General features: G+C 46.2%; 1 protein-coding gene, 1 long non-coding RNA gene and 4 pseudogenes across 2 annotated transcripts; 1 reads left to right on the forward strand and 5 right to left on the reverse strand.

Moving 5' to 3' along the window:
* Positions 1–1,040: 1,040 nt before the first annotated feature.
* Positions 1,041–4,105, reverse strand: LOC127755057 (disease resistance protein PIK6-NP-like). The gene has a single exon (XM_052280692.1). The coding sequence runs from the start codon at positions 3,988–3,990 to the stop codon at positions 1,432–1,434; it is 2,559 nt and encodes an 852-aa protein (XP_052136652.1). The 5' UTR covers positions 3,991–4,105; the 3' UTR covers positions 1,041–1,431.
* Positions 4,106–23,510: 19,405 nt separating this feature from the next.
* Positions 23,511–26,158, reverse strand: LOC127755118 (uncharacterized). The gene is made up of 2 exons (XR_008012959.1): positions 25,572–26,158; positions 23,511–25,321 (listed from the first exon to the last, which is right to left on the reverse strand). It is a non-coding gene; the product is annotated as an uncharacterized LOC127755118 (long non-coding RNA).
* Positions 26,159–27,741: 1,583 nt separating this feature from the next.
* Positions 27,742–30,553, forward strand: LOC127755845 (disease resistance protein PIK6-NP-like; annotated as a pseudogene).
* Positions 30,554–35,148: 4,595 nt separating this feature from the next.
* On the reverse strand, positions 35,149–42,596 carry LOC127755846 (uncharacterized; annotated as a pseudogene).
* Positions 42,597–47,197: 4,601 nt separating this feature from the next.
* Positions 47,198–49,673, reverse strand: LOC127755848 (disease resistance protein PIK6-NP-like; annotated as a pseudogene).
* A 3,683-nt stretch (positions 49,674–53,356) lies between these two features.
* LOC127753953 (disease resistance protein Pik-2-like) lies at positions 53,357–56,253 on the reverse strand (annotated as a pseudogene).
* Between the last annotated feature and the right edge of the window lie 14,476 nt (positions 56,254–70,729).

A 70,729-nucleotide genomic window follows, 5' to 3' on the forward strand; every position in this document is an offset into this window, starting at 1 on the left:
GAAGATGGCTTGACGACAACAGGGTTCAAAATTTCCAAAAATTTCGGTCATTTCGGACTCCTCTGATACATATTATTTCGGCCGAATGTTTTATTTTTTAAAACTTTTCATGAACTTTGGTAATATCTATTTAAATTTGACTAAATTTTGTTCAAAATTTCGTAAGTTTCACACCATATCGGCACCCCCAATACAAATAACGAAAACAAAAGATTAAACCCTAGACGACAACCACCACCGGAGCAGCACAAACCATGGCGGCCGAAGTCAACCATCTGCGGCATTCCAAGAAGGAAGGCAACAACCACCGCCAGCGATGGTGCAATTGAAATAAATTGACAAGATAGATTAATATGAAATATGTCACTCCATAAACATGAAAGTTAAAATTCAACTTCAACAAGTTGTAACAAAAGTAACAAATATAACTGCAAATGTGCGATAACTATTTTCAATTCATTTTTTTTTTTGCAACTTGTAGAAAGTCGAATTTGGTTCACAATCTTCTTAATTTGCTTGTTAGTCTGACTGCCAAGAAGACATTTTCTTACGGTAAGCCGCCAAGAAATCGTAATATCCTTAGCTTTCTAGACTTGGCGGTCGACCGACAGAATAATTAATCTTGGCGGTTTTCATGCTATACTTGGCGGTTTTTTACCGCAAAAAAATTACGGATTCTTGTAGTGTATATGTATGTGTTTGAGTTTGAGCTAAATATTTTCTCTTCAGAATATAGTCATGTATAGTCTTGTTGTAAAGATTTAATTACAACGAATATAACGGTGCTGTAAAGATTTAATTACAACGAATACAACGGTATAATCGGATAATAGATCGGATAAATAATTTGTGACAAAAAATAATTGAAGATTTTTAAAAATACTTGTTACACGCAACACCCTAACTCTTTGGAGGCATGTGTGGTAGTGGTTTTGTCACTGTGGAGCGGTGTAAGTATTCTCCTGAAGGGGTTTCTATACAATTTATGAGGCTCAGCTCAATATAATCATCTGCACACGCAGCACTACATGTCTCTATAATGTGCTTTCACTTTTTCCCTTCTCAATTTCATTGGCTACGGATCAGATTACTCCTTTTTCTTTGCCGATAGTAGATCATATATGATTAGGTATATTTCAGATAGGTGCGATATGTACATGATATATATACATTGTCCTGTTGAACAGCACCACACACACAGACATGGCAATTAATCACGTTTACAGAATTCACATAAAAAACATAGGCATGATATATATTAAGTGATAAGGTAAGGAGGCAGCATGTGAGGGAGCAACGGGTGGCAATGGAAATGGTGGCACAAGCAGACAAAGATGGAGAAGGGAAGGCAAATGTGGCATGGAGGAGGCTCGTGGATGAGAGAGAAAGAACATATAGCTCACCTTGCAGGATGGAGGTAGAAGAAACGTCTCAGCCTTCTGATGCTAAGCCTTCAATTACCGGTCCAAGAATGTTCCCCCATAAGTTTCGCGTGACCGTGGTTATACCCTTCCATTCACGGGATCTTGAAGGAGACGGTATGGAAATGTTGACGCCGTTGATCCATAGCTCCTTCAAGTTTTTAAGATTTTCAATCCCTTTGATGTTGTTTACCGTGATCCCCATCGGCGTTGTCATCGTGTCGAAGTTCCAGACAATCTTCTCCAGCTTGGGAGCTGCATCTTCTTCGAAGACAAGTTTGGTCATCTTGTTGGAGATCTTATCAACCTGAAGAAGCCTGAGGTCCTCGAACTCCCCCTTCTTCACGGTGACCTCGGCTTCGATATATGATTCATGACAGAGCTTGAGGCAGCGCAAGCTCTTCATCTTGCCAAGCTCTCTCAGACCTTCCCTGTTCAGTAAGCTGTGACGTAGAGTGATCTTGGAAAGCTTTTGGAGCCTTATGATCCATGGAGGAATATTGTAGCCAGTGTTGTTGTTTTTTCCCTTGTAGCACTTGAGGTTTAAGCTCTCAAGTTTACTGGGAAGCGAGAACAATGATGCACCATCACCGGGCTTCTCATTGCTGTCGAGAGTCACAAGCACGCCGCCGCCTTCACCAATGACAATGTGCTCCGGCGGCGGCGCGGTGATCCAGACTGATAGTGATCGAAGGGTATCGCTCCTCCTGGCAATTGTTTTGAGCAAAAGCTTGATGTTATCTTCCCTGCCGTCGAGGACCACGCCTAGCTTCCTTAGCCGCTCGAGATATGCAACACGTAGAAGCTGGTGGTAGGCTTCTTGGCCATCCGTGATTTGGACATGGCGCAGTATCTCCATCTTGTTGCCAATCTTGGGAGGCATCAGAACGGTGGAGAGTAGTGCTTCTGCCTCATCAGCACGGTGGGAGGCATCAGGAATAATATTGCGTCCAACAAGGAGATGCTTCAGCTCATTGAGGAAGATACCCCTCATAGCGGCACCCCGTATGTTGGTGTCCCTGATGTCGAGCGTCTCCAGATGCAGGAGTTGGTTCATCTTCTTGGGAAGCTGAGAAACATTGGTCTTCCGGAGGCTCAGATACTTGAGCGAGGGCACCATCTTGCAGATGTTCTCTAGGTGGCTCATCTTCAACCCAACGCAACCTCCTAGATCCAGCACATTGAGACGGTACTCCGTAGGTAGGCCTCTGAGGAGAGTTACTATCTCATCCATGGGATGGTGCAGCTGCAACAGCGGATCATTAATGTTGCTGCCTCTACCGTGATCAGCTGTTGTTGCCTTTATTATTCTTGGAACGGGGCAGTAGCAACAGCAGATGGTCGACTGCGTCCACCGTGGTTTGTGCTGCTCCTGTGGCAGCTCCGGCCGCCGAGCCCACCTTCGGATATCAAGCTGATGCCGAAGGTGGGTAGGCACGTCAGCCACAAAATTCTCACTTCTGGCCATGTCGTTGATGAATTTCTTGACTGAAGCATCCAGAATGCAGCACTTGAGTTTTAAGCCACCAGACCTAGGGAAATGATGCCCAGGAGCAGGAGAAAGGAAGCCTCGAAACAGGAGCTCATCGAAGCAACGCTCACCGGCCTCTTCCATGCTAGTATCATCTTCATCTAGCCCATGATGTTGGTCCTTGGACACGAGGCCTTCGGCTAGCCATCGCCTGACCAAGCATGTCCGGCTGACGCTTTCTTCATCTTCGAACGTGGTCAGGTACTGCAGGCAGCTCTTGTAGTGCACGGACAGCTTGCTGTAGCAGAAAAGCATCACTTTCTTGGCCACATCCGCTCCTTCTCTAAGATTGCTGGACAATTTCTCCAGTTCTTTGGTCCCATAGGGATGGGCGTACAGAGAACGAAGCAGCATCTTGATGATCTGGGCATGTGCACCGTCATCCAGCATCTTGATGATGCCATGTACGAGTGCAGGAGCAGCACGGTGTCTGATCAGGGCACCATCACGGGAGAGCCTGCGGACCGCATCTCGGAAAGGAGGCTGGCCATCTTCGAGGGCGCACACGAACTCGTCCCTCTTCTCCTTCATCTTGCTGTCCTGCTGGGACACCGACGGTGACGACGATTGGACCGCCGCGTCGCCGCCTTCGGGAAGCTTGACGTCGTAGCGCTGCCGCCTCTCGCCGATCTCGCGCACCCGGTCCTTGAGCTCGTGGATCCTCCTCGCGAGCTGGTCGCGGGTCGTGAGATTGCGGTGGAGGCACGGGCAGTAGGGCTTGCAGACGGTGGGCACGCGGCGGAGGAGGCAGCCGCGGAGGCCGGCCTTCTCCTCCGGGACGACGTCCCGCATGTAGAGCTTGATGCAGTCGTCGGCGACGTAGGTGATGTCGCGGACCTGCTTCATCCAGGCGCGGAGCTGGTCGTCGTGGTTGGTCGTCTTGGTGACGTGCACCAGGAAGCCGTTCATGCTGTCCATCTCGTCCTTGATGAACTGGATGTCGCCCTCCACTCCGCTCAGCAGCGCGGTCTCCTCCTTGATCGCCTTCCCCAGCTCACCCAGCAGCGACCCCACGGCGCCCAGCGTTTGATCCGCCATTATATTATCAGAATGCAATAATATAATGATCTTTGATCTCTTTCTCACTCACTCTCAATAGCTACTTAATTACTGCAGTGCTACCTGTGAATAATATATTGTATGTGTATTTGGAAATGAGCTGAATTCAGCGAAATTTTGGATGACAACTAGAGTTGATCGATGCAATATTTATATAGGTGTAGATCTCCCGAGGTATAGAGTCCATTGATCGGCAAGGCTAGCAGCTAGTATATGGGTAGCGTGCAAGCTAGCTATATGCTGAACAAGATGCTAAATAAAGTTCCTACGTAAATGAACAAACTCTGGCAATATAAACCAGGACAAATGTTAGCTAGCTAGCAAGGAAAACATACGTACCAAAGCGTAGGCGGGAGGTCATCGCGTCGAATATTTTCCTTTTCTTTTTCCAAAGGAACAGTGAATCGAATAATCTCACCACTTGAACAAGCAACATTGATCTCATCTACGGCCACGAATCCCACGATCAACGTAGTTTCCGGTGCGATTGGCACAAGCGGCAGATGCCCAAAGCTTTTGATCACCAGCAAATTAAGCCAATTCCTGAAAGGCTTATCATATACACATATGTATCTATCTATATCTCAATACTAATTATTTAGTAGCTCACATGTTAATTAGAAAAAAATAACTATTAATTAAATAGATCGTATTATAAGAACAGTAGCGTAAAACAATTAATACTTAATTAATCATACACTAATGGCTTATCTTATTTTATGTATCTTCTCGGTCTTTGCCTTTTTCAGTAGGTCACCGTCGAAGCCAACGACCTAGATCCAGGGTGACGCTAGCCGTAGTTGCGATGGGCAGGAGGATGAGACGATGAGGCGAGTGGTGACGATGGTCAACGGCGTGGCTTTGGCGAGGCTACTGTCGTCCGAGCTCGCGCGCCGAGGTGCTACATCTAGGAGCGGCGACGACTGGGGCGATGGCTTGGCACGTCAACAGTGACCTCCACACCACCGGAGGAGAGGATGCGGCAGGGTTTGGCATCTCTTTGCTAGATCTGGTCAGCTGGCCGCAGCAACAAGGGGTTGGCGACTAGGTAGGGTTGCAGTGGCGACAACGTGGCGGTCTGTTAAATATGTGATCTGAATTTTGGGTCCACAATATATTCGGATTAGTTTCCTAGTAGGAGTTCCTATTAGGTGTCTTTCTTTTATCCCCTATATATACTCTTGTAAGCCATACGGGAAGGGGTGACGTTCCCATTGTGATTCCCCTACGTTTGTAATCAACTCCTCTACAGTGATCATTGCCGGTCGGTGCCCGTGGTTTTTTCCCGCAAAGGTTTTCCACGTAAAAATTCGTGTCTCCGTTGTGCATCTATTTTCATAACAAGTGGTATCAGAGCATTGGAGATCGATCTACTGCAGTCCCGGCCACCGGCGATTTTTCCCGATCGAAGAAATCGATCTAATCGGCGGCACGCGTCGTCGTGTTCGTCGTTCCGTCGAATCAATCTGTTCGGCCCCCTACCCGTCGACTCCAAGTCGGCCTCGTCCCACGCTTACGCGAGAAGAAAAGGCAGCACCGCAGCAGCAGCCGCTCAGGCGTCGTGAGGATTAAAAGAATCAGCCGAGAGCTTTGCTGTTCTGTTCAGGCTTTTTTCCAGGAGGAAACTGCTACGCGCACCAAAGCTTGTGTACCAGGAAATCTACATACTTCACTTTGTGCACACAGAAAGTGCACCAGAGGTTCGCATTTTTGCTAGATTTACCCTAATTTCTTACTAGCAAATTCAGGATTAATTCCCATGGCAAGTTTGAAGTATGATCTACCGCTCCTGGACCGAGACACAAGATTTTCACTGTGGCAAGTAAATATGCGAGCCGTTCTTGCACAGCAAGACCTCGATGATGTGCTTTCTAGATTTGATAAGAAGACACAGGATTGGTCCGTTGATGAGAAGAAAAGGGATTGTAAGGCTATGTCATATATTCATCTTCATCTATCTAACAATATTTTGCAGAAGGTGCTTAAGGAGGAGACAGCCGCTGGGCTGTGGTTGAAGCTGGAACAGATATGCATGACCAAGGATCTGACCAGTAAGATGCACCTGAAGCAAAAGTTATTTTTGCACAAGTTGCAAGATGATGAGTCCGTGATGGACCATCTCTCTACTTTCAAGGAAATTATTGCTGACATTGAGTCTATGGAGGTAAAGTATGATGAAGAGGATTTAGGCCTTATTCTATTGTGACTTCAGGGATACTATTCTTTATAGTCGTGATATTCTAACTTTGAAAGAAGTTTATGATGCTTTGCATGCCAAAGAAAAGATGAAGAAGATGGTACCCTCTGAAGGTTCAAATTCACAAGCAGAAGGCTTGGTTGTTCGGGGCAGGTAACAGGAGAAGAACACAAAGAACTAATCAAGAGATAAAAGTTCAAGTAGCTACCGTGGGAGATCAAAGTCCAGAGGCAGGTATAAGTCATGCAAATACTGCAAGAGAGATGGACATGATATCTCTGAGTGTTGGAAACTACAGGACAAAGACAAGAGAACCGGAAAATATATACCAAAAGGTAAGAAAGAAGAGGAAGGTAAAGCCGCCGTTGTTACTGATGAGAAGTCTGATGCAGAATTGCTTGTTGCTTATGCTGGTTGTGCACAAACTAGTGACCAGTGGATTATTGATACTGCATGCACCTATCAGATGTGCCCGAATAGGGATTGGTTTGCCACCTATGAAGCTGTTCAAGGTGGTACTGTTTTGATGGGTGATGATACACCATGCGAGGTTGCAGGTATTGGAACAGTTCAGATCAAGATGTTTGATGGTTGTATCAGAACATTGTCAGATGTGTGGCATATTCCAAATTTGAAGAGAAGTCTCATCTCTTTATGCACTCTTGATCGCAAAGAGTACAAATATTCCGGTGGAGACGGAATTTTGAAGGTAACTAAAGGCTCTCTTGTTGTGATGAAAGCTGATATTAAATCTGCCAACCTGTACCATCTGCAAGGTACAACTATATTAGGTAATGTTGCTACAGTTTTAGATTCATTATCTAATTCCGATGCTACTAATCTTTGGCATATGCGTCTTGGGCATATGAGTGAAATTGGTTTGGTAGAATTGAGCAAGCGAGAATTGCTAGATGGACAAAGCATCGGGAAGCTCAAATTTTGTGAGTATTGCATCTTTGGCAAGCATAAGAGGGTGAAGTTCAACACATCTACACATACTACTGAAGGTATTCTTGATTATGTGCATTCTGATTTATGGGGGCCTGCTCGTAAGACATCCTTTGAAGGTGCTCGTTACATGATGACTATCGTTGATGATTATTCACGAAAAGTTTGGCCTTATTTCTTGAAGCACAAATATCAAGCTTTTGATGTGTTTAAAGAGTGAAAACTATGGTTGAAAAGACAAACTGAAAGGAAGGTGAAAATCCTTCGTACTGACAATGGGATGGAGTTCTGTTTTAAGATATTTAAATCATATTGCAAGTCTGAAGGCATTGTGCGTCACTACACCGTTCCTCACACACCTCAACAAAACAGCGTAGCAGAGCGTATGAACAGGACAATTATATCAAAGGTCCGTTGTATGTTGTCTAATGCAGGTTTGCCTAAACAGTTTTGGGCGGAAGCCGTTTCCACTGCTTGTTATCTTATCAATCGATCACCCAGTTATGCCATTGATAAGAAGACTCCAATTGAAGTATGGTCTGGTTCCCCAGCAAATTATTCAGACTTAAGAGTATTTGGATGTACTGTTTATGCTCATGTTGATAATGGTAAATTGGAGCCTAGAGCTATTAAGTGCATTTTTCTTGGTTATCCGTCTGGTGTGAAAGGCTATAAGTTATGGTGTCCTGAAACTAAAAAGGTTGTGATTAGTAGAAATGTTGTCTTTCATGAATCAGTTATGTTACATGACAAACCTTCTACTAATGTTCCTGTTGAGAGTCAGGAAAAAGCAAGTGTGCAGGTGGAGCACTTGATCAGTTCAGGGCATGCACCAGAAAAAGAAAATGTTGCTATTAACCAAGATGCACCTGTTATTGAAGATTCAGATTCTTCTATCGTTCAGCAGTCTCCAAAACGTTCTATTGCAAAAGATAAGCCCAAAAGAAATACTAAACCTCCTCAAAGGTATATTGAAGAAGCGAACATAGTTGCTTATGCTTTGAGTGTGGCAGAAGAAATTGAAGATAATGCAGAACCTTCTACATATTCTGAGGCTATTGTTTCTGATGATTGCAATAGATGGATAACTGCTATGCATGACGAGATGGAGTCACTTGAAAAGAATCATACTTAGGAATTGGTGAAGTTGCCAAAGGAGAAGAAACCTATCCGTTGCAAGTGGATCTTCAAAAGAAAGGAAGGTATATCTCCAAGTGACGAGGCAAGATACAAAGCAAGGTTAGTTGCTAAAGGTTATAGCCAGATTCCAGGTATTGATTTCAATGATGTCTTTTTCCCAGTTGTGAAGCATAGTTCAATTCGCACTTTACTCAGTATTGTTGCAATGCATGATTATGAACTAGAGCAAATGGATGTTAAGACTGCATTTTTACATGGGGAGTTAGAAGAGGACATTTATATGGAGCAACCTGAAGGTTTTGTTATTCATGGAAAAGAGAACCTAGTTTGTAGGTTGAAGAAATCTCTTTATGGGTTGAAGCAGTCACCTAGACAGTGGTATAAGAGATTTGACTCTTTCATGCTTTCTCAGAAGTTTAGAAGATCCAATTATGATAGCTGTGTTTATCTCAAAGTTGTTGATGGTTCAGCTATATATTTGCTTCTTTATGTCGATGATATGTTGATTGCTGCAAAAGACAAATCAGAGATAGCAAAGTTGAAGGCACAATTGAGTAGTGAATTTGAGATGAAGGATTTGGGTGCAGCGAAGAAAATTCTCGGTATAGAAATTACTAGAGAAAGACATTTTGGCAAGTTATATCTTAGTCAGAAAGGTTATATTGAAAAAGTTCTTCGTCGTTTCAATATGCATGATGCAAAACCAGTGAGTACTCCTTTAGCTGCATATTTCAGATTATCTTTAGATTTATGTCCACAGCCAGATTATGATATTGAGTACATGTCTAGAGTTCCTTATTCAAGTGCAGTTGGTTTACTTATGTATGCCATGGTATGTTCTCGTCCTAACTTATCACATGCATTGAGTGTTGTTAGTAGATACATGGCTAATCCTGGCAAAGAGCATTGGAAAGTTGTTCAATGGATTTTCAGATACCTACGTGGTACATCTAGTGCTTCTTTGCAGTTTGGGAGATCTAGAGATGGACTTGTTGGTTATGTGGATTCAGATTTTGCTGGAGATTTGGATAGGAGAAGATCGCTTACGGGTTATGTTTTCACTATTGGAGGATGTGCTGTTAGTTGTAAGGCAAGTTTGCAAGCAACTGTTGCCTTATCTACTATTGAAGCAGAGTATATGGCTATTTCTGAAGCTTGTAAAGAAGCTATTTGGCTTAGAGGTTTGTACACTGAGCTTTGTGGAGTTACGTTTTGCATAAATATATTTTGTGATAGTCAAAGTGCAATATGCCTTACAAAGGATCAGATGTTTCATGAGAGAACAAAGCACATTGATGTGAGATATCACTTTATTCGAGGTGTGATTGCTGAAGGTGATGTCAAGGTATGCAAGATAAGTACTCGTGATAACCCAGCTGATATGATGACAAAGCCAGTTCCTGCTACTAAGTTTGAGCTTTACTCAAGCTTGGTTGGTGTTACAGTATAGTTCTAGAGACTATTTGGCGCGCAGTCATTTTACCTACATGAGGTATTTTTGGTGATTGATGTTTTTATGCTACAAGAGAAAATTCGTCTCAAGGTGGAGATTGTTAAATATGTGATCTGAATTTTGGGCCAACAATATACTCGGATGAGTTTCCTAGTAGGAGTTCCTATTAGGTGTCTTTCTTTTATCCCCTATATATACTCTTGTAAGCCGTACGGGAAGAGGTGACGTTCCCATTGTGATTCTCCTACGTTTGTAATCAACTCCTCTATAGTGATCATTGCCGGTCGATGCCCGTGGTTTTTTCCCGCAAGGGTTTTTCACATAAAAATTCGTGTCTCCATTGTGCATCTATTTTCATAACACGGTCGGAGGCAGCCATCGGCCTCGCCGGTGCTCGGGGTGCTCGGTGAGCGGCTTCGACGCTAAGCAGGGCCGATGGAGGCAACCAGCGGCATCGACGAGCAGTGGGTTGGTTGATGTGGGGTGCCCGGTGCGGCGGCTCCGTGAGTAGTGAGTGGGCTCACTGCCACTGGACGCAAGTCGCTCCACCGTGCAATGGACAGAGGCTGATCGGCATGGGCATCGATTCAGCGGAGGTGCTGGCAAAGGAGCACTGGTGCAGTTGAGGTGTTGGCAGGGGCTGGTCGGCGGAGAGGCATCGGTACAGCGGAATCACGTGTTGGCAAATACTACCTCCTATTGACTTTTTTAAACATATTTAACCGTTCGTCTTATTCAAAACTTTTGTGAAATATGTAAAACTATATGTATACATAAAAATATATTTAACAATAAATCAAATGATAGGAAAAGAATTAATAATTACTTATATTTTTTTGAATAAGACGAACGGTCAAACATATTTAAAAAAGTCAACGGTGTCAAATATTTTGGGATAGCAAGAGTATTTGTTTGGTGGGAAGCAACGGAGTTGCGACTTTGGGAGAAAGGGAGGCTGCAGGCAAAAGCTTAGCTTAGAGCTCTAGGCCGGCGATAATTATATATCTATTTATGTTTCTCACAACAGTATAGGTGTGAGAAGATACAGAATACCCACATTTTTCTCTTTGACTGTAGAACACTTACACCTTTCTCTTTGCCCCCACAATGTCTCTTTATTATCAATGATTCCCGTGTACAATAAAATGTACCCATATCCCTCTATTTATACTACGAAGAGGTTTAGAGATAAGGCAGATTATCTCTAAGCATATTCGGATTGGTCCAATCTATCTCAAAGATAATATTCCATAACATATTCTAAACTTTGATATCACCGGAGGAAGATTAAGGCTGTGTCCGGTACTCTAGTTTTCCATCTTGTACTTATTTTCCATCGACACGTTTTTCAAATTGATAAATGGTGTGTTTTCTAAAATTATTTTCTAAATAAAATTGCTTTAGAAAGTCGTATTAATTCATCGTCCAAGGTTTTTATAGTTAATAATTAAATCACCATATTTCCTATAACAGAGAAAAGGATCCAAAACTGTACTGCGGAAAGCTGCCTCACATGTGTTATGAAATATTTGGGTGATCTCATCCATCTATATGGAGAGACCAGCAACCAATTCAGGTACACGACGGTTGGTCGTGCCCCACACCTCTTCTCGCCTCACGGCGATTCTAGCAAGGGACCCGATGGTTCCCAAACCATCGTGTCTCCGGTTGTCGCCTCTCTCCCCCCTATATATTGTAACCACTGTTATCAATAAAGGATCCGCTCATTCATTCCCTCAATTCTCGCTCTCGCTCCAATCAATCTTATTTACAACACGTTATCAGCATTTTCGCTCTCGCGAAGGAGATCGCGAAGTGAAAGAAGGAATCCTATCGCTTTTGATCTAACAGAAAAGCGAACAGAAGAATCACCAGAGAAGATACGATGCCTACCTTTCATTGGATCATGAATGCCGTTCTCAGCCTCCCTCGCCATCAGCGCGCACGTCGGCTCCGCCATCTTCTTCGCCGACCGATGAGGAGGACACACCGGGGATCCCGCGGAGGCAGGGCTAGGGTTGGTGGCTGCCGCCACTACCCTCGCCGCCGTGTGACTGCAACTCCGGTTGTGGTTCCCCCGCCCATCCCTGTCGCACCTCCTCCTCCGCCTCTGGTTGCCGAAGCACCTCGCCGGATCCTTGTGCAGGGGGTGCAGAACTGCGCCCACCACGGATGGACGGCAGTGGTGACACTGCCTGGCGAGCCATGCGATCTTTCCCCGGAGATGGAGTCGCTGCCGCCACCATCAACCGCTCCGTCACCACCTCCACCGACACCAAGCCGACGCCGACGCCGTTCACCCACTCCTGCGCCACCGGGGTCCGGCCGGACCGGTACCCTGGCTGCGCGCACGGGGGAGCCACCTTTCTTCAATCCATCCTCGTCTCGTCGTCACGCCGGTGAAGCCGCCGCTCGCCGTCCCGGCCTCCGCCACACCTTCATCGCCGTTCCCCATGGCTCTCCTAGCCGTACACTCCCTAACGGGGTGCCGGGGAATGGCGTCCGGGCTCGGCCGGCTTCCGACTCCGACGAGGATCGGGAGCCGTCGGCCTAATCGGCCTAATCCGGCCGGCCAACCGCCGGCGGACGGAGAGGCGGCCGAGGCGGCAGTGGTGGTGGATGGCGATGGCGGTGGGCAGCGGATGGTGGATGGCAACGGCGGTGGGCGGCGGATGGTGGATGCTGGCGGTGGCGACGGTGGATATGGAGGAAGCGGCGGCGAACTCGGCGACGACGCACCTCGGCGCTCCCTCGGCGGCGTCGGCGGCGCACCTCGTCGGCGTCGGTGGCGCCACACGGCGACGTTGGCGGCGGTGGGCGGCGAACAGGGCGGCGGCGTGGGCGGCGGAAAGGGCGGCGGCGGCGGCGGCGAAATCGTGGGGACGGTTAGGGTTAACCCTAACCCCCCCGACGCCCCACCCCGTGCCTCTTTACTGCCGGGCCGGATGGGCCGGCCCACCGCCCCCCTCTAGCTTGCCGGCCTGTGCCACACGGCGGTGGGCCGAATTCTTTAGATTTTGGCCCACCACCCAATTTATCATTTAAATTTAGTTTTAATTTTTAATTTAGCAGCAATTTTCATCTAAGTCCCTTTGTTTTATTTAATTTGGTACAAGCAGTTCATCAGTTGTACAAATTACTATGTAATGGTCCTGTAGACCATTGATGTTATATGCTACTTAACATAGGTGTTTATTTAAATACCCTGCTTCACTAAATTTCGTTTTGTCTTAATAACATGCCTTTTGCATATTATTTCAAGACGCGCTCTACTTTCTCGCTTTATTAATTTACAAAATTCTATAAATTTTGTACTTTGATTTAGCAAATTCTCTTAATTATATACTACATGATTAATAGAGAATTTAATGCATGTTCGACTGCACATTTTGACTTGGAAATTAAACACATGTAGATGGAGTCCTATACTTTGGTCACCACGACCATAACTTAGGCAACGAGTATCTCGCCCATCATCAAGTGATCTACATTTTGAGATGATTACCCGATGGTATCCTACATATTGGCCGCACTGGTCATAACCTAGGCAGTGAGAATATCGCCCATCTAACAGAGGTCTACATCTCACGATGATTACCCACATGTGTTATTTTCCGAGAATATGTTTTGAAAAATGAGATTATTTGAAATTTGGATTAGCACAAGGTAGTGGAGTCCTAAACTTTGGCTGCGGTATATTCACAAGAATATATTTGCCTGGAGACCATGTTTTAGGCAGTAAGTATAACTTGCCCACTATTAAGAGATCTACTCCACTGTTTAATTACTTGGAGATTATCCACATTGTGCCACCTAATTTCGAATTCTAACTCAAATTGTTAGGTCTATAACCTACATCCTTTCGAAACATTACAAAATATGAAGTCTTACATTTCGCATTGAGATTACAACCTCAATATCATGTTTTTATTAATTTACCTCTGTAAATTAATAATGTTAATCATGATTATAGGGACATGGCAACTATAGAGTTCGATGAACTCGCCCTCGATGGGAGTAACTACCCAATTTGGGCTTCCGATATCAAAATAAATTTTTCTTCTAGTGGGATTTCAAATACAATTGAGGAACCCAATGATTGGGATCCACCAGTTGAGAACAGAAAGCTATATATTGCCCTTTTCCTTCGGAGGTTCTAAATCTATAAAGATCTCAAACATGTGTACATGTTGGAGACGAGCTCTCTCAACCTATGGAAAGCTCTACAAGAGCGTTATGATTAGCAAAAGAAACTCATTTGGCATGAGGCTAACTATGAGTGGATTCATTTACGCCTACAGGATTTTAAACTTTGGCAGAAGACAATCATGCTGTTCATAACATTTGCTCCAAGTTGAAGTTTTGCAATAAGAGCCAACGGGAGCAGAGAAAATAAAGAAAACTCTATCAACTATGTTTCCGGAGTATAGGATACTGAACCAACAGTATCACAATAAACGGATTCAAGGGAAATTCCTTGAATATCCCTAAGAACCTGACTGGAAAACTCAAACGCAACAACAGGCGCAAGTCCAATGGTCGACAGAAAGGAAAAGGGAAGGGTAAGGCACCACAACCTCGTGGCAATAGCAACAGGCATTGCAACAGGTGTGGATCTGACTATCATGTCGCTAAAGATTGCCGCATCCCAAAAACATCTTGTTCTCCTGTATCAGAAATCCCTGAAGGAGAAAAAGTCTTCTGAGGAACTAAGATTTGAAGTTCACTTCAATCTTACAAAAGAAAGACCTGAGGTTGAAAGTTCTCACCAGGCTCCTATTGAACCAGAGAACAACCTTGCTCTTCTCCCAAAGGATACCGTTGCACTTTCTGCAATGGATGACATGCTCATCGAGTACTGCTCAACGGACCCACTTGGAGATTTACTATGATCTCAGTGTGTCCCACTTAGAGATAAAGCTGCTCTAATCTCAGTGTGTTTGAGATAGTATATTGATATCCTATAATTTTGCCAAACAATATTGGTTGTAATAAGTAGATAAGTACAAACTCCCTTATATTATAAGGTTGTACGACTTGCTCGTCATTAGAGTATGTACTAATAACCTATGTAAACGTCATACTATGTATTTGATGTTTTCATTATTGTATGTATGTATATATTGTGGATAAAGAATTCTTCACTAAGCAATTCTTCTTTCACTATAGATGTCTAAGGATATCGCTCCGATTGGAGAGGAATTATGTCTTGTGGACAGTGGTACCACAAACTCTATACTTAGGGAGATCAAATACTTTCAAACTCTCAAAAAGAGAGAAGGCAAAGTTTTGACTATCGTTGGGCGTGATACTGTGATAGTTGGCTCCGGACGAGCAATTATTACACTCCCAATGGGTACACAAGTTACAATCGAGGATGCTTTATTGTATCTTGATTCAACCCGTACCCTACTAAGTTATAGAGATATCCGTCAAAATGGTTTCACATAGGAAGCCATATGCATAATCGAGAAGAATTTCTTCTCTTAACCAAACAAACCGGATATGGAAAACGCATTTGCGAGAAAATTCCATCTCTGACATCGAGATTGTACTATACATACATTAAGCCCATTGCACATGTTGCATACAAAGTAATTTTTCAAAATGTTGATGCATTCCACACTTGGCATGATCGACTTGGGCACCCCGGTATCGGGATGATGAGAAAAATTATTGGCAACTCTATTGGTCATCATTTGATCACTGACAAATTTCCGAAATCCTCTGATTTCGTATGCACTGCATGTGCTACTGGGAAACTGATTTTGAGACCATCTTATCTCAAAATCAGAGCCGAACCACTTAAATTCCTTGAACGCATTCAAGGAGATATCTGTGGCCCTATTGTGCCAAGATCTGGACCGTTCAAGTGCTTTATGGTTTTGATTGACGCATCTACTAGATGGTCTCATGTGTGTCTTCTATCGACACGAAACCATGCTTTTGCCAAACTAATGTCTCAAATTATAAGGCTAAAGGCAAATTACCCTGAACATAGGATTCAATCAATCCGTATGGACAACGCTGCCGAATTTACATCTCATGCTTTCGATGATTATTGTATGGCATTGGGAATTCAGGTTCATCACTCTGTTCCATATGTCCACACACAAAATGGTTTGGCTGAATCATTGATCAAAAGAATTAAGCTTATTGCTCGACCATTATTGATGAATTGCAAATTACCTTCGTCGTGTTGGGGTCATGCAGTTCTGCACGCTGCTGACCTTGTCCAACTACGACCAACTGCATATCATGAAACTTCCCCAATGCAATTAATACGTGGAAATCCTCCAAGTATTTCCCATTTGCGTAAGTTCGGATGTGCTGTATACATATCAATCTCACCACCACAGCGTACCGCTATGGGCCCACACAGGAAAGTGGGGATCTATGTGGAATTCAAATCTCCGTCGATCATAAAGTATTTAGAACCCTTAACAGGTGATCTATTTACTGCCCAGTTCACTGACTCTATCTTTGATGAGGAACATTTCCCGGCATTAGGGGGAGACTTCAAGTACCAGAAAGAATGCCAAGAAATTGATTGGGATGCCCAGGATATTCCAGCCTCAGATCCACGTACTACTGAAACTGAACTTCAAGTTCAGAAAATTATACATTTGCAAAGACTTGCAAATAACCTGCCAGATGCATTTACTAATTATAAAGGTGTGACTAAATCTTTCATTCCCACTCAGAATGTGCTAGAAAGAGTGGAGGCACCAAATAAAACCACTCAACTTCCACTCACTAAAAAGAGGTAACAAATTGCTGATTGCCTCCAAGTTGATCCAGAACCTAGGTCTATAAAAGAGTGCCAAAAGCGCTCTGACTGAAACAAATGGAAGGACACAATTGATGCAGAATTAGCCTCGCTTTACAAAAGAGATGTATTCTTGGCTGTAATGCCTACTCCTCGTGGTATCTTTCCTGTGGGATACAAATGGGTTTTCGTCCGGAAACGGAATGAAAACAACGAGGTGGTGAGATATAAAGCAAGGCTTGTAGCACAAGGTTTTACGCAAAAACCTGGCGTTGATTTCAACGAAACTTACTCTCCAGTTATGAGTGGTATAACTTTCCGATATTTAATATCATTGGCAGTACAAAATCGTCTATTTATGCAGTTGATGGACGTAGTGACAGCATATCTTTATGGGTCACTTGATTCTGATATTTACATGAAGGTTCCTGACGGAATCGACATCCCGAATCAGAAGGTAAATCGTAACATGTATTGTGTTAAGTTGCAGAAGTCACTTTATGGCTTAAAACAATCGGGCAGGATGTGGTACAACCGATTAAGTGAATTCCTTTCACTAAAGGGATACACTAAAAATAATGATTACCCGTGCGTCTTTATCAAAAAGTCCCCCACAGGATTTTGTATTATTTCGGTATATGTCGATGATCTTAACATCATTGGCGATACACAAGATATTAATGAAGCACGTCATCATTTAAAGACGGAATTTGAGATGAAGGATTTGGGTCAAACCAAATTTTGCTTAGGTCTACAACTTGAGCATTTACCTTCTGGAATCCTTGTGCACCAAAGTGCATATACCTAGAAAATTTTGGAGAAATTTAATATGGACAAGTCATATCCTTCCAAAACCCCTATGGTGGTTCGATCTCTAGACGTGGAGAAAGATCCATTTAGACCAAAGGAATATGGTGAGGATGTGCTTGGACCTGATTTTCCATATCTTAGTGCTATTGGCGCACTCATGTATCTTGCAAATAGTACGCGGCCGGATATTGCTTTCTCGGTAAATCTATTAGCAAGATACAGCGCTGCTCCTACCAAACGCCATTGGACTGGAGTTAAGAATGTCTTTCGATATCTTAATGGCACAAGAGATCTTGGACTTTTCTTTAAAAAGAACCAGGATTCGACTTTAATTGGGTATACTGATGCTGGCTATCTGTCTGATCCCCACAACGCCAAATCACAAACAGGATTCATATTTTTACAAGGTGGAACTGCTATTTCATGGAAGTCTTCTAAACAGACTCTGGTAGCCACTTCCACAAATCATTCTGAAATAATTGCATTATATGAGGCATCACGTGAATGTGTATGGCTTCGCAGAATGATTAACCACATATTAACATCTTGTGGTATTGGTTCATTGGAATCACCTACCATTATCAATGAAGATAATGCCGCTTGGGTTGTTCAGATGTAAACTGGTTATATTAAGAGCAACATCACTAAGCATATTGCTCCTAAATTATTTTATCCTCATGAGCTTCAGCAACATGGAGAGATAAACATCTTGTAAACTAAGTCATGTGATAGTCTTGCTGATTTATTTACAAAATCTCTGCCATACTCCACATTCTTTAAATGTGTCGAAGGAATTGGTATGAGATGACTTAAAAATTTGCAGGGTTCAGGGGGAGTACCTTCCTCTGGAAAATAACCTATTTTCGTCATATTATACTCTTTTTCCTTTGTATGATTTTTACCCTTTAGGTTTTCTCATCCAAAGTTTTTAACGAGGTAATATCAACATAAGATTATATGTCTTATCATTTGGTTTTTCCCCACTGGGGTTTTTACTAAATGATAACTGTAGACATTATACTATTTTGGATCATACTATGAGCTTTACTCATAGAGATCTAAAAATAGTCAATAATATATCACGGTTCTCTCCTTATTTTTTCCACTGGGTTTTCGAGGAGTTTTACGTGATGTATTTAATATACTAACTATAATTATTTCTAAGATTATCTTTACATATATCTGGAACACTAAATGAGCAATGATCAAAGCTGGATTCAATCAAGGGGGAGTGTTATGAAATATTTAGATGATCTCATCCATCTATATGGATAGAGCAACAACCAATTCAGGGACACGACGGTTGATCGTGCCCCACACCTCTTCTCGCCTCACGGCGATTCTAGCAAGGAACGCGATGGTTCCCAAACCATCGCGTCTCCGGTTGCCACCTCTCTCCCCCCTATATATTGCAACCACTATTATCAATAAAGGATCCGCTCATTCATTCCCACAATTCTCGCTCTCGCTCAATCTCTCTCGCTACAATCAATCTTATTTACAACAGCATGTTCCCCTTCTATTCCTCCCCGAGGCCTCGGCCCTCCGGTCTACCGGAGTCCGGAAACGTCGATACGTGGACGTGGCCGTGTTGGGCTTCCAGCGTGGCCAGTAATTAAGCACCACGTGGCCCAAACAAGTCACTGACACTTGGAGACGATGGACCGACTAAATCAATCTGGCCCAAAGCCATATGGAACGGCCTTAGAGCAAGTATAATAGTAGACTATAAGCTGACTAAATACTGAGGTGGAGCAGAGAAGAGAGGAGAGAGAGGAGAAGCGGGCTGTAAACTTACAGCCGGCTTGAAATTAAGAAACTCTGTGAGAGAGATAAGTTGATCCTATATTAATGGTAAAAAGCTAACTATTATATGAGTAGACTGAGAGAAGGCTACAAAGAACATTATAGTTAACAGGTCGGCCGTATTATTAGCCTTACTTAAGAGGCCCATTGGGTGGAGTTGGGGTTTAAAATTCCGAACTCCTCTGTTGGTAGCAAAGCGCGCCACCACGATCCTCTCCCTGCGGCTAGCGCCGGCCGCCGGAGCGGCGGCGATGAATAGATCAGTGGCACGGCGGTGCGTGCACGGCTGGGCCAGGGCGAGGCGAGCGTGCCGGTGTCGGTGGTGAGCAGTAAATAATGGCTGGAAGGACTGGAGAATGGCGGCCATGGGACTGTCAGTTCCATGTTGTACAACTGATGGAATTCAGCAGAGGAGAACAGTGGCAGTACATATTCTAGAGACGAACCGAACAAGACGAGAAGTAATAAACTAAATAAACTGTTTAAGACTCTTCGATCTATTGTTGGCTGTTAATCTTTTTGGTGGCAGTATATATATGCAGGATGTGCTTTCAAGGCAGCACAAGAATTGATGATTTGCAGGTTGTGATAATATTCGGAACTAGCATGGTGGCCCGCGTATATTGCGCGGCTAGCATCTTTATATTTTCTCTCATATAATAGCATATAGATTTTTATTTTATTATTAAAATATATTAAAATAACAACATAATTTTAAATTATGTTCTAACTTTACCAAATTACCAATGTGTAATACTCATATTGCATTGTATATACGTGATAGTTATTAATTACTTTTAGTATCCGATTTTAGTTATTTCTAAATAACATTCTATATGGCCTCTAGACTCATCTTCTAATATTATTTTTTTTAATTCAGAATTTCTATTATTTTATAAATTTTGTTCCTATATTTCTTATTTTTGAATTCATCATTTAAGTTATTTCTAAATTATACACCTATATGGACTCTAGACTCCTATTCCAATATTCTTATTTTTTATTTCCGAATTTTTGTTATTTGTAAATTGTATTTCTATATAGCCTCTAGACTCTTCTTTCAATATTCTTTATTTTTTAATTATGAATTGTTATTATTTCCAATTGTATTTCTATGTGAATTTTAAACTCATCTTTCAATATTCTTTAATTTTAATTTCGAATTTTAGTTACTTCTAAATTGTACTAATCCTATATGAACTATAGACTCTTCTTTCAATATTTTTAAAATTTTGAATTTTATCTATTTATAATAGTATTTCTATATGGAATCTAAACTCCACTTTTGATTTTATTATTTTTATTCTGAATTTTATTTAATTCTTAATTCTTATATGGACTCTACACTTTTATTTTCACTAGAAAAAATGCCCGTGCGTTGCAACGGGTAAAGATTATTTTAATCTTATTAATGTTATATTGTAAGGTGAAATTCACTGTTAGAATTCGCTTGGACATATATTTTTCTAGAAAATCATAAGCTGTAATTAGGGGTCCGATTATCTCAAGTTAGCATGCGAGTTTTTTTAAAGAGATATCTTATACAACTCCTTCTGTATTTTTAAAAGTGAACGAACTGAAAACCCGACTCAAATACGGATCTGTATTTCCAAAATCGAACAAATTTAAAAACTGACTCATACACGGATGACGTACCAAGTACCGGCAAAAACATCTTCAATTTTTATAATAGTAAAAATAAAGATAGATATTACAAGGAAAACTTTTTGTTCTTCTGGAGATTTTTTGAAGGCAATTTTTTTTGCCTTTTTTTTAACTATTTTCTTGTTTTTTTTTGCCCTTTTTAATTTTTTGGTTGGACTTCACATACTTTTTTTGTTTTCTTTTCTGGACTGCCCTTTTTGTTTTTTCGCCTTCTTTTACGCTATTTTGGGCTTTTTTTTTTCTTTTTAATTGTTGCGTACAGATCGGATCTTTTTTTTGGAATCAGACTTTTCTTTTCGACTTTTTTTTCGCTCTTTTTTCTTTTTTTTCCGGACGATTTTTTCACCCCATTTTATAGGGAATCGGATTGGATTTTTTCGCCCTTTTCTTAATTACCGGTGACGGACACGTTTTGTTCTTTTTAAGGCCCTATTAATTCGCGTGGATGGAAACATAAAACAAAAACCGATTCATACACGAATGACGTACCAAAATATCGGCAAAAGCATCTTTAATTTTTATAATAGTCCTTATCTTTTAATTCCGAATTTCTATTATTTTTTAATTGTACTCCTTCGTTATTTCTAAATTGTATTTTCATATGGACTGTACTCTCTACTTTTAATTTTATTATTTTTTAATTTCGAATTTTCATTAGTCCTAAATTGTATGCTGATATGAACTTTAGTCACCTCTTCCAATATTCCTTATTTTTAAATTCCGAATCTCAGCTATTTTATAATTGTATTTATATATGGACTCTGTTTTTTTTCTCTGATTAATATGAGAACTTCTAAGCTGTGAGAGCGAACGTGGAGGCTCATTTTTCTACAAAACCCTTCTTTCCATTCTTTAAAAAGAAGAATCATGATCCCAAGAACGATTAAAATATTCCCTTTTCATTCAATAAAGTTTGCACCAGTAAGCATAGTAAGCATATGAATTGAATTGATGCTAGCAGAAATATTCGAAGCAGAATTTGCAGCTGGAAAAGGATTTAAAATTAAATGTGTTATCATGTAAAATTTGAGTCTAATTAAATCTCAACTAATTAAATATCAACCATTAATATGGACTGACCATAATCTATAGTGCTTCATCAGAGTTTTGTAATCCCATATGAATCTAGAGTGTAATTGGTTTGTGTTTATTTTATTTCACACGATTTCCAATAATCCTTTGTCCGTTTCCACATATAATCCTATAATTATGATATCCTTGGATTATTTTAATTCTCCTTGTCCGTTTCATGTCCTAATCCTAATATACATATGTTTTTTTCTATTTTCTTTGTTTTTCTCCGATTAATGTGAGATTTTATAGACTATGAGAGCGAACGTGGAGGCTCCTTTTTCTATTGCTTTATTAAGTTAATAGATAATCAAAATTTAGAATAAAAATAAAATAAAATTTGAAATTACAAAAGAAAAAGAGAGTCCAAGTAGGAATACAATTTAAAAATAACTGAAATTCAGAATTAAAAATAAGGAATATTGAGAGAAGAGTCGATAAAGAACCCAATATGAGATTAATTAATATTCGGAATAAAAATAAAAATAAAATCCAAAATTAGCAAAAAGAAAAGAAGAGTTCAAGTAGGAATACAATTTAAAATTAACTAAAATTCGGAATTAAAAATAAGCAATATTGTAATAAGAATCCATATAAGAACCCAATACGAAATTAATTAAAATTCAGAATGAAAAATAAAATAATATAAAAATTAAAAGAGAGTTAAAGTAGGAATACAATTTTGAAACAACTTAAATTCAAAAATAAAAAATAAATTCTGAAATTGGAAAAAGAAAAAAGATTTCAATTAGGAATACAATTTATAAATAACTAAAATTGGTGATAAAAAATAAAGACTATTGAAAAAAAAAACATCTAAAACACATGACGAGATAAATTAAGTAACAGGCCTATAAATGAGTAGAGTGGTGGCGGTTGATATAACATATAAAAACTGTAAATAAAACACCAAATAGAATCTTAATGACGATTAAAAGGAGGGATGACAGGCAGGCCGTGAAGCTAACGGGCAAGGCGGTTGCTGGGACTTTTAAAAAGTAAAAAAAAATAAACCTCATTGATAATTATATTCGATTTTTAAAATCTCAATGATAATAAAAAGGAGAATCGTTGGGCGGGATGTATAGGAGTGTAGTTGCAGAGCCGCCGACGGTTGGCGGGACTTCTAGAAAATAAAAAATAAATTCCAACGATAGTTATGTTCGATTTTTAGAATCCCAAATGACAATAAAGAGTAGGCGGCGGATGGGCCGTAGAGGAGTATAGTGGCATCGTTTGACGAGACTTCTAAAATTTATAAAAAATAAAACCCAACAAGACAATAAACTCTATAAACTACAAGGACCAATTTTTAAAGGTTCGGAACTTCTAAAAAGTAAAAAAAAAAACCAATGATAATCATGTTCGATTTCAAAAAAGAATCCAATTTTGAATGTTCCTGAGAGAAAAGAACATAAACACTACCAAGATTTGCAAGTATATATATTTTTAATATAGTCCTTAGGGTCTCAACTAAATGATGGTTTCGTCCTAGGGCCAAACCTATAATCTGATACCACCTTGTAACGCCCTGACATTCGTTAACCATAAACTCAGCTAACTCACACTGGGGTGTTATGCATTACCTGTGATATAGTACCAGTCCCAGGATACACTAGCTGATATACACAGAATAAATGTGAAATCAAAGTAAACTGCTTTGTTACATCACTGGGTAGTTGTCCTTACATAAGTTGTCATCATGGACAGGCCCATAGATGAGCAACACAACATTACAGAAAACCATAAAAACGACGGCGCAGAAGCGAACAACGCGGAGAGACTATCAACACAACATTACAGAAAACCATAAAAGCGACGGTGCAGAAGTGAACAACGCGGAGACACTATCAACACAACATTACAGAAAACCATAAAAGCGACGGTGCAGAAGCGAACAACGCGGAGAGACTAAGCGACTAAGCAACTACGCACTAGGCTAAGAACCTAGGCAACTAACTTATTCCACAGGCGAGGCTTGGGACTAGGCACGAAACATCTAGAAGTCTTCATACTCGGCTTGCTCCTGGAGATACTCCTCGGCAGTTGGGTCGACATCTTCATCTTCATACTCTATAGATTATTATAAGGGGCAAGGGTGAGTACTTAACGTACTCAGCAAGCCAGGGGAAAGAATGACATGTTTGGTTTAAACAAGGAGGCTAGGGTTTTATTTGCGAAAGCTGCCTTTTCAGCAAAGTGTTTTATTTCACAAAACTCCTAGTGAGTGAGTCAAGTTTTAGTTGTCGGGAGGAGGCTCACGCCTCGACCCATTCCACAAGTTGCTTTGCAACAACTTGTCAGGATTAACAAACAACAATTAATTTGTTTCCTCTATTAGTTTCTTTTCACTTTCACAACAACACATAGTTCACCCAATTATCTCAGCACAACAACGCCATCTTGGCCCTAACAACTCCTCGGTGTCAGACGACACCCCAGGTCACACAGACCCATTCCTAACCACAAAGATTAGCCGTCTGCCACACAGGCGGACTCTGGAAACGTTACCCTTCCCAATAACCACTTCTTCACAAATATTTGTCAAACAAATCTACGCTATGAGAAACACCTTATACTCACCCTTGACCGTGGGTACGGCTGTTCGAACACTTCATTAATCTCTGCAGAGGTTGCACGCTTTACCCACACGACACGAAACTTACACCGTTTACCCGTCGGTAACGGAAGTTCGTGATAAGGCCTTTCCAAAGCTAACACATGAAAATCGCATGTCACCTAGTTGGGCTAAGATCCATAGCCGAGTATCAGGCAATGACAGCCGTCATCCACTCAGGAAATACCGAGGATGTCTCCTACTGATATCGCACACCACAATAGAGGCAAAAAGATACCCATGATGGGCAAAAAGGTAAAAACTTCATCTCCTCATCCTCGACATTCCACAACCATTGACACACCAACTCCCATGTGATAACAATTTACTTAGCCAGAGACATCCCATAAATACCCGTGTAGTCGCACTGTAACGTGTTTGGATGGATTTCCCAAAGGAATCGGTCCTTAACGATAATACGTAGCCAAACCACAAAAGCGTGACTCCGCATCATCACCACTTTCACAACACATTTTATTTCACAACTCCTCGGTACAACGTACCGGATTTTTAAATATGTAATTTGGAATAACCCAAGTTTCCCACACGGCAAACAATCGCAAGCATGGCTAAGCGAAACTACCTCGGTAATCGTATAACGATACCAGCGTAAACATTTGTGGAGCTATTAAAGGTATGGAAACATCAACCTATGTAATATAAGTGCGACTATTAGGTTGATCCGTCGATTGTATAAATAATCCGAGGCCTAAACATGTTAATCATGTGAACTAAGCAATGCACTTTTCAAACAACATATCTTTGCAAATATAGGGGCAATGTGATCAAAGAGGCTTGCCTTGCACAGGGTTGGGGTCTTCTCGAACTCGGGCTCTATATGTGAAAAGCAAAACTAATAAAGAAAAGGCAATAAAACTAACTCAAATCAGAGAAACAATGGTGCCACTGTGTAGATATCAATTTTAGAATAATTTAGAAACTTGAACAGGGTCAATCGGAGTTACGGTTGATTTTCTACAGATTTTCAAAGGATAAAGGATTTTCTGGAATATTTATTATTAGACGGCCTGTGAATATTCCGTTGGAATATTCCGCTAGAGTTGACGGCAGAGGTGGTGCCCACCTGTCAGCGATGGATGGAGGAAAAAGAGCGTGGGGCCCGGTTGTCAGCGACAGGAGGGAAAGGAGGTGGGGCCGGCTTGGCAGTGGCTGGAGGGTTAGTCTTCTTCCTCCTCCCGCTGCTTGGTCAGCTCGGCCTGGGACGGCGTCGCGCCGCGGTGGTGAGGCGCGGTAGAGGCGACCGGCGGCCGGGAGGGCGGCGGCAAACTCCGGCGGACCTCCGCCGGCGACGGCGGCGCTATGAGGCGAGGCTCGGCTTCGTCTTCCTCCTCTCGCTCTACTCGGCTTGGGGCGGCAAGGCGCCGCGGCGGCGGGGCGCAGCTCGGCGCCCGGCGGCCGGGGAGGCGGCGGCGACCTCGGGCGGTGCTCCGGCGGCGACGGCAGCGCTAGAAGGTGGAGCGCAGCGGCTCTGGCTGGTGGCAACAGAGAGCAAAACGAGAGAGGGAAAGAGGAGAGAGAGATGGCAATGGTGATGGGGTGAAGGAGCTCGGTTTTCCCCACTTTTTTGTAGGCGAACGACGCCGGTGGCGAGCGAGAGAGAGGTGAAGCTTAGCGGCTAAGCACCTTCCTCACGAAGCAAGCGATCGGATAAGGGAGATGATCGGATAAGGGGATGACTCGGCCTAGTGGTTTAGGGGTGATGGAGAGTGAGGTGGCGGCCGTTATCCGTCGGCGTCGATGCGATGGGCAACGGGACGGGGGACTTGATGGATGGACGGCGACGGGACACCTCATTGTTTCCCGGAGGGAAACCGGGGCGAGGGCGGCTTGGCGCGACGCGGTTTTGGTGCGGCGCGGCCTCGGCTCGGTGTGGAGTTGGTGCGTCGCGGGTGTGGGCACGACGTGCGGTGCACGGGAAGGCGTCTCGGTGCAAAGCGGCTCGGTCACGATGGTGGAACGGTGCGGCGTCCTGGTCGGCATTTCGTCGAACATGTTGTGTGCATGAATGCAGCTGGCTCAAGGAAGGGGACGATGAGCAGTGCGGGCTGGGCTGGGCCGGTCTGCTTAGGGGAGGAAAAGAGAAGAGGGGTGGAAGGGAGTTGGGCCTGGGAGAGAAAAGAGAGGAAGAGGCCCAATTCGAACAGTGATGTTTCACAATTTCTCAAGGATTTTGGAATTGAATTTTGAGGAGATTTTTTAGAGGAATTTGAATTTGAATTTGAACTAGGTTTCACAGAAATTTTTAATGGATTTCTAGGAGAGGATTTTGATATCTCTTTGGCACAAAAATAATTAAGATCCAAATTAAATTCCAAAATTTTAAATGACGAGATTTTAAATAAATGCAAAATAAAATTTAGGGTGCTACAATATGACAGAAGTAAGGGGTAGTAGCTGGTGTGACTTTTAAAAACTATATAATTAAAAATACGGAGATTATAAGGTTTGGTCTTTCAAAGTCTTAAGACAACAACATAGCTTTTTAATAAATTTTAAGTAAAACCATAAAAAAAATATATATGATTTTATTTAGGTGCTAGCCGCGCAATTGCGCGGGCCACCCAGCTAGTTATTATTATATTTCACCGATTTAGTTTAGACCTCTCTTATGATTTTGCACAGGGTTCTGCTTCATCGTATATAAGTTGATTTTAAAGTTTTTTCATTGTAGTTTATTTTTCAGCTTTTGCTTTTAGATTGGTAAGAACACGTATATAAAAATTTTATTTACAAATTATTTTTTGTTTGCAAATATATTATTTTGCTTATTCCGTCAATAAGCGAAACTATCGAGTCCGCATCTGTGTGAATAAAATTAAAGGATCGGGCCAGATATGCGGGCCTTGAAGAACTAACAATAAGCTTAATTAATTGGACTGGCCAAGACTTAGCCTGCAAACATACCTGCTTTTCGAGTGTGCGAAGGGTCCAGTTGACCCCAAACCGTAGATGCAATTCGCTGGATCACTAGCAAGACTTGGTTTTTTTTTTTTTTTTTTTTTTTTTTTTTTTTTTGAAATGCTGCCACACCAGTCACATGTACACATTTTAATTAGTTTCCTTCAACATCTCCGTTTAGCTATAGAGCGTCCCTATAGCTAGCAATGAAACCTTGCCGTGTGCACACTTGAGTTCATCGATCAATTAGGGACGACGGTAGAGCAATACTATACCGGAACCGAAAACTGAGTGGGTTAGAACCCAGCAGTACAGGACGAGGGGTATCGCGATCCATGGATGCCCAGGGAGCCGTGGACTCGCTGCTGCGGCGGCTGACGACAGTGCTGGTGAGCGAGGCGCAGCTGCTGGGCGGCGTCCGCGGCGACGTGGAGTTCATCAAGGACGAGATGGAGAGCATGAACGGCCTCCTCCTCCACCTCACGGATGCCCAGTACCGCGACCACCAGGTCCGCGCGTGGATCGTCGGCCTCACCCGCGACTGCGGCGGCAACGTCGAGCTCTACGTCCACTACGTCGGAGGCGGGTCACGAGGCGGCGGCGTATTTGCGTACCTGCGGCGGATCCCCCGGTTGGTGCGGACCATTGCGGTCCGGCACCGCGTGGCGACGCGGATCAGGGAGCTCAAGGACCGCGCGCGCGACGTTGGCGACCGGCGGAAGAGGTACGGCGTCACCGTCCCGCCTGCACCGCCGGACAAGCACCTGCATGTCAGCCCCAGTGACGATGACGATAGGCCAGCTGCACATCCAGGCGGCGGGTTAGATTTACAGGAGGAGAAACATCTCCGGAGGCGCGAGCTGCTCCAAATGCCGCAGACAGTTGAGGATGCGATCAAATTGATCCTCGAGTGGTTGCAGGATGAGCAGAACTGGTGGCCGTGCATCCCGATTCTAGAAGGTGCGGTGGGGATTGCAAAGTCGGTGTACGATCATCCTCAACTAGTCAGCTTATTCCCACACAGGCTCTGGATCAACCACCAAGATATAGATAGGACTAGTACTGATGATGATGGCTCATTATATGACAAGGTAAAAGAACGTCTACAAACCCAACTTGTCACACACAGGTGGCTGGAGGCCGTAATAGCCGGGGGCCTGCTTCCTCCTAAAAAGTTCCTCCTGCTTGTTCTTCATGACCTTCCTTTTAAAGATTTTTACTACTACGATCTCCTCTCGGGACTATTCCGAGATTTAGAAAATAATAATAGCTTCATCTAGGGACTGGGACGATTATAACTCGAGGTACTTGGACACAACAATATTCATTAATGTACACCGCCACATACATTGTCCTAGTCTTTTCCAGAGCAGAGCACTAGCCCTTTCCCAATCTCATAAAGATCCAGTATATCAGATTATAGAGGCAATAGAGCAATATTGCCTCTACGATGCTTTTGCGATGCAGATGTTCCTCCACCTACTGTACATCAATCCTTACAGGTCCCAAATAGAATTGAAAAGCCTATACGATGCCCTAGGTGAGCACAGAAATAACACATCAAGGATAATGCTCATGCTCTGCTACAACGAGTTGCCAATCAAGTACAAGACATGCCTGCAGTACCTATCCATCTTTCCCCCAGGTCACACCATTAGGAGGACCAGCCTCATCCGGCGATGGCTCGCCGAAGGACTGGTAACTGACAGAAGAAGCACAGGAAAATCAGCTGATCATCATAACAAGGGCAGCAGCAGGCTTGCCCAGCTGGATGATCAAGCAGAGCGCATCTTCGACGGCCTCGTTGCTCGAGGTTTCCTCCGTCAAGGGGAAACCAGTGCTGCAGGCAAGATCAAGACCTGCACAATGCATCACATAGTCCACGACTTCATTGCTACGGATGTAAGCTTCATGGACACATGCCTGCCTCTTGATCTGGCTCACCGTTTCTCCAGCAACAGCGGCATAGCACTACAAGAGGAAGCATCTCCTCCTGAATCTGATCTTCCATTCCATGGCATCATCTCTCTTCTTGATTCACTTCCTGGATCTGATCAATGGCAGCTGCTCAAGGTGCTGGATCTTGAAGGATGTAGAGGCCTGACAAAGAAGCATCTCAAGAACATTTGCAAAATATTATTGCTCTAGTATCTCAGCCTCAGGGACACAGATGTCAATGAACTTCCCAAGCAAATCAACAAGCTGCAGTGCCTGGAGACATTGGACATCCGGCAAACAGAAATAAAGGCATTCGCCACAAATTCTGTTATGCTTTCAATGCTAAAGCATTTGCTGGCTGGTAGAAAGGTGGTCTCTCAAAGCAGCAACAACAAAAACTCTCATAGGTTCAAGGAGTTGCTTGCAACAGTGCAGCTTCCCAGTGGCACCCGGAAAATGAAAAAGCTGGAGATATTGTCTCATGCTGATGCTTCCAACAACGTTGACGACTTGAATGACATCGAGGAGCTGCTGTAACTGAAGAAACTCGGTGTGATTCTCGATGGCAAGAAAACCAAAAGCTTGGATCTTCTGTTCAAACAGATTGAGAAACTGCACGGCTGCCTCCGCTCCCTGTCGATCCAGATCAACCATCCACCAGCAAGTAAGGGCACTGTTCCTAAGACGGAGCAAATCGCAGCTTTAACGTCACCTCCAAAACTTCTTCAGAGCCTAAACATCAGTGGCGTCACAAGTGGTCTTCCTTACTGGATCACTAAACTCGACCAGCTCACTGAGATAACACTGAGCGAGACTTATCTTGGGGAAGATGCTATACGAGACCTTGGCAAGCTTAGGATCCTACAGTGCCTCAGGCTTTGGCGCAAGTCTTACACTGGAAACAAGCTCACCTTCAATGCAGAAGAATTCCAGCATCTCAAGTCTCTGATTGTTGAGGGCTGTGACATCACCAATATCAGCTTTGTCAACATTGGAGTGGCTCCTAAGCTCCAGATGATTATCTGGTCTTTTGACTCCGTTGACACTGTTCCACTTTCAGGAATTGATCATCTCCCCAAGCTGAAGAAACTAGAGCTTAATGGAGATGGCGACATGGCTGCAGTGAAACAAGCCATGGAAGGGCATCCCAACCATCCAGTTTTTAAGCATAATCCAAGCCATCAGTGCCAAGAAGATGGAACTGACTGAGGTTGCAGCTTCAGCTTCGTGAGTTTTTATCCACCTACTTGTCCCCATCAACCTGAAGCTAGCTTCGGCCTTCAGTATGAGTGGATTCATTTAAAATAAATATGCAGCTGAAGGAAATCCCTGGTTATCCATCTTCTTTCAGCATCATGCATTGTTGAATTTGATCTCTTTCCTCTGTGCGTGATTTCCTAGCTTGTACTTCTGTGTGTGAGTGCTTTGGTTTTACTCCTCGATGTTCTCTATTATCCAGACTTGGACTTCCATGTACTTTTGTGTACTGCTCCACAGCTCCAGCTTGCCATGGTGTGGTATTGGATTTGTGTGTATGTCTGTGTTCAGCACTGCGTGTATAACACTGCTGGTTTCGTTATAGCTCTTCTTTATAATATAAGTGGCTGCTTTGTGCTCTTCTCATTCTGATATATATCAGTCGATCAGCAAGATATTTTGATGCTCAATTTTTCCTGAGATAGATGAATATGCATTTTGATACTTTGATTGAAGTGGTTTGGTCTTGTTTGTGTTAATAAGTTGGTATCCATGAAACAGAACCTCCACTTGCAAGCCTGCCTCTTTGTTTGCATTTCCTGTTAGGAATTCAGAATTGTTAGTTTGTTGTTTGGCAAGGAAAAGGAAGCTGTTAATAAAGAACAGTACGACTAGTCTTACAGTTGGGGTGTGACTCTAATCAGATTTTGTGATTAGATCTTCAACAGTTAACGCTGTTAAGCTTTCTGTAACAATAAACAATATCTTCCATAAGCAATTCTGTTCTACAAATACTGCATAGTCTTCTCATTGGAATCCTGAAGATGTTTGACAAATACCCCCAGTGTGATTTGTATAATACTCCCGCATGAAAGCAATACTCATACATGGCCTGCTGCGGTACAGCCTTGCCCGTTCCTTTGTAAACCTCAACTGCTCAAGCATCCAAATTCCTACAGTGGTATCACAACTTACAGATGAGTAGTTTGTTAATCAAACAGTTCAAAGTTCAGAAACAGACACAAGGAATGTATGTAGAATATAACACTTCTGCCGGTTTTGAGCATTGCATTGCATAAGCCAACAAGTACTATAGACTAGAGCATAAACCTCACGATTTTGATTTCAGATTTTTTTATCTCTACCTTCTATCAACAGGTGTATGAATATAATTGATTTCTCTGTTTCTCGTAAGGGGGTAGAATAAGCAGGGTAGCTTCCCTATGTTTGAAATAACCTTTGTTATTGTACTTGGTCCAGCCTGGAGAAGTATGATTGATTTCCTGACTGTTCATGAACTGAATCCCCTAACTCACTTTCTACCCACTTGTACAGGAAAGTAACATTCAACCAAACCTTTTCTCCAAAAACACAACATTTCTCCAAAATCCAAGCCACTGTTTAGTTGACTATGTAAGTGCTGCTGAATGTCTGATATAAATTCAGAATGACAGGGCATATAAGAAGAATCAGACAATCAATAGTGCCGACGACTGAGAAAGGCCCATGTTAACTATCTCTGGATCTCACTATCTTGAGTAATACAAGTAGCAGAAAACCATTACCATCCTGCTAGATATGCTAATGCTACCTGTTGGTTTCAGTGGTTTCCTCAGCCCCTATTCCCATATGATTCGTACAAGAGTGCCAGATGTTACTGTGAATCTTTCATCAAACTGAACAAGAAGTACTCAAATATAAACCACGTTAGAATATACTACTACTCAGGTAGGATCGATCCCTCTACTTTGAAATGTATAAAAGGGGGCAAATTATATTATACCTATACAGTATACAGCGCGCGGATGTGAATCCTCCCACGCATAAATCGGAGACGAAATCAAATCCCCAGTGAAATCGCGCGCGCATTCACCCGGCCTAGGAGAACCCAAATCATGCCACCCTCCCCCTGCAAAAATCGACAGTGAACAAATCCACCCACCGGTCACCACCAAAGTGCAGGCGATGGATCTCGCAATCGAAGCTCATAACCCTGATTGATGCTCACCTGACGATGGCGGCCAGCTGCAAACTTCTCCCCGTGATGAACCATCCATCCTCCTGCCCTTCTGGAACATTCCTCTCCGCCGCCGCCGCCGCCATTGCCGGCGAAGAGGCGAAGAGCCCGAGTCATCCGAAACCGGGTGTATGAGAAGTTGGGCCTAGACATGTGTCGCACTATTGGGCCTTAGGCCAAGGTAGCACTACGAAGGCCCAAACACTCCACTCGCTGATACTCCGCGACGAGGAGCTGATCCACTCAATCTGGATCGCACGATCCGCATCCAACGGCTGCTGCCGGATGCCCGGAGGCGGTCGGAGTTCACAATACTACTAGGTCAGAGACATGCCGGGCTAGCGTGCCGGCGGTGAGCAACGGCTGGAAATTAATCTGGAAAATGGCTACCATGTGACTGTCAGTGTTCTTCTCCTACTATTTCCAACTCACATATCTCGTTTTTCACGCGCACGTTTTTTAAACCGCTAAACGGTGTGCTTTTAAAAAAAAATATTTTTTAGAAAAGTTGTTTTAAAAAATCATATTAATACTTAATTAATCATGTAATAATATATGCTTCGTTTTGCGTGCTGGGGAGTCCCAAACGCAGCCTCAAATGTCAATTTCTGTATCCGCATATATACTTTCATTTTAGACCCCGGTTCAAACCATTTGCATACGATTAATACAATGTTAATTATTATAAACTTATACAATAAGTTTATTTTATTTTTCTTAAAGAAACTTTTGTGCATAAACCTTTTGCATGAAATGTATGGTTTAATCGTTGGGGAAACGTGTTAAGAAAATGAAAAAGTTTGTCAGTTTAAGTTGTTGAAAAGAACTCATGCTAAATTAATAGAGCTACTAAGTTTGACCGACTCTTGCCGGTCCGGCTATTTTCTGTCTCTGCAGATGATAGATAAAAAAAAAAGATATACGAGACTTGTTTTATCTTGACAACTTATAAACTATGGGCAGCTTAATTAATTCCACACAACTAAAAAAAATTAAATTTACACATACACACAGTGGCATTTATACATTGTTGCGTCTTTTATTTATTTATTTATTTAAGTATATGCAATATATACAGTGGTACACGATACATATTAATAGTGGTATACAGGTATCAGATGTTGAGCATGCATATATATGAATGCACACGTGCACGTAGGCCTGTCTTCTTCTTCTTCTTTCCTCTTCTTCTATTTTGACGTGGGAGTGGTAGTTGAGAAGGGAAATGGTTTGAGATAGGCGACACTGTTGATATTGAGCTCCTTCAACCCTGTAAGATTATCCTTTTTTTTTTTTAACGGAAAACAGCATTAAAGTGCCTTTTCATTGAATAGAGCATGAGAAAATACAAACCCCTAGGGGTAAAAGGAAAACGAAGAACCACTATAGCTGTACACTATACAGAGTGCGGGATTAACTCACGCAACCGCTTAGCTCCTGCTAAAGCCCAAAGGCTAGCCTCCTCTTTGATTTTCATTAGTAGGAAGTTCGTTGCCACCTCTTTGTGATCAAAAATCCGCCGATTCCTCTCTTTCCAGATTTCCCAGACAACTAACAGAATGAGCGATCGAAGTCCTTTTTTCGGGACCCTAGCCGTGTTTGAAATGTTCTCCCACCACTGTTTGACTGACTGGGCTTCCTCCCATTCCGTTGGGTCCATCTGCTGATAGCCCACCCATGCAAAGACGAGGTGCCAGATCCTCTTAGTGTATCTACAAGTGGCAACGAGGTGCAATGCCGTCTCAGCCTCGCGGCGGCAAAGAGGGCAACAACCATTGTTCTGCCATCCCCTGGTCGCTAGCCGGTCTGAAGTCCAGACTCTGTTCTGAGTGATGAGCCAAGCATGAAATTTGCATTTCCCCAGCGCCCAGGCCTTCCAAATTAAGGAATTGAAGTTTGTGCTCGGCGCCCCGCAGCACTGCGCATGGTAAGTTGAGGAGGCCGTGTAGTGCCCGTTGTTTGTGAACTTCCAAGTAATCTGATCCGGTTCTCCAGCGTCTAAGTGCACATTTCGGACCGCTTCCCACAGTGCGACTAGCTGTTCGATGAGGTCGACCGTGATAGACGATTGTGAATCAAGCTTCAAATCTTGCACCCAGGCGTCCTCCTCCTTTCCTTGCCGAAGGGATTTTCCTCTGTTTTTTGAGATCGCATAGACAAGCGACATGAGGTCTTTGGGTCTTCGCCCACCAATCCACGCGGACTCCCAAAATCGCACCGTGTTTCCGTCCCCTATTGTTATGTTTGTTGAGGCGGCGAAGAGGTTCCTATCTATTTCATCACATGGCGTCTCCAACCCCACCAAAGGTTTGGTCTGGTCCTTCCATTCCTGCCACAGCCATCTCAACCTCAAGGCCCTCGTGAATTTGTCCAGATTTAGGATTCCCAATCCTCCTTGGATAGTCGGCATGCACGTCTTTGTCCAATTGACCTTGCATTTTCCTCCGGTAATATCACCCGTGCCTGCCCAGAGGAAGCAACGCCGCTGCTTGTCTAGCTGCTCGAGGGATTCCTTTGTGATTTTCAGAGCGGTCAGAAGGTAGATTGGTTGCGCCGTTAGCTTATTGATTGGTAGATTCCTTTGTGATTCTCACCCTGTAAGATTATCGATCCCTGAAATGTTGTCAGCGGCGATCTCCATAGACGTCGTCGTCTTGTCCAAGTTCCACACAATCTTCTCTAGCTTGGGAGCTGCACGGGCTTCGAAGACAAGTTTGGTCATCTTGACAGAGACCTGATGAAGCACAAGAAGCCTCAGGTCCAGGAACTCCGCCTCACTAAGGGTGACCACGGCTTCCATGTACGATTCATGGCGGAGCTTGAGGCAACGGAAGCTCTTGAGCTTGCCAAGCTCTCTCAGACCTTCTTTGTTCAGTAGGCTGTGACGTAGAGTGATCTTGGAGAGGTGTTGGTGCCCTGGGATATAGTAAGGAATACTGTTGCCAGCTAGTTTGATTTTGTTTCCCTTGAAGCACTTGAGGTTTAGGCTCTCAAGTTTCTCGGGAAGCACCACCGACGATGGTGCACCACTGCCGGTGTTGTTGCCGTCATCGTCGTCGTCCCTCTTGCTGCCAAGAGTCACGAAGCCGCCGTTGCCAGCGGCCATGGACGGTGCCGTGATCCAGACTGACAGAGAGCGTAGGGTATCGCTCCGCCTGCCGATTACTCTGTACAAACGCGTCATGTTATCTTCTCTGCCATCGAGCACCACGTCCAGCTTCCTTAGCCGCTCCAGAGCCCCGACACGCACAAGTTCGTCGCCGCCGTCTTGGATCTGGACATGTTTCAGCACCTCCGCCTTGAGCCCGATCCTGCGAGGTACAAACACGGTGGCGATGGCGTCCGTGGAGACGACGCCGGCGAGGAGATGCTTCAGATCATTGAGGACGATATGCCTCAATGTGGCAGGCAGCACATTGGTGTCCCTGATGTCAAGCGTCTCCAGATGGAGGAGGTCCCTCATCTGCTTGGGCAGCCGGTGAACATTGGTCTTCCAGAGGCTCAGATACCTGAGCGAGGGCACCAGCTCACAGATCTTCTTGAGATGGCGTGTCCGCAAGGTTTGACAGCCTCCTAGGTCAGTCACATTGAGCCGATACTCTTGAGGTAGCTTTTTGAGGACTTGATCCACCATCTGATCCATGGGATGCACCACCTTGTGGCCGTCGTCGTCAAGGGCCATCGGGCCACAGACGGTCGACAGCCGCCGCCGCCATGGCCGTCTCTGCTGCTATAGTATTAGTAGTGTTGGTGGCAGATCTTGTCTTGCAAACCTTCGGATTTCAACCTGATGCTGAAGGTGTGTAGGGAGGTTAGAGACGAAGTTCTCGTTCTTGGACATGCTGGAGATGAACTCCTTGACTCCATCAGGCACGACGCAGCTCTTGAGCTTTAGGCCTGTCAGAGCCGCGAGGGCAGCAGGAGAAAGAAAGCCCAGGAAGACGAGCTCAGCGAAGCAGCGTTCACCGGCCTCTTCCAGGCTGATCCCTTCTCCTACTCCACTACCCCTACCGCCGCCGGTGGCCGCCGCGTCCAGTAGCCCTTCGGCGACCCATCTGTCGCAAATAAAACATGTGTGCCTTAGTTAGTTAGTTAGTCGTTTACTGTTTTGTTTGATTCAGTCTTGCATGAGCTCGCCGAATATGTGGGAGTCGTGCGCTATAAGTCTAGAAGAGGGAATCCAAGATTAGCTCAGATAACCGCGTTGTTCGCCACGAATGGGAGGAGCCCATACGCTGTGGGCATGGACGCAGGGAAACGGATGGCGCAAGAATCGGTCATGGTGGTTTCTATTTCCGTTGTAATCTTCAGTTTATATAAATGAGAAAGCAGAAAACGCAGCAAGCTTTTTTTACGCTGCACAAAAATTCTCTGATTCCTCTGTTTTGCGTCCTTGCAGGATCGCTACAGTGTGTGTGTGAAGTGTTCATCCAGGATCCTCACGATCCTTGGGTTTCCTGATAATTGGTATCAGAGCGAGGTTCAGGAAGTGGACTCGCGATCGTGCATTGGAGGGAGTCCTGATGCCGCGTCGTCGCTCGTCATCGCCGATTGCGCGCTCTCCTCTCGACTCCGGCGGCTGTGCCTCGGGCAGCGGCGGGGGTGACCGCAGGCTGGTTATACACTGCGTGGTGAAGGATGGAGGCGGCCCGGTGAACTATCCGTTGCTGACCAAGACGAACTACAACGATTGGGCCCTTTTGATGAAGATCAAACTACAGGCTCGCAACTTGTGGTTGGCCATTGAGCCGGACGGCGTGGAGGTGGCGTTCCATGAGGATCGGATGGCGCTCGACGCCATTTGCAGCGCGGTTCCACCCGAGATGATCGGGACCCTGGCGACCAAAGCGTCGGCTCGGGCGGCGTGGGACTACATCAAGACGATGCGTGTCGGCAACGACCGCATTTGCAAGGCAAGCGCAGAAGGTGCGTGCGGAGTACGAGTCGCTGGCATTCCGCGGCGACGAGACGGTGGAGGACTTCGCACTGCGCCTCACCACCATCGTCAACCATCTTGCTACTCTCGTCCTGCTGATGCTTTTTTCCTTGTTGAAGGTAGTCAGCTACTGCAGGCAGCTCTTGTAGGGCGTCGACAGCATGCTGTAGCTGAAAAGCATAACGTCCCAAGTCGCTCTTCCTCCCTTGTTCTCCTCCAACTTCTTCAACAAATCATCCACGGCTTTCTTATTAGCCCTGTAGGGATAGGCGTACAGAGTACAGAGCAGCATCTTCATGGTGCTGGTGGCAATATCATCATCCGCCACCACCGTTTTCTTGAGGAAATAATCCTTTAGGGCTTCCTTTATGGCGGCGTCACTACAATTGAAGTGGCGGACGCAGGATTAAAAACAAAATGGGGCGAAGATATTCGCTTTATATAGAAAAATAAACGCAACAAATACCATATTTATACTGCAATCGCATAAAAATATACTAAAGGCAATAAAATAGTCAAAGGAAGACGATGATTTGATTAAAATGGTCCAACTGATACTGTTCCCCTACCGGCTTACCCCTGAGGTCGCTGACTCGCTGGCGCCTGGTAGCTAGGCGCTAGCCTGCAGCCTGCTAGCTGCTGCTGTGCCCGTGCTGCGGACTACCGGCTAGGCCAGGGGCGGAACGGCCGGACCAGACACGAGGCGATGACGGCGACGGTATTGCGTTGGCGCCGAGCAGGAGGAGGCTGGAGTGCGGTGCGGTGCGCTGATGGCCGGTGCGGCACTGCAGGACGGTGGTAGCGAACGAGAGTGCGAGACGTCGTGAGGAGTTGCGGTCCTCACGGAGACGAAGCGTCGGTGCAAGACTTATGGGCAATTTGCGAAGAGATCTTCTTCAATGCTTTGAATTAAAAAGGACTGTTGATCAGCAATGATCTAACGGACAGAGAGAGAAGGTACCTGGAAAAAAGGTATTAAAAAGGTGGGCCAGGTATGAAAGGTGGAAAGGTAAAATAGTAATTGATTTTCATTCAATTATTTTTCGGTAAAGGGCAAAAGCGAGAGAAGCTACAAACGTTTCAACAGGAGGAAGAAAAAACGAGAGGAAGAATAAGAACGCATGCGAGAGGAACCTACATGAACTACCTGCTAGTCGTCGCTGCCGTAAAAGCTCGCCGCTCGCCGCCGCCGTACACGCCCTCCAGTCGTAGCATACGAAAGCAGCAGCCGGATACCGCCGCCGCCGCACGCGCCCGTAGCGCCCGCCGGTCGCAGCTGAGGTACGTAGCAGCAGGTCGCCGTCACCGCCGGCGCACGAATCCTCGGGCTGCTGTCTGCTCTGCTAGTTCCTTGCTCGTTCTTTGTCGTCAGGCCTTCATGCAGCCAGCAGTTGTATTCCAGGTTCTGAAGATCGATTTTGCCAGCAAAAACAAATCAACAATGCCCTGCGCTGCGCATTCGATCCCCTGCTGGTTTCTGCGCCTAATTTGGCTATTTGATCACTACGTACATATTCTGAAGATCGATTGAGATGAGCCACTCGCCACCTGCATGACATCGTGGATGGCCGATTTGTTAGGCACTCGAAGGGGTGGGAATTAAGCAATTACTAAGCTACCCTTGTTAATAAAATTTTTTGTTCCTAAATTACCCTTTGAAGATTAACAGTGGATAATAATTTGTTAAGGACGTACCTGGGGTACCTTCCAAGCACCGTAAAAGACCTCGTTTGTGAATAGGGTGTGGTGGTAGGTGGCCCAAGGGGGTATAGGGGTTGGGTGCGGCGCGGGCCGTAGCTAGGCTGGCCGCCCCATGCCGTCTAATGGGCACGTCCGCCCCGGTTGATGGCATTTTCAATGGGAGAAAGAGGAGGAGGAGCAGTAACAGCTGCCTTTTTCTTCAAGAAAGGCGGCGCCCAGCTGATGGCAAAGGATGCAGGTTGTTCTGGAGGTGGTGGTGATGGTGGAGGTTCATCAAGGAGGGCACGTCGGAAATCCTCTCGCATCTGATAGAGTCTAATCTTGTGATTAATTAGAACTAGCATAGTGGCCCGCGCAGATTGCGCGGCTAGCATTTTTTTCTTACATAATAGCACATATATTTTCACATTATATTGTTAAAATATATTAAAATAGTAACAATAATTTTTAATTTATGTACTAACATGACAAAATCAACCAATGTTTAATAATCTGATTAATATAATAATTCCTAAGTTTTATTTTAATAGTACAATAAATCACAGATATGTAAAATTTTCAATAAAATTGTATTTCAATATTAATTTTTAACCCTAAATTCCAATTATTTCTAAATGTAATTAATATATGGACTCTAGACTCCTCTTTTGATATTTTTTTTTAATTTTGAATTTGCATTATTAAATTATATTTTAATATAGACTTTGAACTTTTCTTTCAATATTTATTATTATTTATTTCTGAATTTCATCTATTCCTAAATTGTATTGCTATATAGACTCTAGATTCTTATTATAATATTTCTTATTTTTTAATTTCAAATTTCCATTATTTCTAAATTGTTTTTATGTATGGACTCTAAACTCTTTTCAAATATTACTTATTCTTTTAATTCCGAATTTTAGCTATTTCTAAATTGTTTGCTATATGGACTCTATACTCTTCTTCCAATATTACATACCTTTTAATTTCAAGTTTTAGAAATTTGCAATTACATATCTATAGGGACTTCAAACTCTACTTTTATTTTTCTTATTTTTTATTCTGAATTTTAATTAGCTCTAACTTGTATACCTACATGTACACATGGACTCTAGTATCTGCTTCCGATATTTCTTATTTTAATTTCGATTTTCAGTAATTTGTAAAATATATTTCTGTATGAACTATGTACTCTTGTTTTAGTATTCATTATTTTTTATTTTTTTATTTCAGCTATTCCTAGTATTGCTCTGTGGACTATTGTCTATTCTTTCAATACTACTTATTTTTAATTTCGAATTTTAGATATTTACAAATTGTTTTTTATATCAACTCTAAACTCTACTTTTAACTTCTTATTTTTATTTTAGAATTTTAATTAGTTCTAAATTATATACCTAAATGGACTCTAGTCTTTTATATTTCTTATTTTTAATTCCGAATTTCAATTATTTTGTAAAATGTATTTCTTTGAGGACTCTAAACTCTTATTTCAATATTTATTATTTTTTAATTCCGAATTTCAACTATTTCTAAATTGTATTGCTATATGAAATCTAGACTCTTCTTCCAATATTAATTATTTTTAATTTCTTTTTTGGATATTTACAGCTTTTTTTCTAATTTGGACTCTAAACTCTAGTTTTATTTTCTTTTTTTATTCCAAATTTTAGTTAGTTCTAAATTGTATACCTACATGGACTCTAGTCTCCTCTTCTAATATTCCTTATTTTTAATTTTGAATTTCATTGATTTGTGAAATGTATTTCTATATGAACTCTAGACTCTTCTTTCAATATTTCTTATTTTTTTTAATTTCAAATTTTACCTATTTCTAAATTGTATTGCTATATGGACCCTAGTATTTAATTTTGAATTCCAGTGATTTGTAAAATGTATTTCTATATGAATTCTAAACTCTTCTTTCAATATTTCTTTTTTAATTCCGAATTTCATTTATGTCTAAATTGTGGTGCTATATGAACTCGAGTCTCCTCTTCTAATATTCCTTATTTATTAATTCCGAATTTCAAGTATTTTCAGTTATGTCTAAATTGTATTGCTATATGAACTCCAGTCTTCTCTTCTAATATTCATTATCTTTTAATTCTGAATTTCAAGTATTTTTAGTTATGTCTAAATTGTATTGCTATATGAACTCCAGTCCACTCTTCTAATATTTATTATTTATTAATTCCGAATTTCAAGTATTTGTAAAATGTATTTCTACATGAACTCTATTTTTTATTTTTCTCCGATTAATGTGAGAATTTCTAGACTGTGAGAGCGAACGTGGAGGCTTCCTTTTCTATTCCTTTAATAAGATAATAGATATATGCATGGTTCTATTTTGTTTACATGTAGTATAGGTCACATGCTAAAAGCTATGTACGTGAGATACGTACACACTGCATATTTAGTTTGGCTCCAGCTCATGGGCGAGATGCCGACGTGCCGTGCGATGCGGTGGTGCGAGAATGGAGCAAACAATGTTCATGAAGGCTAAGCTCAACTGCATGTGGAGTGCTGCGAGAAGTAGCCGAATTGCAAGCAAAGCGAGGTCAGTATTAGCCGAGTGAATCAGTCCTAGATATGCATGAGATTTAGTTGTTGCTAGTGATTAGCCGCAGGTGCTGCGATTAGTGGCAATCATGTGAAGTGATTTCTTGGCAAATAAGTAGGATTTGTTAGTTACTTAGTTGCATGGCATCTGCACGTTTGTGTGCATAGCGTGAATCCCGGTCAAGAGAATTGGCTGGTTGTTATCTGCATGTATTGTGTGAGTTTATAAAATGAAAAGAAAACGAAGTGAGCCAGTGTGTGGCTGCCTCGACCAAAGCTGTGTGTTGTTCAGTTCTTGTGTGTTTGTGTCCACCGAGTAAATACAAGTGTTTATGTTAGTGCTAGTGATTAGTACTTAAACATTCAGAGAGGAGAGATTCCCAACAGCATCTTGTCATCGTCGTCTTGGTCGGACGGCGGCGGTGGCACGGCGTCACCGGCTTTCTGGAGGTCGACACCGTAGCGTTGGCGCCTCTTGCCGACCTCGCGCACCCGCTCCTTGAGCTCCTTGATGTCCTTGGCGACGCGGCCACGGGTCCGCATTGTCAAAATGTACTTGGGCTTGTGGCGGAGCCATGCCAAGAAGCCCTTCTCCGGAGGTCGAGCATGTAGAGCTTGATGTTGTCGTCGGCGACGTAGGCGATGTCGCGGACCTGCTTCATCCAGGCGCGGACCTGGTCGTCGTGGTTCGTCGTCGTCTTGGTGAGGTGCATCAGGAAGCCGTTCATGCTGTCCATCTCGTCCTTGATGAACTGGATGTCGCCCTCGACGCCCTTGAGCAGCTTCGCCTCATCCTTCACCGCCTTCGTCAGAAGGCCCAACAGCCCGTCCACGGCACTGTTCGTCAGGTGAGCCATTGTTATTTATGTGATCTTGCTTCTTGATCGATTTCTCTCTCTTCCCCTACTATATGAAGGTTTATATATGCAATTGTATGGATGCATGGGGGCTCAAATCTCTCTACCACTTTGGTTTTTTTTATATGACGTTGGCTAGTTTAGCCAGCGTCATATAAAAAGAAAGGAGGGAGTAATGCAGAAATGAGCAAGTGGAATTCAGCAATATACAGTAAAATTTTTGGATGCTGTAGCTTCAAATAGATCAATGCTTTTACTGATGGAGTTCGATGCTATCTTGAGATACGCACCAATAGCTCTACAGGTAGCGTGCACGCTCCTGGACAAGATGCTAGATACTTGTACAGGAGGAGGTGCACATAATAACAAACCTACCGAGAGCTCATCGTAAGCGTCGAATATTTTACTTTTCTTTTCCAAAGCAACAGTGAATATAATCTGTCTTCTTAACGAGCAGCCTCTCATCCACGGCAAAGTACTGATGCTCCCTCCCTCCTCGTTTACTTGTCCAGTTAACCATAAAAACTTCAATTTGAACTTTTAATACTTCATCCGTTTTTATTTACTAACAGTCTCATCTTTTCACTTATATTTATGCTTATCAGTCAAAATACGAATTTTCAACTTTAAATTTAGAGCTGATTTTGAGATTTTTCATTGAAGTTTAATTATTTTCTAGCTTTTATTTTTAAATCACTAGGAACACGTATATAAATTTTGGGACAATTGCTTATTTGACCCCTCTTTGAACTATAACTGCCAATTTGACCCTACTTTTTAAAGTTTACTTATTTTACCATCCTTTTCAAAAGTGAAGCTTCCGTCTGACCCTGATTCGCTAACTCCGCTAGGGTTGGATTTTTTTTAAAAAAGAAAATATTTCTAATATTACTAATGCCCAAGATGCCCTCCAAACCCTATCCAAACCCCAAGACTCTCTCTCTATTGTGCGGCGGCAGCGAGATAGGCGTGCGGCGGCGGCGATCTGAGGCGCAGGCGGCGATCTATGGGGGCGGCGGCGGCGTGAAGTGGAGCCCCGCCGGCGCCCGCTCGTGGAGGTGGAGGGTGGCGGCGGCGGCACTCTGAGGCAGCGGCGAGGGGGGCGGCGGCTGCGAGGGGGCGGCGGTGGCTGCGTTGGCTGCGCGTCGAGGGAGCAGTAGCGGCGGCCACGCGAGGAGGGAGGGAACGGCGGCGGCATCGGCGGCGTCAGCGTTGGCCGCGCGTCAAAGGACCAGTGGCAGCCACGCGAGGAGGGAGCGGCGGCGGGGCTGCTGCCGTGCAGAGGGGCGGCGGCGCTGGTTGCTGCCGCGCGGGGGGAGGGAGGGAGGAGTAGGGGCAGGAGCGCCGGCTGCTACCGCGCGGAAGGAGGCGGAGGCGGAGGCCGGCGCACGGCGAAGGGAGGGAGGGGCTGAGTCTGGCAGCGGTGGCGCTCGGTGTCGGAAGGGAGGCGGAGGCGGCGGCGGCCGATGTCAGAGGTAGGGGAGCCAGGCCTGGTGGCGACGGCCGGCGCCGCCGGCATGCGGAGGAAGGAAGGAGGCAGCGGCAGAAGAAGACAGAAGAGAGGAGGAGAGGAGAGAAGAGAACTGACGGGTGGGTCCCACATATAATAGGGTCAAATAAATAAGGGCAAAAGGGACATTTTGTGCTCCAGTTAACACCGTTAGAAGCCCTTAACAGAGTAGGGTCATACCGTATCTTCAATTTTGAAAAGAATAGTCAAATAAGCAAAGTTGATAAAAGAGGGCCAAATTGGTAGTTAGCTTTCAAAAGGGGGTCAAATGCGCAAATGCCCCTTAAATTTTTTATTCACAAATTACTATTCGTTTGTAAATATGCCGCGATGGGGCCGTAATATTTGTCACCATCGATCATTCAGACATTCCAACACAATCAACTTTTCCAAGATAAAATAACTAAAATGCCCATAGGATTGTGGGATATGCGAACCTAGAAGTTTCAAAATGCATATGACGACTAGATATCATCTTAATTTGGCCCACAGAGGGCAAATTAAATAGAAATTCTCATCTTGATAGAGTGATAGAGTCAAGCATTTCTAAACTAAAAATTATAAGGTGGTCAAAGTGACAAGTACTCCCTTCATCTTAAAAAAAACCAACTAAATATCGGATGTGACTCACCTCTGTCCAGATTTAGAGTACTAGAATGTATTACATCGGTACTAAGAGCATGCCCAACAGCATCTGGAAATGGTTCCCAATCAAGATTTTTTGGAGTTTTGAACAAAAAACAAGGTCCAATAGTAGCCCTATACAGAAAACCCAAAATCCTGATTCCCATCTCCGGAGTCCTCTCTCCCTAGAAGTAGGCGGCTGCGCTCGCTCCCAATCGCCCTCCTGCAGCCAGTTCGCGCGCTCATTATGATCTTCGAAATGTTCCTGCCAAGAGTTTTATTGCAAGGTTGTCCCGCCGTCGCCTCGATTTGTCCTGCTGTCGGCTCTAGGTCGTCCATCAGCGGCCCCATCTTTCACGTAGCCGGCCAGGAATCCATCCCAATGTCCCCCAAGCCTAGACTTCTCGATTCATCATGCCGCCAGCTCTAGGTCGTCCACCGACGACACCATCTTCCACGGCGGCGGCGAGGAGCGGCGTGGCCCTGCGGTTGCAAAGTGAGACCGTGCGACGGCGGTGACGATGCAAGTTTGGCCCGACCTTGCTATGATGTGACGGCTCTGGCATGGGCACAGGCGCGGCGACCTCTGTGTGGCGCTGCGGGCGCGCGGCTCGGCCAGCGTGGTCCATCTCAGACGAGACGGCGCAGCCAGCGTGGCGCGGATGTGGTCGTGGCTGGCGGACGTCGTCGTCGTGGGCTCACGGCCTCTGCGGGCGCAGCAAGCGGATGTTCTTTCCCCTTTTTTTCATTTTTTTTTCTGTTCTTCGTTGCAAGTATCATTTTTTTTCTGTTCTTCGTTGCATGTAAAAAACTGACGATGTTTAGGAGTACAAATTAAAGCGTTGCAATTTTAGTGTTTCTGTAGCTGGTTAAATCAATAGCCAATGTGATTGATCCTATACTTTCATTTAACTTCTGCTGACGCCGAGCGGCGTATAAGGGCAAGCGACACGAGACGAGGAAAAACTAATTCCTGATGGTAGTTTTGTATGGACCCACTTTTTTATTTTAGGGATTTTATTTTACCTAATCTCTTGGAGAAAGAACTATTTTCACACCTCAAATTCTCTTTAGGATTCCCATAATCAGATTTTTGGGAATGAGATTTAGCCATTCTCTTGGTGATGCTCTAAGTTGGTTTTTTATGGGATTTTATGGGATGGAGAGAGTAAATGAGAACGGCAGTTAAGTCCAAACTCATCGGAGACTCTGAAAAAAGCAGTGCAAAGAAAAGTTGGCCCAAATAGCTAGCAGAATGGCACCCGCGGGCCACGGTGGCAAAGAATACCTGCAAGATGGCTGCCATTGGGACTGTTAATTTCTGTCTCTGCAGCTGAGGAGATGCTAGACTGTATGTTATCTTGGCAACTTATGAACTCTGGGCAGCTTCATTCCATATTTACCAAACAAAATGCATATGTGTGTAGAGTAGTATGTACTTACTCCGTATCATATAAGTCGGTTTGAACTTTTTTAAGTTTGCTCAAATTTATAAAAAAATAAAGTAATATTTTAAAACAAAACAAAAATATTATCAAAAATATATTCAATCTTATATTTCATGAAATTAATTTGATGTTGTAGATATTGCTAAATATTTTTATAAATTTATTTCAACCTAAATAAATTTGATTAGGAAAAAAATCAAAACGACTTTTAATATAAAACGGGGGAGTACTACTAAATACGTTAACTTGCTTTATGATAATACAAACAGTTTCAGCACAAAGAGTTTTGAATAAATGTTTTGATAGATTGACAACAAAATCAACAACACAGCATAGAACAACAAGATCATATATGATCGTGAAGTAAGCGTAGCTCGAGTGATTAGGTTTCTAGTGGCAGAACCACCTCATCCGGGTTCAAGTTTTATATTTGACACTAGTGCTCGCACTTACAGTTAATTATTCTTTCAATGGTAGGTGGTGTATCTGTCGACAGCGAGGTGTTAGTGGTGACTTTGTTAATCTCATGATTCATCAGTCTATTTTTCGAAGGTACTCATAAGGATAAAGTGTACGTGTGTGATCATAGGGGTAAGTCTGCATGTGTTGTACATGTGAGCGTCTGTATTTATATATTATGATGCTTTTTTTTAAAAAAAAAGACAATATATGATCGATAGACAAAATGCAGCACTCTTTTTGTACTAGCAGGTTGGCATGGTTCCCGAGTTTGAAAAACAAACTCGAGATGTGTTTTAGCTCCGGTGTGCTTAGCAGAGTTCCTGGGAATACAATGAGAAACACTCCGGAATTATCTTAGAACTCCGCAACTTCACAAAATATGTTCCCTGTGGATAGTGAGAAATAGGCCGCAGGGATGCATCGACGATCCATTCACCGTGGATAGCGCATATGCGTGCATGAATGCAGGTACATTGAAATTAATTTAATTGCGGTATATACAATGAAATTTGATCTTGTGCATGCATTGCATACGCATGCGCGCACACGTAGGTAGGTCAATTTGAGTTCTCTTCTTCTACTCCACTGAGACTGAGGACGGACGGTTTGGGATGATGATAGATGTCACCGTTGATCTTGAGCTCCCGTTGATTTTCAAACCACGAAATCTCGCCTTCCTCCACCTTTATCCCGGCGGCCATGTTGCTGTCCATTTTCCAGACGATGTTCTTCAGCTTGGGAGCCACATCATCCTCGATTTTGAGTTTCTTAGTGTTGTTGGAGACATGATCAAGCAGAAGAAAGCTGAGTTCCTTGAACTCCCCCTTCTTGAGGGTCACCTTCTCTTCGACGTACGATTCACGGCCAAGCTTGAGCCATCGCAACATCTCCATCTTGCCGAGCTCACTCAGACCATCCTGGGTCAGTACAGTAGGCTGTGACGTAGAGTGATCTTGGAGAGAAACTGGAGCCCTTTGATCCATTGAGGAATGCTTCCTCTTGTGCTATTTCCCTTGAAGCACTTGAGGTTCAGGGTCTCGAGCTTCTCAGGAGGTGAGAAAAACTTTGCCACGCTGCCGCCGCTGCCGCCAATGGTGGAGTCAACGGTCACGAACCCACCATCACTTTCAAGCGGCAGTGTCGTGATCCAGATTGACAGGGAGCGCAGGGATTCACTCCGCATGGAGATTGTTGTGAGCAAATGCGCCATGTTTTCTTGGCTGCCACTGAGGACGATGCCCATCTTCCTTAGCCGCTTAAGAGACCCAACACGTCTAAGCTGGGCTTGGGCTTGGCGACCGTCATCGATGATCTGGACATGTTTCAGTATCTCTGTGTTCTTCCCTAGTTTTTTAGGTATCTTCACGGTGGAGAGTTGTGCGGCGTCGACAGTGACTTCGCTGACATAGCCAGCAAAGAGATGCCTCAGCTCCTGGATCAAGATATTCCTCAGAGCATTGGCCTGCAGGCGGGTGTCTCTAATTTCGAGCGTCTCCAGATGTAGGAGGTTGTTCATCTGGCTAGGCAGCCGGAAGACATTGGTCTTCCGAAGGCTCAGATACTTGAGCGAGGGCACCAGCTCACAGATGTTTGTGAGATGGAGCATTGTTAAGCCCGTGCAACCCCCTAGATCCAGCACATTAAGCCGGTACTCTTCGGGTAGGTCCTTGAGGAGCATCACCATCTCATCCATGGGAGGCAGCGGCTTGCCCGTCATCGTTGTGGTGGCCGCAAATGATACGTGTCGGCAGCGGACACCACCGCCACGGTTTGTGCTGTGGGGGTTGTGGCTTCTGAGCAACTTTCGGATCTCGATCTGACGTTGAAGGTGAGTAGGCAGGTCATCGATGAAGTTGTCGCTTTTGGAGATGTTGGAGATGAATGTCTTGACTGAAGGATCCATGATGCAGCTCTTGATCTTGAGGCCGGCCGGACGAAGAGGAGGGGCAGGACGGATGAAGCCGCGAAACACGAGCTCATTGAAGTAGCGCTCACCGGCCTCTTCCATGCTGATATCATCACCACTACCATCTCGTAGCCGACCACCTTGTTGTTGTTGGTCCTTGGCCACTAGGCCTTCGGCGAGCCATCGCCGGACCAAGCATGTCCTGCTGATGCTTTTCTCCTCGCCGAAGGTGGTCAGGTACTGTGGGCAGCTCTTGTGATGTGTGGACAGCTTGCTGTAGCATAAGACCATCACATGGTGGGACATCACATCATCATGTAGTACTGCTGATCTCTCCTCCAGATTGTTAAACAGCTCCACCAGTTCGAGCTTAAGCATGCTGACCCCGTACGGATCGGCGTACACAGCTCGATCGGAGCAGCATCTTAGCGCTGACGGCATCTTTCCTCATCATGACAGTGCCCATGATTGTCGAAACTTGATCTGCAACATCGAGTGGGAGCTCTTTGTCCATGACGTCTTTTTTCAGAGTTTTATAAGCTTCAATATAAGCCAGGCTGACATGGCCATCTTCGACTTGATCACATCTCCACTCCACTTCAATGGCACGTAGGCCTTTTTCAAGGCGCTCGCACCTCTCCTCGTCGATCTTGCCATCCCAGCGGGGGACGGGGACCACCGACAGGGTCGACGTCTCGCCGTCGTCTTTGCTTTCTGGGAGCCTGACGTCGTAGCGCTGGCGCCTCTCGCCGACCTCGCGCACACGCTCCTTGAGCGTGCGGATCTTCTTGGCGAGGCGGTGGCGGCCGGGGTGGGCACCGTGCTCAGCCACGTCGGGATGTGGCGGAGCCAGGGCCAGAAGCCCGGCTCCGGCGGGATGAGGTCTCGCCGGTAGAGCTTGACGCAGTCGACTCGTCGGCGACGTAGGCGGGGTCGCGGACCTGGTCGTCGTGCGTCGACGCCTTCTTCTTGGTCAGGTACATGAGGAAGCCGTTCATGCTGTCCAGCTCGTCCTTGATGAACTGGATGTCTCCCTCCACGGTGCTCAGCAGCTTGGCCTCATCCTTCACCGCCTTGGAAAGGTAGCCCAGCACCCCGTCCACGGCACTGTTCGTCAGGTGAGCCATTATAATTGCTCGCTTCGATCTCCAATAGATGCAGTTTTAATGGTTGGAAATACTAATCTATGTTGGAAATGGGGGAATTGAGATTGATCGAATTGGATGCTAATTTCAGATCGATGGATGCATATTTATATTGACTCCTCGTCGACGTAGCTTTTGCAATTGGCTAGCTAGAGGCAATCCATCGATCGATGAAAGAAAAAGACCTTGTAATAGGGTAGCGTGCAAACTAGCTATATACTATATGCTGCTGATCGAACAAGATATGCTACAGCTGCATATATGCATGGATTCTACAGAAAGATCGATGATGCTACGTACGAACACAAGATCGATCGATCGATCGATCAACAAATTAATTAACCTGCTGGCCAGGAAAACCAAAGCTGCATAGGGCCGAATATTTTCCTTTTCTTTTCCAAACGAGCTGTGAATCGAATCTGTCAGCTTGGCCATGCATGCATCCGCTTTGCACGCACAGTATACGCAAACTCTCATCCACGCCAAAACCGATCGATCTTTTGCACGCTGTCCGTTAGAATTAATCTTGTTTGCACACGATTTTATGGTGTCATAAAATTTAATCTCGTACATGTACATGTAGCTGGGAACGTGATGGGTTCACGTTGTCCCTGATGTCGCATGAGTTAGCTAGTGATCAGTCAGGCAATGCCACATGCATGCGTTTGCATATATACAGATCGAGCTGAGAGCTTCTTGGGTGCGGATAGGGTCATGAGACTCGGTGAAAGCAGTTAGGACGACAGTGTGTCAATTGGCAGAGGTGGATCTAGCATGGGTGATGCTTTGACTATAATTTTTTTGCTACATGTAGATAGGAAGAGGAGGTTACAACTTTGTCTATATAGTTTGTTTAGAACCCTCCTACCATTTTATTTCCCTGGATCCGTCACTGTCAGTTGGGTTTAAAACCATTTGGTTGTGTGTGTGTCGCAACACAGAAAGCCAGACAAGCGTCCTCGCTGATGTTGGTCACCAAATTAAAATCTCTTGTTTGTGTAACTCAAATTTATTTGTTATCATATGTTGTGTTCATATCTCGCGTGAGTCTGATCCTTGGCAAGAGCTGTCTGTCACTGTCCCCCGCTCAATTAATCTATCAATTGACGAAGATTACGTGCGTACGTACGTTGAGCGTCCGAGGCAAGTAATTTGAAGCAGAGACCAAATTCCCCAGTAAATTATCCGCCGCTCGCTGCCGCCGTTGTGGTGGCCGACCACGGCGAAAGGTTGGATTTAATTATCCGAGACAGAGAGAGAGAGAGAATTGCAGAATGGCAACCGGGCGGCCGGCCGCTGGTGCCGCCACAGAATGGCAGCCATGGCAATGCGCACCAAATGCTGGACTTCGGCTAGCTGAATACCTCGAGATAGCCAAATGTTGGGTGGTAAAATTACTCGGTACTAAGAGTAAGAGATAGTAGTAAATTTGTATTAAAAATTTTAATACCTCTCGAGAGTGTAAATTTAATTAGTATCACCTGATATCTCTTAAGGAACATAAAATTTCTCCACTCTATTACATAATAAAGTAAAACAAAAGTGTAAAACCATGTGTGGTTATAGTTCTTTTGTGATGGGAAATTGACAAGTACCGGAAGTGCAAGAAGTGTGTGCATGGACTAACATTGGTCAAGTTGCGACATCTGTGCCAAGACAACGGTTGTTTGGTTCATGTGTGTGCAGGTGATCGGAGTCGATCTTGGTCAACAGCGGATCGGGACTAGACTCAGGGAGGAGTTGAGGTCTAGAACGATCAAGGATCCGGGTGACAAGATTGGACACAAGGTTGCACACGGTGGACGGACACTGTATAAGGAGGTCTTTGCAATGGGCTTCGCAAGGTCAAGTGCAAGCGCCGGATTCGCAAAGAAAGCCGACGAAGGAAAGGAGCAAGCAGTGCTACAGTACACGTACTGTAGCATGCAGCCAATGAGGAAAGTACATGTGTATGCACTTAGTTGGAAGACTTGGTCAAGCAAGCATACGAGCTGTGCATGTGTGTGCATTGGCTTGAGCTGTGCATGTGTGTGCCTTGGCTTGATATGCATGTGTGTTGTGATTGGTTGGCAGGGAGGCCACCAATCCATCGTGATCATGGGCTCGGCCAGGATGCCACACGGCTGAACCAGATTAGCCCAGTCCAAGATGGAGCAGGCCGGCCTGATCCAAGCAACGACGGCCCAGCTTGGCAAGCAAGGGCGTCAAGGCAGGAGGTCTCGGTGACGGCGCGCGCGTGAGGGACACGCGGCAGGCGCGGACTCGGCCGCGCGCTCTCGCACGGGAGATCGGCTACTCGTGGGACCCATGCCAAATTCGGACGGCGCGCGCGGGAGGAGAAGGCGCGCGCGGGAATTGGCGAGGGCTCTCTCCAAGACGACGTGGCGCTCACTGGTTCGATGTGGAGGAGTTCCATGTGGGACCCACGCGGTTTCGCCAGCGCGCGCGGGGCAAGGCGCGGTCTTGCATGGCCGCGCGGCGGCTTCCTGTTGGTGCAAGTGATGAGCACGCGGATCCGCGCAGCGTGGGGAGCTCAGATCGACTAGGTGGCAGCAATCTGGACTGCTTCCTTCAACTCTAAGAAACAATGGGTGGACCAAATCTGTTCTGAGCTAGGGTTTCGCCCTAAGGGTATTTGTGACAATGTTTTAGGGGGTCTTAGGCTATAAAAAGAGAGGTGGATGCAATGGTGGAGGTGCCCCTTTTGTAATCCTTTTGGAGATGCTCGGTGAGAGAGTTTATGTGTGACTTTGGAGTGTGTTTGCCCGAGAGGCTTTTGTGTTAGAATTAGTTTGGTGTGTGTTTGCACAAGAGGCTTTTAAGTTTGAGTTAATGTTCCTCTGAAGGTGTATGTTTGCTCCTAGTTGAGTGGTTATTTTGCAACACCTATGAATGAAATGATTTGAAGCATTTCGTTTTGTCTTTGCCTTTTAATTTCCCAATTTAAATTCAGCTTGCAATTTGAATTTTGCGATGACGAGTTTTGCTATCTCCTCCTCACCTCACTTCTATCGGGAATTCCTTCTCTCTTCTTTTCTAGGTCCGGCTTCTCTAATAGCCACGATTCTAGTAAGAACTTTGAGAAATCCGGTTTGATGAGTGTTTTCGGGGATAAGTTTTGAATTGCTATATTCACCCCCTCTATAGCCGTTCTTGGTCTTTCAATCAAAAGTAAAGCAAGCTACCCTCTGTCATGCAGACCATATATCACTCTAATCTAAAGTAATGATGCGCGATGAAAAACGAAACACTACTATAACTGACGAAACTAGACGCTACAGTAACTGCGGAAATTACACTCATTATATTACTTGAACACAACAAGGAACATCAATATATTATATACTATTTCAGTATGTGCGATACGTACACGGTATATACTCCCTTCATTTCTTTTTTTGTACATTTGCAAACAGAGCTAGTACGAGACATGCATTGTTATGTTGGACAGATCAACTAAATCACAGCACACACAGGTTACAACCTTACAATATAAATGAACACAGGCGGCAGTTAACTTGCGATTATTCTTACCAGAACCCCAGATATATAGAAATATGTAAGTAGGTCTTCAATTAATTATTCTTCCACCTTCTGATCTCCTTCTACTGTGATGAAGCAACGTAGATATCGTGGTAAGGGGAACACGTAGATCTTGAGCTCCCTTATTTGATGAATTCTTGAGCTCCCTCTTGGACTTACAGGAATGTGATTGAACCCCGGCCGGTCCAGAGTGATCTTCTTCGTGCTGTTGAAGTTCCAGTCAACAACCTTTTCTAGCTTGGGAGCTGCTGCATCGGCGGCCTCAAAGCAAAGTAGGGGCGTGTTATTGATCCTAGAAATGCCATCGGGGGAGATCGTCACCAACGTCCTCGTCTTGTCCAAGTTCCACACAATCTTCTCCAGCTTGGGAGCTGCACGGGCTTTGATCAAGGCCGTCTTAACGGAGACATGATCAAGCAGAAGGAGCCTCAGCTCCCCGAACTCCCCCTCCTCGAGGGTGACCTCCCTTTCGATGTATGCTTTGCGAAGCAGCCTGAGGCAGCGCAAGCTCTTCAGCTTGCCGAGGATCCGCAGACCGTCTTCGCGCAGTAGGGTGTAACGTAGAGTGATCTTGGAAAGCGCTTGGAGCTTTTCGTTGATCCATGTAGGGAGCTTATAGCCTCTGTTGTCGCCGCCATTTCCTCCCTTGAAGAAGCACTTGAGGTCTAAGCTCTCAAGTTTACTGGGAGCTAGGATTTCTTCTTGTGAATGGTCAAGAGTCACGAACACGTCGTCGCCGGCCATGTGCTCCGCAGCCGGCGGTGGCGGTGGCGGTGGCTCCGTGATCCAGACTGACAGTGAGCGCAGGGTATCTCTCCGCTTGGAGATTACTTTTAAGCAAATGAGTGATGTTACCTTCACTACCGTCGAGGACGACTCCCAACTTCCTCAGCTGCTCTAGAGACCCAATCCGTGCAAGGTCGGCTTGGCCGTCCTTAATTCGGACATGGCGCGACGTCTCCGTCTTCTTCCCGATCCTGTGAGGTACCAGCACGGTGGAGTCTGACTCATTTTTCTTGCCTTCGCCACCGCCGTCAGTACTGATGTTGTCGCCGGCAAGGAGATGCTTCAGGTTGTGGAGGTAGATGCGCCTCATAGCGGTGGCTGGCATGTTTTTGGTGTCCCGGATGTCGAGCGTCTCCAGCTGCCACAGGTCCTCCATCTTCTTCGGCAGACTGGAAACGTCGGTGTTCCGGAGGCTCAGATACTTGAGGGAGGTCACCTTGCAGATACTCTTGAGGTGGCTCTTCTCCAATCTATTGCAGCCCCCTCAAGAGTATCTCTTGCAGACTTCTCCGGCTTCTTCTTCCATGGTGGTAAGAGGCGGTTCGACGACCCTGAGGGGCAGGAGGCCCTCGGCGACCCATCGCCTGACCAAGCACGACCTGCTGATTTTATCTTGAGTAAAGACCATCACCGGTCCTTAAACTTGTACCGCTGTGTCATTCCGGTCTCTAAACTCGCAAATCGATCGTTCAGGTCCTCAAACTTGTCCGACTGTGTCATCCCGGTCCTTAAACTTGCAAATCACTCGTTTCGGTCCTCCAACTTGTTCAGTTGTGTCACCCCGGTCCCTAAACAGGACGGTCTAAAAACTTAATATCAAAAAATAATTCATAACTTTTTCATGTGAACTCTAATGAAGACAAACTTTATATCAAAATTGTAGCCATCGACGCGACCTACAACTTTGTAGTTGAAATATTTTTGAATTAAAACTGTTTAGGGTCCCAAAATATTATTGCATGTTTATAGATTTTGAAATTTTAATTTTAAAATTACATTTTTGGAAAAAAAGACTTAAAATAAAAAAAATCAACTACAAAGTTGTAGATCTCGTTGAGGGATACAATTTTGATATAAAGTTTGTCTTTATTAGAGTTCACATGAAAAAGTCATGAATTATTTTTAAATATAAAGTCTTTAGACCGTCATATTTGATCCAGATGATATTCAAATCCAAGTTTATGGACCGGGGTGACACAACTGAACAAGTTGAAAGACCTAAACGAGTGATCTGTAAGTTTAGGGACCGGGATGACACGGTCAAACAAGTTTGAGGACCTGAACGGTCAATTTGAGAGTTTAGGGACCGTGATGACACAGCGGTACAAGTTTAGGAATCGGTGATGGACTTTACTCTTTTATCTTCCTCTCCCATGGTAACCAGGTACTGCAGGCAGCTCTTGCAGTGCGTGGGCAGCTTGCTGTAGCAGAAAATCATCACCAATTTGGCCACATCTGCTCCTGTAGTCTCAAGCTTCGTGAATAAATCTCGCACTTCTTCTACTATACGGTCCCGTAGGGTTAGACATACAGAGCACGTAGCAGCATCTTCATGATGGCCACATGATCCCCCTCGATCTCGACGCATTTGTTCAGGATATCCTCTAGGTGTTTGCGAGCAATAGCATCATGTCCAAGACTATGAGGGAGCTTATCGATCACTCCTCTGAAAGATTCAGCTGAAACATCTTCAATGATCACTCCTTTGAAAGATTTAGCTGAAACATAGGAATTCGTCCTTCTTCTCCTCAGCCTTGCTGTCTCGGAGGACCGGCAATGGCGACTCCTCCGAATTGTGTTGTTCTGGGAGCTTGACGTCGTAGCGCAGGCGCCTCTCGCCGACCTCGCGCACGCAGTCCTTGAGCTTGTGGATCTTGTTGGCGAGGCGGTGGCGGGCCGGCACGGGGCGGAGGCGCTTGGGGATGTGGCGGATCCACGGCCAGAGGCCGCCCTCCGACGGGATGAGGTCGCGCATGTAGAGGCTGATGCAGTCGTCGGGCGACGTAGGTGACGTCGCGGACCTGCTTCATCCAGGCGCGGAGCTGGTCGTTGTGCGGCGTCCTGGACTTGGTGAGGTGGAGGAGGAAGCCGTTCATGCTGTCCATCTCGTCCCTGATGAACTGGATCGATGTCGCCCTCCACGTACGCCTCCCAGCAGCTTCGCCTCGTCCTTCACCACCTTCGACAACACACCGAGCAGCGAGTCCACCGCGCCGTTCGTCAGGTGCGCCATTGTGGGATGCAATTATCTTATGATATATCTCTTTATCTTGATCTTGATCTTTCTTCTATGTTCTAGCTACTAGCTGGTGAATATTTGGGTTGCTAGCGATATGATGCAATATTTGTATATAGAGTAGAGGGAATTGATCGATCGATCGATCGATCGAACAAAAGATGTAAAATCAAAGTTGTTTTTTTTTTATTATTCTGTGATGAACAATTGGGCATTGGAGATTATTGGTTTTGTTATTTGGAATTTATTCACGAAGTGGTTTTGGAGATGATTGGAGTTCACAGGTGAATCTACAGGAAATCGCTGTTATTTCATGTGACCGGTCAGACTGGGCAGGTGTTGCCGGTCAGACCGGTGGTGATCGAGCGGTCGGACCGGCCAGCCCGCGGTCTGACCGGCCGACGCTGTGTCGGTTTCGGTTTCAGGTTGTTTATTTGGATATCCGTGATTATTTCATAATTATGGCTTCTAGATGGATACTATACGTATGTAATACTATTGTTTGCTGCTAATGAGTCAAGTTGGAGATAGCATGGTCTCGGAATATGGTTTCTTTGTTTGTTCCATGTGTAGATGACTCGATGTCTCGGGAGAGTATTTGTGGTGATGGACCGGGAGTCGGCTTGGGGATAAGACGACGTCCGTGGTGGTCAGAGATCATGCGGGATAATAAGGCTAGAGTTGATGCACGTAGTTGATGGAGATTCCATATGGCATACGATGGAGTTATTGTGTGTGTATGGGATGCGGAGTCGAATTTGGAAGGAGTCTAAATTTGATACGATTGGTTATGTAAAGTTTCTTTCTTGTACTAGAGGGTTTCCTAAGGTGTTTAGGACTCCTAGTATGAGTTTGGTTCGTGGCTTTAGGCTGCCTACCTCGGGTATAAATAGAGGGGGAGCGTGAGGCTTCCCGGTATCGCTTTTGAGAGCAATTGAGTTGAGTTTTGAGTTAGAGTTTCGAGTTTAGTCGAAATTTTTGTAAGGAGTGCTGTTGGTGCACTTTGTAAACACATAGAGAAGTAATAAAGTCATCATCCACTTTAAGAGTTCTTCGATTTGTGTTTCACCGGGTTTCGGCGGTCCAACCGGTGACATACCGGCGGTTAGACCGGCGGCATAGCGGCGGTCAGACCGGCGGGAGTACGGCGGTCAGACTGGCGGTGACAGGAGTCAGCAGCAGGCGATCTCAGCGGTTCGACCGGAGTTTTATCTCGGTCAGACCGACGTTCATCAGGTGGTCAGACCGGCGCATTCATTTCGGTTAGACCGTGATTCGTCGAATTCGAGGGTAACTTTTATTTCCGCTAAAAGTTTTTGGTTTTTGGATATACCAACTATTCACCCTACTCTGGTTGGCTTAGTTTTTGCTATTCGATTATACAAAAGACAGAATTAAAGTGCCAGACGGACTGTAGCGTGCAAAGCTTAGCCTTTGTGGATTCTGAACAAGATGGTAGAGCTTAAATACGTACAGATCGAACCAGATGTAAATGCTACAGCACCAGCTAGCAAGGAAAACAAAGCATAGGGCGGGAGGTCAGAATATTTTACTTTTCTTTTCTTCTTTTGCAAAGCAAAGTACATTATAACCCTGTGGATCGAACGGATCGAATCGAATCTGTCAGTCGTCCAATCCCGTTGAACAAGCTCTAAGCGACCTGGATGATCCATGGCATGCAAAACTAAACACATCTCTCTCGCCATCGATCAATGGCATAGGCTCGATCGAGAGGTTGGTCTGGCGTTTTTCTGCGACATGGAGAAGATTGGGCAATCGCATGCATGGCAATAGGGTGAAAACGGTACAAAAATCTTTCCGACGATATCATTTTCATAAAACTAATATAATAATAATATTTTTACCGACTGTTACCTTTGGCGTTCAAAAAAAAATTGGTCGATAGCAAAAAAAAAAATACTAGTACATTCGTTCGGGCTTCACGATATCGCTGGCTACGCCACTGCTCTCGATACCGTCATCGGACTCGTCGTGCTCGCCTAGCGCTGGTCCCGGTCAACGGACCCACGGTGGTGACCCGACGACGGCGAGGTGTTCGGCAGTCGGCACGGCGATGTGTTTCGTGAAGCAAAGCGTGCTGCCTGTCACGGCCTAGAGTTTTCCCCTTTTCCTTGATTTAAACATTTGTTAAATAAATCGTCCGAAGAAATTATCTTACTTAACCTAGAGTTGAATCATAAATTAATAAATGCAATTAATAATTGGAATTGGCATTGTGGGATTTTTCTTGTGTTTCACATGTCTCAATATATTAACAGGATTTTTAGTGAAATTTTCAGAGCCTTGGAAACAATTTTAACCAATTAAAAATGAGCAAATGCAATATTTTAAATCCCAGGAAAATCCTTTTCTTTTTTTCTCTTTTCTTTTCCTTTCTTTTTCTCTTGATGGGCCGTCGGCCCATCTCTCCCCCGCGCTCAGCCTCCCCTTGTGGGCCGGCCTGCTCCCTCCCTCCTCTCTCTCTGGGACGCCGACAGGTGGGCCCCATCTGTCGGTCGTCTCCTACCTCCGGCCGTTGGAGCCGGAGCTCCAACCGCCCCGCGCCACCGCCTTCTTCGCTCCACGTCGCGCCCGCACCCCGCGCCCACGTCGTCGCCCATCTCCTCCACCTCTCCCGCGCGCGCGCGCCCGCAAGTGGTTGGGGATTTGAAATCCCTCAACACCCCTCTCTCTCCCTCCACTCCCCCACGTCGCCAGCCAAATCGGGGGCTTTCCCGGCCACGTCCGCCTCCCCCTCCACCTATAAATTGCTTCCCCGAGCCTCCTCTCCCTCTTTCCGTTCTCGCCGTGCCCTTCCGTGCTTCCTTCCACGCTCGCGCCGCTCGCCGCACGCACCGCTGCTTGCCGCCGCCTCCGGCCGCACGCCGCCGTTGCTAGAGCCGTCGCCTCGCCGCGCAATCACCGCCGCTAGCTTCGCCGCCGCGAGAGCTACCTCGGCCGCCGCTCGCTTTCTGTGCGCCGCCGCCGTACCACTCTCCCCACGCCACACCCGAGCTCGGCTGCCGTCTCCCAACTCCGGCCGGCCGCTCTAGTCGCCGTGGTCATCCTCCCCTTCCCCTAACCCGGTCATCGCCTTTCCCAGGTTGTGCCCGACCCCGTCCGCCATTGTCGGAAGTGCCGCCGCCGCTCGTCTCTTCTCGCGCCGGTCGCCGTCATCGCCCCGGTGAGGCCTCCCTCCTCCTCTTTTCCCCTTTCCTCTCCTTCCTCCCGCTGCCGCCGCGCCGCCGTCCTTCGGCCGTGCGCCGCTGCTTCCGCACCAGTCGCCGCCGCCTCCCGTGCCGCCGCTTTCGGCCGTCGTCGCCACCTCCCGCGCCGCCGCTTGTCGTCGCCGGCGACCGCTTGCCGTCGCCGGCAACCGCTCGCCGCCGCCGCTCCCCATGGCCGGCCGACCGGCTTTTGTGCCGAGCCGAGCCGTGCCTGGCCGCCACCCGCGCCGTCCGATCGGCCTCGGGCCAATCCGGACCGTCGGTCCCGTGGACCGGCGGTGGACCACCCGCGTGGTCCCGGTCCACGGTGGACCGGCCGCCTTGAGCCACTGACATACGGGGCCCGCTTGCCGGCGCCCCCCCACTTCGCTGACATCACCCCTGAACGTCGCTGAAGAAGCTGCAAGAGGATGGCGCCCTCCCCGGCCGCGGAACCATGGAGAGGGAACCAGGAGGTACAAAACCTGAACCCGTCCTGGGTCGTATGGTTGCGATCGAGGACTACATTCTTTGTGGCTTTCTTCCTCCGCCTTCTGAATTTCTTCTCTTGGTCTTGAATTTCTACGGCCTTTCTCTACTCCATCTGAACCCCAATTCCATCACTTTCCTTAGTATCTTTTCACACCTTTGTGAGGCCTACATTGGGGTAGAGCCCTTTCTTGATCTCTTCCGCTTTTACTATGAACTGCGTTGGATGGAATCCAATCGGGTGTCTGGATGCGTCGGATTCCGACTTAGGGACGGCCTGAAGTCGCGCTATATCCCTTTCCAGTGCACTTCTTCTTGTAGCAAATGGCGGGCGAGATGGTTCTATCTTTAGATAGAGAGTTCGGATCCTGTCTTTGTTGTTCCCGAGGATGTCACGACCAGAAATAACCCAACGGGCGTTCCTTACGTGCGTGTATTATTCCTTGTCCCAGGAGGCAAGGTACACCAGAAGTTGATACAATTCAGAGTTTAATAAGCGGAAGCGTAATTAGTTAATTATTACATGGGCAGCGACGGCCCAGCACACTCAAAGACAACGAAAAACAGCGGAAGACTAAGGCGATGACCACAGGCGCTTGACGGCAGGCACGAGCTAGACACCAAAGCCTTCATCATCCAGGGGCTCCTCTTCTGGGTTTGGGAAAAATTGAGCAAGACTGAGTACAACCACCGTACTCAACAAGACACACCCACAAGTGCAGCATAAATGCAAAGGAGTACAATGGAGTTATAGTATAGGGGTTAGGTTTTGCAATAAACAGCATTTAAAAGGCCCTTAGTTGCTCAAAGCTAAATTTAAAACACGATCCTAGAACTATTTAATATTATTAAACAAGGCCGTGAACCCACACGAACCTGCCTTAACCCAAGGCCTACGATGATTCAGACCGAACTGGCAACCCGACCCTGGGTCCCAGCTCGTCCCAAGCCAACCCAGGCCAACCATTCCACATTTTAGTTGTTAAGCAGGTTTTAAGAATTAAAACACTAACTTGGGTACATTGCTCGGCTTGCCCATAACCGAGGGCGCGGCTATTCGAATAGATTATACTCTGATCAGAGGTGTACATCTTTACCCACAAGACACATCTTCCTCACGTGTAACCACGTGCCACATACCACCACGGTATACGGACGGAAGACGTGACATAGTTTCCAACCCATCCTAGCCATAGACAAGAGTACCGACCCAACCCCACCTACGGCCGGAACCCCCGGGACAGGTAGGCAGGACTGAGCCCCTAGCAGCAGGACACCGGTCCTGTGCCATGACATCTCGACTACCGGGCCGCAGCTCGTGTAGCCTTCATTTGCCCTAGAGATGTCCATCGACCCCCGACTTCGTCCATCTCCATCCGTGTACTTTTGTTTATAACCAGACTGAGCCACAAACTAAGCCTTACCCATTAGACATGTGGAAGTACGGTAGTGCTTTGCAACAGAGGCCCGAAGACCGGTCCTTATATGGCCGAGGTGCTACCATCAAAACCATGCACCCCGAGCCCAGCCTAAAACCATTTTGAAGGTTTTGAATAGAGGGAGAGGTGTGAATCCAATTCTACAATAATCCAACCATTCCATGGTGTCCAAGTGATATGAATATTCCCAAAGTCTAGAGTTATAAAACCACCCTATGTTGTCCTATTAAACAGCGAAGCATCTACCTAAATTCATACTGGTGGAACCATGAATAAAATGTCCACTAGTTGGGGTTTTGTTTATCCTAGGGTGAACAAGGTAATAATAACAATAACAATAATAAGTTCATAACAAAGGTAAATAGGCATGGCTAAATAAAACAGTGATAACGCGGGAATTTTAAATAAAGCGGTAATGCAATAATTTAAATCAAAATAACTTTATAAACTGGGATTCAATATGTTCAAGGATGATGTGACTTGCCTTGCTCGCTTTCCCAAACGTCGGCTTCAACCTCCACGAAGAGCGGATCTTCCGAAGCTGCAGCGTCTACACGACCAACGGAAAATAAAAGGGCTTTTACTCTAATAAACTCCATATAACAAGCAGGAACAAAGCACAAAAATGGGTTCTTGACTTCTTAAGGAAAAATTAGAGACTTGAACGGTCCAATTCCGAGTTCAAATGGCCAAGTTATGGCCATTTGAAGTTTATATGCTCTTTAAACGAATATTTACGAATTTCTTCATTTAAATTTTAATTTAAAAATATATTTATTGCGTCAGCCGGGAGAGAGGGCGCGCGGACCGGGTCCACAGGAGTGGGACCCACGCGGCAGCCTCACGGTCCACGGTGGACCGGGTGCACCCGGCTCACACCGGCCGGCGCCGTGGGCCCCACGCGTCAGCCGCACCCGAGGACGCTGGCGGCTGACGGCCGGGCCCCACGCGGCAGCCGCTAGGCGCGCCCGGAGGCGGCCACGTCGGCGCGGCCGGCGGGAGGCGGCGCGCCCACGCCCCTATGGTCGCCGGCGGCGGCCATAGGCACGGCGGAGCGGCGGTCGGGAGAGGGGAGGGAAAGGGGGAAACGAAGCGGCGGTCCATGGCTCACCCCGGGTCGACGGCGACGACGGAAACGGCGACCGGAGCGGAGGAAGGCGGCGGCGCGGCTCGGGTGGACGGGGTCGACGGCGCTCCGGCGGTCGGCGAGCGAAACGGAGGGGTGGACGAGGTCGGCGACGATGCGGCGAAGCCGAAGGAGGCGGCGCCGAGGTGGGAGGTGGTCCGGGGCGACGGCGGCGGCGGACTGGAGCTCGGCGGCGACGGCGGAGAGAGAGAGCGACGGCGCGAGCTCGATTCCGGCGAGGAGAGAGGGCGGTGAGTGGCGGAAACGGTGGTGGGGAGCTCGGGGAGGGTTTATATAGGGTTGGGAGTGAGAGAGGGCGGCCGGAGGGGAAGGAAACCGGCGCGGGAGGTCCGGTCGCCATCAATGGCGCCAGCGAGATTTGCGGGGGCAAATCCGCCCGTTTGAACGCGAGAGAGAGAGGGAAAAATGGGGGGAAAGCGAGAGGGGATCACGGGGAGTGATTCCCCCCACTTTATTGCATGCGGGGACGGCGGGAGGCGGCGGGATTCGCGGCGGCGGCGGCGCTAGGCGCGGGCGAGGCGGCGGGGGCGGCGGGAGGAAGGGGATGACGGGTGGGCCCCACCCGTCAGCGAGGGTGGCGGGCGGGCCCGCCCGTCAGCGGCGCGCGCGTGGGGAGGAGGCCGAATGGGCCGCGGGGAGGAGGAGGGAGAGGGAGGGAGCTAGGCCGAGCCGGCCCATTAGAGGGGAGAGGATGATTTTTAGGGTTTTTCTTTTTATAAAATCATTTTAACTTTGTTTATTTCTTAATAATTAATATTTGTGCTCTGAAAATTCCACTAAAATTTATTTACACATTTTAGGCTTTTAGGAAATATACAAAAATCCTCCAAGCCCTATTTGACTTTTAACTTTGCACATTTTAATTTTTGAAGGCTTTCACAAGCATTTTAATTATTCTAGGCATAATTTAGAGGATATATTTTAAGGTCGTTTTGGGACGCGACAGAGGAGCAACCCGATAAGATTTCGTGTTGGACTGCAAAGCCTACCTTGACCCCTTCCCTCCGGTCCTTCGTCGAGGCCATCGATGACCTCCGAGTACGAGGTTTATCGGGGTATGAAGTCGTTGCCGACTTCGTTGGTAAATGAATCCAGCTGCTCCAGGCTCGAGCCCATCCGGCCTTTGACTATTCTGGGCCGGAGGACACGACCCGGGTTTCTCCTCGGGGTATTTTTCTTCGCATTTGATTCGACCTTTTTTCTCACGCGTGCTCCTCCTGGCTTACCGAACTCCGGTTTTTGACTTGCAGGCTTGGACAGCGAGACAGTGGAGCGTCGCGTCAGGCAACTGATGATCAGCGGCCCGACAACAAGGAGCAACGTCCCTATCCCCCTTTGCGATAAGGGGAAGGCAGAGCGCGAAGCCGCAATCAACGTGAGTGTATTCGGCAACCCCTCCATTTCTGCTCCTAGATCGGAAAATGACTTCATGTGGTGTAGGCTCTTCCTCTGACTGACGTCATCGGACCGCTCGTGGACCACCAGGTGGCGGCCTCATTGAAGGAGGGTGTCGTCCAGGAGGCATCTGATGCGGCCGCTGGTGCCACGACTAGCGGCAGTCGCGTCCCGAGAATGGGAAGAAAGTTCACCTCCGTGCTCGGCAGCCGCTGGAGGGCGTCCTCCCCATCGGTGAGTCTCCTAATCTGTTAACTTTGTAGTCGGAAGATGTTCCCCTCAATTTGTACTTGGTTTACTTAGGCCGTGGATGCGTCTCCGCCACCTCCGCGACGGCAGAAGCTGGTGACGCTGGGTGAGAAGTAAGTGGACGAAAACTGAGATTCTGCTCTTGTTTGAACTCTGGCGACTTATCTTAAGGGCCGGACGTGGTGGTCTTCTGCAGGTCGGCGCGGGCGACGGCAGCGCAAGACAGGTCTGGAGGGAACTCCAGCGCATCTCCTGCGGTGGCCTTGCCCGATATCGTGGTTGTTCCCCGGAGCCGTGAGGCGACGCCGAGCGGCCCAACCAGTGATGTCGGGCCTACTCACGGCCCGCCTGCTGACATCCTCACTTGGGGGGGAGCTCCAAGTCGAGATGGGGCGCATCCTCGAGGCTGGCGCTCGCGGCATAAGTCGTAAGATTGCGGAGGCGAGGACAACGGCGGCGGCGGCGGCAGCGGCGAACGAGCGTGCCAACAAGCTGGAGCGCAACCTGGCAGTGGTTCGTGAGGACCTCCAGAAGATGAGGGAGCTGGTGGCCGGCAACGAGCGACAACGGCTGGGACTCGAGAACCGGATGTCAGAACTCGAGAACAACCTGTCGGACATCTGCAGCTCGTTGCGGGTCACCTACACCGGCCTACACCAACTTGCCGGGGAGTGTGGTATCACGACCAGCATCCCGGCGAACCCTGACGAGTTCTCGCTGACGTCTTCGCTCGCGGAGCTAGCCACGGCGATGGAGGCGATACCCTCCAAGCATGCGGCAAGGATCGTGGAGGAGGCGTCCAACGGGATATACACCGGGGCGTGTCACGTCCTCGCGTGCGTGAGGCTAGTGCACCTCGAACTCGATCTTCAACAGATCTTGGTTCAGGGGGCGGCCAACAACGCGCGCAAAGGAGTGATGGAGGAAGTCGGCGAGCTGGGGGAGTCTGTTCTCCCGCTCTTCGAAGAGTAGGACCTCAGTTCCTTTGTAATTGATCGTGCATTTATAAAACCTTTGTTGGCTTCAACTGCCCTTGCTCGTTCAGTCATCACCTTGGTCTCATTTAGCACTTTGATCCTGAGTACTTTTTGTTGTCTGTTGTAGAGATGTCGATGTCGAGGATGTCCAACAGCGTGGGCAGCCCGAGTCATCAGCGGTCCTCCCGGATCTTGCGTCCGAGGAACGCGTATCGCTAGACAACGTGGCTGAGATTTTACCCGCGAGAACGGCGACGACTTCCTTAGGTTGGTGGTCTCTTCATCCCTCTTCGCTCCTCCAACTTGATCAGTCGTGTTACCGAGAGGGAACAGCAGCTTAACTTAGTTGCTTCCATATTGAACAGATCTCGAGAACGCACTTGCTGACAAAGATCGTCGTATCCAGTATTGGAAGACGAAATTCGAAGTGGCGGAACTCGAGAGAGCCATGCTAGAAGTGAAGAAAGAGCATGCTGTGGAAATGCTCCGAGGTCGTGAGGTGTGGTTTAACTCATACTTGAAGAGTTGATGCACATCCATGGCCCAAGTTTGTAGAGAGCTTCGAGTACCCCGTGGAGATCCCAAGGAGTCGACGGCCAGATACATCTCGTGGCTGAATGGGGCCTGCGCTCAACTCGATGGCATCGGCAAGCGCATTGACGAAGCCCTGAAGCAGGAATGCCGTCGATCGAGCCGATATGCTGGAGGGCATGTGTTGGCTTGCATACGAGATCGCCGTCCACAACTGCACCTCGAGTTCCTTCATGAAGGATTTGCTCATTCTCGGAGAACTCCGACGAAGATAAACCACCTGGCGAAGTCGATGGTGCCGCTGGCGGAGAAGGTTTTCCAGTCTATGGACTGGCGTTGGCCCTCCTGGTAGTCTTTGTACCCTGTGATAGACATCTTAGGGAAAAAGGTGTAATATAGTTCTGGACTTGTATAGAATTGTAAGTAGTATCATATAAAATAGAGAAGAAATCTATCTTAATGGGTCCTTCTTACTCTGAATGTAGTGTGTAAGAGTGTCTCCTCAGTTCCCGACTTTAGCTAGTCGTTTGAGTCGTACACTCTCCCTAGCCCCCAGCCTTGTCGTCGGGGAGTTTTTCCCCGGGGACAAGGCTCTTGGACCTTTGACCTACCTCGGTTAAGAAAGCACTGATCCTAGCCCCCAGCCGTGAAGTTGGAAAGTTAATTTCCGATTACACGGCTTGGTTAATACGTACGGAGAGAACTCTTACACAACCAGGTCTTACATGGTCTTTCGTCTCTGAAGAATCCGACAAGGCCTTATCGGCTCTGGGCGTCCCCAGCCGAAGATCCCTTAGGTTCCTCGGAGGCCTTGTCAGGACGGCGTAAAGGGACATCAGGATAGGTTCCAACGCTAGGTGTCATCTGGGTAAGGGATCATCAGGCAGGAACACTGTGATTGTAATATGCGCCTGAAAATAGGCTTTATTGATACTGTAAGGTGTCTTACAGGTATGGATTGTATTGACTCATACGTAGAATTTACGTAGTTGGTCGATGTTCCACGAATTTGCCAACTCGCGGCCATCTCCGTCTGCAATTTTGAATGTGCCTGGCCGCAAGACTTGTGTGATCGTGTAAGCTCCTTCCCATTTGGGTGAGAGCTTGTTTCGCCCTACTTGGCTTTGAACCCGTCGGAGGACGTAGTCACCGATCGAAAGTATGCGTGCTCGGATGCGCTTCTCGTGGTGACGGCGGAGGGCTTGTTGGTAAGCGGCTGCTCGGACGGCAACTCGTTCGCGATGTTCCTCGAGTAGATTCACATCGTCGTTTCTCAGCTCCTCCTGATCCTTGTCAGAATACCTCTATACTCGTGTACTTTGATGTTGTAGCTTGCTGGGGAGCATGGCCTCGGAGCCGTACACGAGGAAGAAGGGTGTTTCCTTGTTAGACGTTGTCGGTGCGGTGCGTACGACCCATAGTACTGATGGGAGTTCTTCGACCCATTTCTTGTCGTGTGACATGAGCGTGTCGTAGACACGGGTCTTGATCCCTTGTAGTACTATGCCGTTTGCCCTCTCGACTTGTCCGTTGCTTTGAGGATGAGAAACTGAAGCGAAACATATCTTGACTCCCAGCCTGATGCAGTAATCCTGAAAATCGGCGCTGATGAACTGGGAGCCGTTGTCAGTGATGATGCGATGTGGTAGTCCGTATCTGCAAAATATCCATTTGATGAATTTGATGGCATTGTCGGCTTTAATTTCTCCCGTGGGTACCGCTTCGATCCATTTAGTGAATTTGTCGATTGCCATGAATAGGAACCTGTAGCCGCCCTGTCCTCGTGGGAATGGCCCGAGTATATCTAGCCCCCAGCACGAGAACGGCCAAGTAAGAGGGATGGTCTGCAGCGCTTGTGCAGGTAGCTTTGTGTGCTTGCTGTGGAATTGACAAGCTTCACACCGCTGGACTATGTCGCATGCATCTCTGAGGGCGGTTGGCCAAAAAAACCCTTGTCAAAAAGCTTTCCCGACCAACGTGCGACTGGCGGCATGTGACCCACAGATGCCTTCATGTATGTCAAGGAGGAGTTTTTTGCCGTCGTCGGACGAGACGCATTTGAGAAGTACCCCGTTTGGCGCTTTCTTGTATAGATTGTTATCGATCGTGCAATAGATCTTTGTCTTACGGGTTATTTTCTCAGCTTCTGCGTCGTCTTCGGGCAACTCTTCGCTGTTAATGAATTTGATCAATGGGGTGCGCCAGTCGTCTGTGGTCTCGATATTGGCAACGGCGCGTTCTGCCTCTGTGGCCTCCGAGCTGATGTCGGGGGTATTTGGGTTAATTTCGCCGCTGACCTCTTTTACTGATGGCTTTGTCAGGATGTCCAGAAAAGTGCCGGGCTCGAGCGGTTCCCGTCTGGACGCACGCCGTGCTAGATCGTCAGGCTCGATGTTGTCCTTGCGGTATACGTGTCGGACCTCGATCCCATCGAACCTTTTCTCCAGCTTCGTAACTTCTGCGAGATACTTGGACAATTCGGGGTTAGAGCATTTATAATCTTTGTGTACCTGGTTCGCGACTAGTTCGGAGTCCCCTTTCACGATCAGTCGTTTGACCCCAAGTGCGGTTGCAGCTCTTATCCCGGCGAGTAGTCCTTCGTACTCGGCTGTGTTATTGGTTGCCCTGAAGTTGAGGTGGATTGCGTGCTTGAATTGATCTCCGGAAGGAGATGTCAAGATAAATCCTGCCCCTGCTCCTTGGCTGTTGAGTGTGCCATCGAATGCCATTGTCCACGTTTCGTTGCCGATTTGGTTGTCTGATTTGTTGTCAGGCATCGTCCAATCGGCTACGAAGCTGGCGAGTACCTGGGACTTGATGGTTGTTCATGGCACAGAGTGGACGTCAAACTGACTTAGCTCGACTATCCACTTCTCAATGCGGCCGACAACGTCTTTGTTCCTCATGACTTCACCGAGGGGGAAAGAGGAGACAACTGTGACTCTGTGGGCCTGAAAGTAGTGACGCAGCTTTCTTGATGTCATGATTACCGTGTAAAGCAACTTTTGCATCTGTGGGTATCTTGTCTTTGCGCCATGGAGAGCTTCGCTGACGTAGTAGACTGGTCGTTGTATTTTCTCTCTCTCAACAACAATGACAGTGCTAACGGAATAAGGTGTGGCGGCGATATAGAGGAATAATTCTTCATTAGGTTGGGGAGCAACGAGTACAGGGGGGTTTGATAGGTAGTGCTTGAGTGCAATGAATGCCTCTTCGGCTTCCTGTGTCCATACAAATTTGTCTTACTTCTTCAGCAAAGTGAAGAAGGGTTGTCCTTGTTCTCCCATCCTAGCGACGAACCTGCTTAGTGCTGCCATGCATCCGGTTAGTTTTTGTACTTCCTTGAGTCTTGTGGGCGACTTCATGTTCTCGATCGCTTTGATCTTCTCGGGGTTTGCTTCTATTCCTCTGCCAGAGACGAGGAAACCGAGTAGCTTGCCCGATGTTACTCCGAACGTGCACTTCTCTGGATTGAGCATGAGGCGATATCGTCGGAGGTTGTCGAACGTTTCCCGTAGATCATCAATCAATGAGTCGCTTGTCTTAGTCTTGACAACGATGTCGTCAACGTATGCCTCGACGTTGTTGCCGAGCTGGTTGCTAAGTGCGCCCTGGACCGTTCGCTAGAAAGTATTCCCTACGGTTATCAGTCCGAATGGCATCTTAACATAGCAAAATATCCCGAACGGCGTGATGAATACTGTCTTCTCTTCGTCCTCTTTCGCCATGCTGATTTGGTGGTAGCCTGAGTAAGCGTCGAGGAAGCTCAACAGCTCACAGCCGGCTGTTGAGTCCACCAGCTGATCAATTCGAGGAAGAGGGAAGTGATCCTTGGGACACGCCTTGTTGAGGTCGGTGAAATCGACGCACATTCTCCATTTTCCGTTGGCCTTCCGCACCATGACTGGATTGGCTAGCCACTCTAGATGAAGTACCTCTCTGATAAAGTCAGCTTTGAGAAGTTAATGAGTTCGACGAGGGGTGTTCCACCATTAAAAGTTTGGAGGTTCGGGTATGCCTTTTCTTCCTTCTTCGTTTTCCTCTTCCCTCTTTTTTTTACATCTCACAATTAACCTTTTGTTCTTTTCGCCTGCTCCTATCTTTCATCTAGATTCTTGCGGCTCACTGTTCGACGGAGCGAACCGCGCGGGCCCATTTTGACGGTTTCAAGAGCCGTCTTCGGGCCAAGGATGATGAAATAAGCCGCAAGAACTTGGAGGTAGAGGCCCTGGCCCTCACCCTCAAGGAGGCGAAGACTGAAGTCAAACGCCTTTAGCCTGAATTGGATAAGGGGAAAGAGGCCAGGGCCGAGGTTGATCGCCTCAAGGCCGAACTGGAGAAGGAGAAGGCCCATTCGGCGGTGCTCATCGATTACTACAACCTTACTGAGCCGAAGATGGAGGCTCTTCGCCAGAAGGCTAGCAGGGCCGAAGCAAGCGCCGCGGAGGAGTCGCAGTGGTTTTCGCGGGAGATGGCGAAGACCACCGAATCCGCGAGAACGGCTTGCCAAACGCTCCGCCTCACCCTTACCGACATGGGCGCGAAGGTGCGGGGGTCCCTGCCGAGGATGCCTCAGCCTTCGACTTCTCCGAGTGGACCCAGCAGGCTAGCGGATCGGTTTCGGACTGCGCCACCGCGTACGGCGATTGTTGTGCACGTGTATCGGCGGCCTTCACCTTAGGCCTTTTGCAGCAGTTCGGCTGCGAGCACGTTGCCGAGTTCCCTACCTATGCGAAGGGGGACTGGGAGATTAGTGCGCAGAACATTTCGCCCGCTCTTCGCGCGTGGCGAAAACAGTTCTGGCAGAAAGACGGCCGGTCCGCTGCCAAGGCGCGCCTTCTGGAGCAACTGGCGAAGGCGGAGGTGGCAGGTCGGTGCGAAGAAGAGGGCGCGGTGGGCGAAGAGGTTGGAGGCGATGCCCAGGATCACCCAGAGGTGTGAGGCCCTCCGCCCTTTCCTTAGATTTTTGTAGTTTTCCTCCCTCTTTTGCGTTTGCCTGGAGAGGCGAATGATGTACATTCGGCAGGCTGCCGCCAAACC

The sequence above is a fragment of the Oryza glaberrima genome, chromosome 11 (assembly GCF_000147395.1).
Source record: "Oryza glaberrima chromosome 11, OglaRS2, whole genome shotgun sequence".
Lineage (NCBI taxonomy): Eukaryota > Viridiplantae > Streptophyta > Magnoliopsida > Poales > Poaceae > Oryza > Oryza glaberrima.

Excerpts from the sequence above, each read along its gene's own strand:
- LOC127755057 (XM_052280692.1), bottom strand. The coding sequence starts at position 3,990 with ATGGCGGATCAAACGCTGGGCGCCGTGGGGTCGCTGCTGGGTGAGCTG.